General features: G+C 39.8%; 1 protein-coding gene across 4 annotated transcripts; it reads right to left on the bottom strand.

Annotated features, from left to right (window-relative positions):
* Nucleotides 1-7,565: 7,565 nt before the first annotated feature.
* Nucleotides 7,566-63,250, bottom strand: ESRP1 (epithelial splicing regulatory protein 1). 4 transcript variants are annotated; one of them, XM_030862902.3, is made up of 15 exons: nt 63,087-63,250; nt 62,450-62,578; nt 61,089-61,202; nt 58,096-58,210; nt 46,537-46,635; nt 46,338-46,392; nt 44,967-45,077; nt 44,715-44,847; nt 44,563-44,605; nt 42,334-42,635; nt 38,736-38,954; nt 36,299-36,485; nt 33,044-33,212; nt 16,491-16,641; nt 7,566-7,701 (listed from the first exon to the last, which is right to left on the bottom strand). In XM_030862902.3, exons 1-15 carry the CDS (start codon nt 63,216-63,218, stop codon nt 7,681-7,683), a joined length of 1,980 nt encoding a protein of 659 aa, XP_030718762.1. In that variant the 5' UTR covers nt 63,219-63,250; the 3' UTR covers nt 7,566-7,680. The 4 variants fall into 4 exon arrangements, with proteins under 4 accessions (XP_030718762.1, XP_030718759.1, XP_030718760.1 ...); XM_030862899.3 differs by lacking the exon at nt 7,566-7,701 and adding an exon at nt 12,839-12,930 and having other exon boundaries at nt 36,287-36,485; XM_030862900.3 differs by lacking the exon at nt 7,566-7,701 and adding an exon at nt 12,839-12,930.
* Between the last annotated feature and the right edge of the window lie 4,550 nt (nt 63,251-67,800).

Genomic DNA, 67,800 nt, shown 5'->3' with positions numbered 1-67,800 from the left:
GTCACTAGTTCTACTTGTGACTGTGCATTAATTTTTTTTTTTTTTTTTGCGGTACGCGGGCCTCTCACCGTTGTGGCCTCTCCCGTTGCGGAGCAGAGGCTCCGGACGCGCAGGCTCAGCGGCCATGGCTCACGGGCCCAGCCGCTCCGCGGCATGTGGGATCTTTCCGGACCGGGGCACGAAGCCGTGTCCCCTGCATCGGCAGGCGGACTCCCAACCACTGCGCCACCAGGGAAGCCCGGATTAATTTTTTTCTCTGCCTTTTCTGTAAAAAAGGGGATAAGGGGCTGCACTTATCAGTTGCTCCTGCAGTTATTTCTCAAGCAGGCCTCACTTCTTCCTCATTGTTTGAAGATATGCGTCAGTGCCTCCTGAGTATATTTGCTCTATTATCACTCCTAAGGATCTGCTGTCTTCCTTTTCCACTGACTGGGAGAACTACAATCATACAAACCAACAGAGTCAAACTGGGAACCATATAATCCTCCCTAGTGGGACACATTGAACAATGTGTGTTCTATTTAGATATTTTTGAATTAACATATTAAGCATCTTAGGACATTTTCTGAAGTAGGTTTTTTTCCTACAGTTAAAACTCCTCCAGGAAGAGACTTTTTTTTTTTACCAAATTGATCATATGAAATAATATTCATAAATAAAGAAAAACATTGTTGGTACTAGGCAGCCTATTATCAAGATTTTCCCAGGCAAAGCTATTTTAGTAGACAAAGGTTGCTGACTTTGGACCAAGTTTCCATCCTCTCTTCATTCAGATAAGTAAGCCCTCCAAATATTTGTGAAATTTAGTTGAATTGACTATTAGAATTGCCAGGTAATATAGGACACTTTAGTACATGTTCCATGCAATATTTGGGCCAGACTTAAGCTAAAAATTATTTGTTGTGTATTTGAAATTTCCATTTAATTGAGTATCCTGCTTTTGGTTTGATTTTTTGTTCCTCTGTTGACCCTATTTATGGATTGAGACTGCCCTCTCAATGCTAGGAGCTCCCTAGCATTGACTACTCTTAGGCCTTCTGGGCACATGTAAATAACAGATTGAATTCTTTCGCAGGATAGAGGAAAGGTAGTTAGATAGCAGATGGATTCTGAGTACCTCAATTATTAATTCAGGAGAGAATCTGCCATTCCTAATGCCCTGATACATGAAATTGCTTCTGCTGTCTTCCCACCCTACAAAGGGCTCCAGCTAGAACTGGATGGGTCTAGTACAGTCCTGGAGCTGCCATTGAACCACTTCTTAGTCAACCAGCCAGTGCAGATGATTGACTGGGCATATCTAGACCTGCTGTTTGGAGGACTAATCACACTTCCAAAGTATAGCTATCTTAAAACCAAAAGCATACAGTGATTGTGGGGGGGGGAAATATTTCCCACCAATTATGACTTATCACCGTAACAATTTGTGTGTAACAGAGTAATGGCCATGATATTTTTTTAATACAGTAAAAAACCAAAAACCTGTTCATCGATTATGACATGATTTAAATATAGATATATTTTTAAAATCTTGTTGGAATCCTAGGTAGGCACTCTGGTTGAGAATTGGAGATGGCAGAAGCAGCTGAAATCATGTTTAGGTAAATTTCACACCAAACTCTCTCTTTGGATGTGTATATCAACGTGAAAGGCAACTCTCTGAATTTGTACCTCAGTGTAAAAAGCATACTGTTAATAACTAGATTAATACTAACATTTTAAACATTTTTAAACGGTGCTAAAGAAAAACAATTTTTGATTTTTAATATTTAAATTTGTAAACAACTCTAAAAGAAAACTGTACAAAGCACATTAGTTTTCACCAGCAGGAATGAACATAGATTAATTCATTCAATAGATATTTATTGTATATATCCCAAGGGCTGGCTAGTCACTAAGGATACAGGGGGAAAGAAGACACATTTTACCTTGATGGAAGTTACAACATGGGGAGCAGATTATAGGGAGATCTTACAGAGTCTAGTGAGTCAGGAAAGGCCTTCCTCAGAAAAGTAAGATTTCTGCATAGCAGTCAGTGAAGAGAGGAATAACAGGAAAAAAATGTGTTTCAGGCAGAGGAAACAAAAAGTGCATCATTCCTGCGAAGAACTGGAAAAGGTACAACAAAGTGTAGAGCGTGAGAGGAAGAATGCCTTGAAAAAAGCTCAAGAGGTAGGCAAGAGTCAGCTCATGCAATAGCATGCAGTCATACATTTGGGTATTTTTTCCTACAGCAAATGGAAACCTTTAATAAGATTTTAAGGGCACATAATCACTTTGTTGTCTTCTTATCACACATGCACACAAAAAATAAAGAGGGTGGGAGGGAACTTTTGGAGGTAATAGATATTGGTGGCATTGATTGTGGTGATGGTTTCACTAGTATAGCCTTATCTCCAAGGACTCACCAAGTTGTGTATGCTAAATAAGTACAGCTTTTTATATCTCAATAATACCTCAGTAAAGTGGTTTAAAAAAACATGTAATCAGATCTGTGTTTTTAATTTAAAAGATTGTTCTTTTAAAAAAACATACTGGCAAGAGAGGAAAGCAGAATTTGATATAAAGAATCCAATACTGAGGCAAAGAACCAGTGAGAGTTACTGATGACTAGGATGGTGAGGGAAGGAAGTTAAGAATGGCTTTCTTGGGCTTCCCTGGTGGTGCAGTGGTTGAGAGTCCGCCTGCCGATACAGGGGACACGGGTTCGTGCCCCGGTCCGGGAAGATCCCACATGCCGCGGAGCGGCTGGGCCCGTGAGCCATGGCCGCTGAGCCTGCGCGTCCGGAGCCTGTGCTCCACAGCGGGAGAGGCCACAACAGTGAGAGGCCCGCGTACCGCAAAAAAAAAAAAAAAAAAAAAAAAAGGCTTTCTTACCTTTAATACCTGGTGGTATGCGGTGCTGTTTCCTGAAGTAAAGAGAACACAAGGACCAGCAGGTTTTTGGACACAGAAAGATATGTTCTTTTTTAACATGTTGAAATTGAAACGCCCAGGGAGACTTCCAAATGGAAATATCTATTGCATTGTTGGGTTTAGAAGCCGGTAGCTCCAAAGAAGCGTGTGGAAGTAAATTAGTGAGTTTGCCCAGAGAATAGATAGAGAAAGTGGCTCAGGAAGAAATCATGAGAAACACCATCAGGTAAGGAAGGATGAATCTCTCTCCTCTCTCTCTCTCTCTCTCTCTCTCTCTCTCTCTCTCTCTCTCTCTCTCTCTCTCTCTCTCTCTCTCACACACACACACACACAGGCTGGAGAATTCCACATTGGTTTTTTTTAAAAAAAATGTTTCTGGTGTTTACTATCATATTGGTTTTATACGCATTATAAAACACTGGCTCGGGCTTCCCTGGTGGCGCAGAGGTTGAGAGTCCGCCTGCCGATGCAGAGGACACGGGTTCGTGCCCCGGTCCGGGAAGATCCCACATGCCGCGGAGTGACTGGGCCCGTGAACGATGGCCGCTGAGCCTGCGCGTCCAGAGCCTGTGCTCCACAATGGGAGAGGCCACAACAGTGAGAGGCCCACATACCACAAAAAAAAAAAAAACACTGGCTCAAATTCGAGTCTGTAATAAGCAGCTTTGTTACCCATTTATCAACATTCACTTTTAGTACAGCAACAATACATAGCTATCGAATAATTCAGCAGCTGAATTAATGGCATACCAGCAATAAAGTAAAAAGGCAGACCAAAGGAACACTATGAAGCACTACTCTGTGACTCTGTAATGATGGACTGTATTTGTGCAATGCTAGGAAAAGAGGAGCAGCTAAGCAATTAGGAGAGCATTAATCACCTCAACCTGTCTCCAGATCTTTATATTCTAGATCCTTTCCTGTACTTTCTGTGCAACCATGGTATGTTTTACTTAACCTACCCTTCATTTCCTGGTCTATAAAAATAATAATAGTGGTACCTACTGTAATAGGTTGTTGTGAAGATTCATTTAACCAATACAATGCTTTTTATTGTTGATCACACATATTCTCGGTGGTTTTTTTGGTTGTAGCTCATAGTATACTCTGCCAAGATAATGATTACCAGCTTGGGTTTTGGCCCCAAATATCCCTCCACCTTCCACATAAAGGAATTGAGGGGAAGTACATTGAAATAAGGACATTTGCCCTTCAACTTAGGTCTAAGCTAGGGGCAAGTCAAGCTGTTGTTTCTGAACCTTTTATCCCTCGGGCCACCCTTTGGGATCTTGGCCTTCAAGATCTCACATAACACAAAGGAGGCAGCAAAAACGTAGAAAAACAATTTCTCCCTGTGGCACCCACTCAGTGCTCTCTTACTCCTGAATTTCATCCTGGTGGCCTTCCAGTCCTCAAAGTTTACATCGCCTCCTGTCTAGTCTGTGTCTCTTATTAGCACATGGGCTAGGGAATGGAGTACTGAGCACAACTGTAGAGATTCAACCTTAAACAGAAGACATCTGGAAACTGAATTACTTCCACCAGTTCAGTCCTATTTATCCTTTTCCTCTTCTCAATAAGAGCACTTCCTACCGTGGCCCAGTTTTAAACCTGGAACTCCATTTTACTCATGACCCAAAGAATTTGCTTCAAAAAAATACAGCAGTGGGGAAAGTGGAAAGGAATATGGATAATCTATATAATTACATATAATCCTATATGTAATAGATTATATACAATTGATTACATAATCTATAGGAATGATTGGCTTTGAGTTCATAATTGTTGAAGCTGGAAAGACACATGGTGGTCATTATTCTATTTTTGTATATGTTAAAAAATTTTTCCCCAAAGAGCTAGGGGAAGCAGAGAGAGGAAGAGAAGTTGTGAAATCAACTATAAACCTACGAGGTGGACCTTTAAGGTTTTTTAATATACTCAAGTCCTCTCTATTCTCAGTCTCTTCCTCCCCCACCAGCTTTACTCGATTCCATACCCTCCTGACTGCCTGTGTTCCTTTTCTGCCATGAGGAGGGCAACTACATGAGGTGCTATTTCAAGGAGGTAAATAGGAAATTCCCTTAGCCCACGCAACCTGTTTTTCTTGAAGGCAAGGAATAGCCTGGACAATGTTAAATGCCTGCCAGAGACATCAAAGCGCAAAGGAACCTCAGCTTGCCTAGAGAGCTCTGTTGCCTCCTCGCAGATAACAGAGACCCAAAGCTGAAGCACAAAATGGAAAGAAATTGCTTCATTTTTATAAATGACATTGGCAAGGACTGAGACTGAAAAACTGTCTAGGTGAACTAAACTTCATTTGGTGAATGCTTAACAAGAACATGTATGTAGAAATGTGAGGGAAATACAGGTACTTCCTGCCCTTGAGGTTATAACCTAAATCTGGAATTGAACTCTATAAAATAGAGTATATACATCAAATAAGTGATACTGACAATATATGTAACTCTAAAGTGGTGTAAGTCACACAAGACTTAACCAGGGTCCTAAATAAATTTGGCTTAGAGAGAATATTGGAGAACTCAGCTTTAGCAAAGAGTGATTGGAATAAAGGAGGAGCATGTGGGATTCAGAAACACTAAAGTTCTAGCTCTTATTATATGGCTTTTAAGAAATGGCTTGGACTTCCCTGGTGGCGCAGACGTTAAGAATCCACCTGTCAATGCAGGGGACACGAGTTTGAGCCCTGGTCCGGGAAGATTCCACATGCCACGGAGCAACTAACTCCGTACGCCACAACTACGGAGCCCGCGTGCTACAACTACTGAAGCCCGGGTGACTAGAGCCCATGCTCCGCAACGAGAAGACACTGCAATAAGCCTGCACACCGCAACGAAGAGCAGCCCCTGCTCGCTGCAACTAGAGAAAGCCCGGGCACAGCAACGAAGACTCAACACAGCCAAAAATTAATTTTTTTAAAAAATCCTTAAAAAAGAAAAAGGCTTATGTGGCTTGAATAGGTTTTCAAATTGTCAAGCAAATAGAGCCCTAGTAATAAGATGCAAGGACCACGTATTAGTATCTATCACTACCATAACTTAAGAATTTCAAAATCAAAGTCTCAGTGATTTATGTTCTAAGGATAGTTGTTTGATCTGTATCTGAAGTGCATTAATCATTGATAGCTTTTACAAATACTTATAGTAACTTAGGTAAATATCCTACCACCTCAGGAAAAAAAGGCTTTACCCACCACACCCTTCCACCATTACCCTTAACTCTTCTAATAACAAAACAGAATGCAAACATTGAGATTAAACAGGCAAGTTTTATTATCAAATGTAACAATTCTACAAAAACTCAGTAGTATTGTAGTATTACTGCCTATCTTAAAGTCTTTCAGAGCTTTGGGCAGACAGCATCTTAAGGTAGCCAAGTATAAAGAACTATTTTTCTGATCTTAAGTGCCAGTTATCACCAATTTTCACACAAAATGGTTTCTCTTTTTATTTCTCCTACTGCAGTTAAAGGGCCATTGCTGGTCAGTGAAGAGGGAATGTTTGGCTCTCCATTCAAGGTGTTAAAGTAATGCAAAGTAAATAAAAATAGCAGCCACATAAACCTGCATGGCATTGCATCCAAGCTAAGGACAATATGAGTAAATTAAAGAAACGTGCACTCAATTAATCAAATCCCGTTTCCTCTTTGGAGTTACACGAGGCAGCAGTACTATCTAGCTAGTGTCTAATATTGCACTTCTGGAGCATAAACACAGCTAAACACATAGTGCTAAACACTGACAGCATCAGTACCTGTTCTCACCATATCAGTGTTTACCTCTCAGTCTAGCATGCTGACTATAACCCTATGCTTTTAAAAGTTTTAATTATTTGACAGTTAAGGCATTAGAGAAAAAGTTTTAAGGCTATCTTAATATATACAAGCATTCACTTTAGTTAGTATATTGCTTTCTAGAATACACTGTTCAAATATCTCATTTTGTGATATTAAAAACTATGGAATTCCTTATTAAAGTCCAAACCATCAATAATGGGAATAGTACAATATAAAATAATACATACGAAGCCATAATATTCAATTACAATTCAAACTAGAAATTACTAACTACACGTAGCTGCTTCATTTTTGGTTTTACATTTTGGCCCCTAGTTCATTCTTATTTACAATTGATACCTACTGAGAAAAAATCCAACTTTTGAACTATGTATGTTTTGTGGTGGGTGTACCATTTCATCTCACTTCTTCCAAGGTGTTTTAAAAATAGTTTCGGTGGCTTTTAACTGTAAGACACTGTGATGGCCAAGAGACTGGGAAAATATTAGTTTTATTTCTTTTTGTAAGTTTGTGACTTCATTCCAGGACCTTATTCTTGAGTTACTTAGGAAGAGCACGTGATTGTGCGGAAGATGGGGAGAAAAGAGTGGGAACACACAAAAATGAAGCTTTCATAACAGAGTTCCTGATGGAGATAGTAGACACTAGTGGAGTATTTTTTTCCCCCCAAGACTTAAAACTTAGGAAACACCTATGATGCCACGTTAGCTGGTAGTAATGGAGACACCCGATTTCAAATTCGCATTTTAAATGCCTATTTGCAATCAGCAAGGAGCCAAGCATGCTGCTTGCAATAAGAATTTGGCTTCACTGGCTCAAATTTTTCACTCCATCAAAAGATAGGGCACAGGCCCACTGTCCAATCATGTTTGCTGAAAATACTGCAGCCTGAGTGTAGACAAACTTCTCCTGAAGTTGCTAGAAGTTGTCTTATGTCTGAAGGATTCAGGATCACCATACATCTTTCAAACACTGAAAAAAATGAACAAAGGAAAAATTATAGTCTCTAAATTTTACAATTCTTAGTAGCCATAAAAAAAGAGATTCTGAATTCTAAACGGTCTGAAAAAGCCTTTAGGTAGTCCAAATTTTTATTTTACACAGACAGAATTGAGATTTACCCAGCAAATTCTCAGAGAATACAGTGCTGACAAGTGAAATTTATGTGATAATTGGCATTTCCACAATACCCTACCCTTTGTATTACCATGCATGGGATGACGTGTGTGTTTTCACCTCCCCACTTAATTCTTCTGTGAAGAGACTATTCTCCTCATTTCTTATTCTGGGTTCCCAAGTTATCAGAACATTTTACTGATACTAGAGGTTTAATACCATTTTAAAAATAAATTAAACCATTAAGACAAAAATTTTAAATTAAATTCTAGTATAAGAAATTTTTAAAAATTTCAAGAATATTTGTATCAGTAAGAAGCACTGAAAGGGGACTTCCCTGGCGGTCCAGTCAATAGGATTCCTCACTTCCAATGCAGGGGGTGCATTGGAAGTGAGGAATGCTCAGATCCCTGATCTGAGCACTAAGTTCCCACATGCCGTGTGGGGCGGCCAAAAAAAAAAAAAAAGAAGCACTGAGGAATGACACTGACACTGTAGCAAACATGAGCTCTATGTGTCAGTGACTAATCGATAAAAGCCACCTTTATGTGGATTATTTCATCCTTACAACCACCTTATTATATTACCATGTTATCCCCACTTTACAGATGGGGAAACTGAGGCACAGAGCAATTAAGCCAATAATTGGAAGATCTAGAATTTGAATGTAAATTAGTTCCACTGTGCTATTTTTCTTATACACCACACAAAATCTTTAAAATGAAAACTGTAACTAGGCATGTGTATACTTTGACATGTAAATGAGAAACAGAAATGAAGATAGAAATAAAGATAGCTGTTCAGAGTTCAGCCTTATTCACATGGCCAGTTTGTAACTGTGGTTAAGACTAGATTTGCTTTTAGAACAGATTCCAAAATTGGTAGAGATTTAGATTCAGGTACTTTAAGAACAGAGAAACATTTGTTAGAACTCGCTTTTAAAATGTGGTTTACAAAGTGACCATAGTTAACATTTAGCTTTAAACATTATGCATTGAAACCTCCTCCTTGGTACAGACAAGAAAATCTCTATCAATGACCCAACAACATTATTGTCCATTAACTATTTTGTCCTTCTTTTGGCAATAGCAACAGATTTTCCTTAAATGACTGCCCCTCACCCAATCTCAAGGCCATAAAGAGGCAACTTTACTGCTGAGCCCAACAAGTGACTCAGATATAGCCAATAAGAGCCCTGCATATCCTTGGCCACAGTGGTTTCAGAGATGGACTTAAAGTGGGGCCAGTGACACTGAATTCCTGGCTTCCTCTGGACTTGCAATGGAAGGGTGGGAAGGCAAGAGTTGCTGGGGGTACGTCATGGAGAGAGTTTGGTTGAGAGTGAGCCCTTGGATCTAGCCAAGTCAGTCAACTGTGGACCTGTCTGTTATCAGAGTCAATGAATTCTACCTTCCTCCTTCTCAGCCCATACTATTAGTATTCTAGTAGGAAACCATTGTAGATGCTGAAAATTATACCTTCATATTTTGTCAAAATGTGGAAGAGTTCAGAAGAAATTAAAAGTTTAACCTTCTCAGACCTGCCTTTTAATCCCAGTGGTATCCAATGGAATTTTAGCATTTAGCAAAGAGCACATTCCTAGCTGCCAGCAAAAAATAGAAGATCTCAGACAAATAAGGAGAAAATGTTTCCTATTCCCCTTTAGCTGCAGGAAAGCAAACACTATTATGCAAAGACAATTTTGAAGCTACAACTGCAAGTATCCACAAATCAGTCTTTCCTTTCTAGTAAGGTCTGTGTTAAAACATACAATGTTGTATTTTGCATTAAACTGTCATTAAAAATACTATGTACCAAGAATTCTTTTAAGATATCTGGATTTCACCAACTGGTGTTATGCCCTATGGAATGAACCTAAACCCCTTAAAAAAAAAGCTTGCAATTCTGATTAGTTGTAATATTTTATTTCCTCCCAGTAATTCTGACATCTCTTTTCTGAAAGTATAATTCATAGGTGAGATTTTGTAAGGACAGAAGAACAGCTTCTTCTTCCTTATATTAAAGATAAAATAAAACCCATAACTCAGATTCTTTAATCAAAGAAAGCCTGTTTGTCATTTAAATCAATAGAATCAGCATTTATCTGTTGTTCTTGCCCATTTTTATAATACTAGTTGGAGGAGGAAGACAGAAGTTTTGTCTAATTTTGAAAGCTACATTTTTTATCCAAAAGATACCTGAGGGACTTCCCTGGTGGTCCAGGGGCTAAGACTCCATGCTCCCAATGCAGGGAGACCAGGTTCAATCCCTGATTAGGGAACTAGATCCCACATGCCGCAACTAAGAGTTTGCATGTCGCAACTAAAGATCCCACATGCTGCAACAAAGACCCTGGGTGCCCAAGACCCGGGTGCAGCTAGCTAGCTAGCTAAATAAATAAATAATTAATTAATTAAAAAACAAAACAAAACTGAAATCTCTAAAATCAAGCAAACAAAAACAAACAAAAGATACCTTGAATTTTTGGGCCAAAAACTAAAATATTGATCCAAAAAAAAAAAAAACAAAAAATGATTTTTCAATCCACAAAGTAATCTAAACTATACACTTAAGAGACCAAGTATAAAAAACACTCTTCAAATGAGTTACATGGAGATTTTTTGTTTTGTTTTGTTTTGTTTGCATAAAATTTAGCTGTTGTGAGAATACCAGGCTTAATATATTGCAAGAATCTCCAAAAATACCTAGTATACAGACAAAAGTTTTCACAAAAAAGCAAAGAAAACTATAAGCACCTTATCTTGACTTCCCAGCTTTCAGAACTATAAGTAAATATTTGTTGTTTATAAGCCACCCAAGTCCATCGAATTGCGTTAGGACAGCCTGAATGGATGAAGCCATTTACCAAATGATCAAATTGATACCACCAGGGAGGTCATGTGGGTATAGTACAACAGATATTACGTATCATGAGATCTCATGAGAGGGGCTCTTCACCTCTATGTATTCTTTCCTAACACCCATTACCCCAGCCTAATCACAAGAAAAACATTAAACAAATTCAAACTAAAGGACAGCCCATAAGACTTCAAAAGCAGCATAACTCAGAATTGTCAAGGTCTAGAAAATAAGCAAAGACTGAGAAACTAACACAGGCCAGAGGACACTAAGGAGACAGGCCAACTAAATGTGAAATCCTAGACTGGATCCTGGAATAGAAAAAGGACATTAATGGAAATACTGGTGAAATCTGAAAAATGTCTGAAATGTAGATAGTAGTCAAAAACATTGCCTGTGTAATGATTATTGTGATCACAGCAACAAAATAGTTATTTGTATACATAAAGAACTTTAGTTTGTATAACTTTATACTTATTAATCCACCTAATTCTCACCCCCCAAAAATGTTACATATGTAGAAGAGATTTTTTCCCAATTTTTACAGAGAAGGGAAATGTCACCTCTAAAGAATTATCATCTCCATATGTATGCAAAATATAGTTGTAAATATAGTTAAGAAGCACTTGTTGACAGATTTAAATTTATGAGCTGACCTTGCCCCTTTGAAATCCTAGGAGTATGAGACTTGGAACTCACAGTGAAAGTGGGGGGTACCAGAACGCTGGCCATCTGAGAAGGCATTCTTTCCAGCCCGCCATCACAATCTCCTTCTTTGGAGGGAAACTTGGGCATCTTTAATAGACTGTGAGCTGTCCTTGGGGGTCTTTTATGACCAAAAAAAGAGGCATATCTACAGTAGTTCTTGGGGCAGTCAACAAATATTGGCTGGTTTGAGAGGACTAGGCTACATGAGAAGACAGATAGTGTGACTTTTTTCTTTTATTGATTGACTGATTGATTGATTGACTGATGGCTGTGTTGGGTCTTCTAGATTTAGTTTAAAAGAGAAGAAAGACATGCAACAAAAACCTCACAGTCATTTTGGAATGGAGCATATTTAAAAGTATACCCAGATGAAGCTTAAAACCATTATGCTAAGTGAAATAAGCCAGTTATGAAAGGACAAATATTGTGTTATACCATTTATAAGGTACCTAGAATAGTCAAATGCATAGAAACAGAAAAGAGAATAATGGTTCCCAAGGTGCTGGGGAAAGAGGGAAAGGAGATTGTTTAATGTATTTAGAGTTTCAGTATGAGAAGGTGAAAAAGTTGACGGTGGTAATGTTTGCAAAACAATGTGAATGTACTTAATGCCACTGAACTATACACTTAAAAATGATTAAAATGGTATTATATTATGTATTACTTTACCACAACATTAAAAAAAATGAAACTAGGAAAAAAAAGTGTAACCAACTCGATAGAATTATCATATGACTCAGTGATTCTACTCCTAGATATATACCCAAAATAATTTAAAATACTCAAATATTTGTACATAATTGTCCATATCAGCACTATTTACAATATCCAGAAGGTAGAAATAGCCCACATGCCCATCAAAAGATAAATGAAAGAAACAAAATGTGGTATAGCCATACAATGGAATATTATTCAGTCACAAAAAGGAGTGAAGTACCGATACACACTACAACGTGGATAAACCTCAAAAACGTGAAATGAAGCAGATTGGTTGCCTGGGTCTCTGGGGAGGGGAAATTGGGAGCTACTGCTTAATGGGTATAGGATTTTCTTTCAGAGTTGATAAAAATCACTTAATTGTATACTTTAAAATGATTTATTTTATGTTATGCGATTCTTACCTCAATTAAAAAGAAAAACAAAAGAAAGAAAGCATACCCAACCTGTATTCCACAGGATATGAATAAATTTCCAAATGGAAAAGTCTTTCCATATATGTTGCTTAGATACTACCTACTTAGATGACAACCTTAATTCCAGTCTCCATTCCTTCTAAGATTTCTGACATTCTTACATCACATGAAGGGAAGATGGCAACTGCCACCTGACTTCTAAAAAGCACTTTGAGATTCTTGACCTCTATTTGTTTGGCCCTTTATAATTTAACTTTCACATCATAGAGCCTTACCTTCTTTTCTGAGGATGGTCTAACTGCTGGGGCCCTTAAATACAAACCCATTCTTTGGATAGAGTCCTGGCCTGGTCATTTGTGTGTACAAGTCCATCCTCGGTTGCATACTAAAATGCAAGTTAAAACAAACAGGATCAAAAGATGGACAAATTGTCACTATGGATGGTTAGTATTTCAACTGAATAGATCTACCAACTGAATTATAGGACATTTAGACCATAGGAAACAAGTTAACACTGATACAAGCCATATATGTAACTGCTAATCCCAAGTCGTCATTTCTTACTTAACTCGTCTAAATACCATAAAAATCCCTACTAGGAGGGAAGTTAGATTGAACACGTGGATAGAAAAAGAACATCGTACTGCAACGCCACCAGACACTTCAGATCTTGATAATAGTACAGTTTCCATCACACCACAAGTATGACTAGATATCAAATATTTGAGCACCAACTATTTTCAAGGTATTCTACAATAAGCCCAATATCTCTATATAACTTGGTGAACTTTAAATAGCATTAGATATATTTGTAATATCAAACTAATTCTCTCAGCAGTGCAGCAAGTAAAAAGCAGTGAGAGGCCCAAGGAGATAATGAATAAAGCCAGTACTTCGAGGAGAAACAAAAACTAGCACTACTGAAAACGCAAAGCCATTGACGGTAGAGGTTAATGCAAAGAGCAAGTGAAAAAGTTAAAGGACTTATATAAGGATACCTAACAGCCCATTTCAGAATAAGAGGCCCATCAAGTAAAATACAGACACAGATTTATTTCCATGACCAGAATGACATCCTCATCACCAAATATTTTTACAGTTGTCTTTTTGCCTTCGTAAATTCAATCCTCATTCTATTAATCTCATTTATCAAAATGGGCCTAACTCGGGTACTTTTACAAGAATGCAGATTTGATAGCAGAACCCATGTCCTGCATCTTGCTTTAGCATCAGAATTCTTCCCTTTTTGTAAATCCTTGCCCTCTCCAACTTTACAGCCTCCTCGACCCCAAATGAAGTATGGAAAAATTAAGTTGGAGTAGTTTTATAGAAAGAATTTGCTGAGGATAGAGGAAACATACATCCAAAAATTAAAAATAACATTTATAAAGATGACATATGCCATTTTATATATAATATATATTTTTTATATATAATAACATATGCCATTTCATATATTATATATATATATTTTTAAAAGACAGAAACAGAAACCATTAAGAGATTTCATTCATTCAACCAATTATTACCAAGGATTTGCTTAATTACATAAGTAAATTATATAATTATGTAGGATGAATCATAAATAACCAACAGTCAAATGAAAACTTCCCATGAAATCAGCAACAGCAATAAATGCACCATAGGTAAAGACAGACACAGATTACACTTGAGAACAATTTTTTTTAAAAGCCATCCATTGATTTTTGTCTTGTGACAAAGCCATATCTAAAAGAATCTAGACTCTCATGGTTAGCGGCTATTACTAAAATAACTGAGAACAGGCAAAAATAAATAAGAAGGCAAGGAAGGACTCTTAAACGCAGTAGAAAATATCAGCTTTTATGTAAGCGTGATATGAAATCAGGTTATACACAAAAGATTTTGAAAGTATGCATTGTGACTACCTTAAAGCTCAAACTACTGAAGAATAATATGATATACTGAATTAGATAATTCAGGTTCCTATGTAATCCTACTTTATTGATCCAGTTCATAAATTCCAAGCACTTCAGAAATGAAGGCAAATGCCTTGAGACAAAATAATTTCACAGAATCTTTGTGCTTCTGATTATACTAGGTCTGCTCCAACCTTCAATGATTCCCTAGAAGCTACTAGAAGATAAAATAACTTCAGGGACTTCCCTGGCCATCTGGTGGTTAACACTTCCAATGCAGGGTGTACGGGTTTGATCCCTGGTCGGGGAGCTAAGTTCCCACATGGCTCGCAGACGAAAAAGCAAAACATAAAACAGAAGCAATATTGTAACAAATTCAATAAAGACTTTAAAAATGGTCCACATCAAAAAAATCTTTTAAAGAAGTAAATAAAATTTTTAAATAAAATAACTTCAGTCTGTAGCAGTTTATCTTGATTTTGAAGCATGTCAACCTTTTAGCCATAAATCTAGAAATAGCTGCTATTACGTGTTTGTGGTATAATAAATACCCACAAAAGCCAGCCATGGCACTCTTCATAGTAAGAGCAACTTTGCTTACTCTCATAATCAATATATGTGTATGACCACTTAATTCTATTCAGTGTGAATGTAATAAAAGTTAATTAGTCAAAACAAAAGAAATTAATTCAACTGACTACTAAAACCTGAAACTTTGCTTATACTTTCTAGAACTGGAAAACCATGGGAGAAAATACAAAACTCAAATGTATTCCCCATGAGATTAAATAATCTTTTCAATAGCCTTCAGTAAAATTCTCTACTCTTTTCATAATCTAGTGAATCAGATACGAAGTTCGGAAAGTAACATTTTTATTCCAACAGGCAGCATCATTGTTTAGGGAAGAAGTAAAGTATCTACTGATCTCTGAAAAATAGCTTACTTCTGGAAAGAATGTGCCAAGCCAAGCAGTAACAAAAGATAACTTTTGTCCACCTTCATTCAGTCTTCACTATCAGACACAGCTTTTCTTCATTTGTCAAAAAATATTCCATCATGGTAACTTGGTAGGTTCGGGGCATCCCCACTGACATCATTTTAGCTGAGCTCCACAATCCTCCATGATTCATGGATACCAAGAGCTTGTAAACCTGTTCTAAGAGTGAAATGGCACCTGCAGGCACAGCCCTTATCATGCTGTACTGTAAATGCTCAAGGGCTATTTTAGGATTTGATGATTAGGCCTACAAGTGCTTCTGAATTCTGAAGACTCAAGCACAACTCAGCTCCAGGAGGAAAGACCATTTTTGCTTTTAGTGCAATTAAAAGGCTGCAAGATACTGATTTTCAGACGTTGCAGGAAAGGAAGGAGTTCGGGTTCTAACCATGTGATTTAAGGAAGGAAAGGTGTCCGCTCAGGTGAGATGACAATGAGAAGATTTTGCTTGCTGTTAAGGAGCTCTTACCAAGCTGTTCTTAAGTCAAAGAACAGCTGATGGACACAGACAGTCACAGAAAAACTGACAAGAGTAAATATCAGTTTCACAAGAATTAATAGATCATAAAAGACTCACTGAATATCTTATAGCTCATTTTAAGGAGTTACCATCTAAAGATTCACTGAGTCACCCTCATTTTTCCAGATTAGGCAGAGAGGCCTCGGACTACTTTTTAAATACTCCAATTCCACATCTGAGGAAAATTCCTTCTTAGCCAATCTTACTATAGATGGAAACACCCACATCACTGTGTGCCCTAAAGAGCTTTCTCAAAGCAGCCCAATTGGAAAAAAAAAAAAGCATCAATAGATTAAGCTGAAGTAATTAAAACAGCATGGAAAAGCCCCAATCCTATTAAAGGGATGAGTTTGAAGTTAGCACTCAACTAGTCCCCCTGACTTTGACTCTGGTTCTTCATAAAGAAAATCTATTTATTAACACGTACACACAAGTTTCAGAGAATTTGCTTCTTTCCTGGCTGCATTCTTTAGGCACATCAACTTAAGTAATAAGGGCACTGAGTATTTTTCTTCTTCAAGGTACTGACCTGGTAACCTTGGAAGAAGTTAAGAATTTCCTTAACTCCAGTATTGTAGGCCAGGCCCTGCATTCTGACCACCGTGCCAGGCTGTGGAGGGACACCGCTAAGATTAGCAGCTGTAGGGAAGTAGCCAAGACTATTGGGCGAACCTGGGGGGCTAAAGGGAGAGAAAGCACAGTGAACCAATAGAAATAGACAATGTCTAATATTTACTCTAAAAACATTAGTTACTTCAGGAAACAGACTTTCTCAAGGTGATCTTTCTTAGAATTCTTAGAGTTATCTCTCCCAAGACAAGTACAGCATAGCTATTCTGTCCCACAGCTCCACAAAAGCCGAAAGTTGAAAGATAGAAGGGTTAATGCAGAGTTAAATACAGGGTTTCCCCAAAGATCCAGTTCTGTCTGAGAGTCCTAAATGAAGGAAGGAGAGAAGGAAACTTCTGCAGCCACTCAACCACAAAGCACCGCTTCCAAAGCCGAGCTCATTGATGATTAACTGGCTAGTTATCAGGAATACTAAGGCATGAAAAGGCATGAACGCAAAGGAATAATAGAAACCATAGCCACAGAGACCAAAAAGTATACAAAAGGATTGCTCCAAAGAATAGACTGTTTTACTCCTATACACAAATGTACAACACAGTAAGTAGAGCATAATACGACAGCAGAGTACTATAGCACCCATGAGTTATTGTTTCCAACCTGACTGAAAAAAAAATGTGTGGGGGGTGGAAAGGAACAAGTAAATTGCAAGGGATGCATAACAAACTACATCAACCACCATTAACACGAGGGGAAATTGATGATGGTCCTCTTTGTGTATGGGGGCAATTACCTCCAAGGAACAAAAGCCACATGAATACCTAATCATTCTTCTTCTTTTTTTAAAAAAATGTTTATTTATTTATTTGGCCACACTGGGTCTTAGTTGTGGCACTCAGGATCTTCGTTGCCACGTGCAGGATCTTTAGTTGTGGTAGGCGGGACCTAGTTCCCTGACCAGGGATCGAACCCGGGCCCCCTGCATTGGGAGCACAGACTCTTGCGGGCCTCTCACTATTGTGGTCTCTCCCGTTGCGGAGCACAGGCTCCGGACGCACAGGCTCAGCGGCCATGGCTCACGGGCCCAGCTGCTCCGCGGCACGTGGGATCTTCCCGGACCGGGACACGAACCCGTGTCCCCTGCATCGGCAGGCGGACTCTCAACCACTGCGCCACCAGGGAAGCCCGGGAGCACAGAGTCTTAACCACTGGACCACTAGGGAAATCCCCCTAAGCACTCTTTATGTGGTAACTCAACTAATTACTGTATTATGAAATTAGTTTCACCCTGTCCCTTACCCAATCTGTTTGCCACCACAGTTAGTTGCTAGATATCCATATTTAAAAATATGGGCTTCCCTGGTGGCGCAGTGGTTGAGAGTCCGCCTGCCGATGCAGGGGGACACAGGTTCGTGCCCCTGTCCGGGAAGATCCCACGTGCTGCGGAGCAGCTGGGCCCGTGAGCCATGGCCGGTGAGCCTGTGCTCCACAACAGGAGAGGCCACAACAGTGAGAGACCCGCATACCGCAAAAAAAAAAAAAATATATACACACACACACACACACACACACACACACACACACACACACAGGGAAAAAAAATTTTTTAAGTAGTCATTAGCTTAAAGAGCAATAAAAACTCACAGCTTTAGATTATTAACTCTTATAAATCATTCTAAGTAAGTAATTATCCCATTTCAAAGACAAGTAAACACATAATGGAAGGGACTAAAAATCTTTGAGATTATCTATCCTACATAATCCTAACTGATGGGTTAATAAGAATGATACCAGATGGTGAATCCAGTCCCAGACTCCATTTTATGCAAATTTTTTTTTTTTTTTTTTTTTGCGGTACGCGGGCCTCTGTTGTGGCCTCTCCCGTTGCGGAGCACAGGCTTCAGACGCGCAGGCCCAGCGACCATGGCTCACGGGCCCAGCCGCTCCGCAGCATGTGGGATCTTCCCGGACCGGGACACGAACACGTGTCCCCTGCATCGGCAGGCGGACTCTCAACCACTGCGCCACCAGGGAGGCCGCTCAGACTCCATTTTAGTAGCACAGTAACCTTGAGCAAGTCACTTAATGTCTCTGAATTCCAATTTTATCATTTGTTAAATGGGGATTACACTTCCTAGTTTCACATAATTGTTCTTCAGCTTCAATGATTTAACATATCAAATTACTCCACAAACCATAAAATACAGTAATTTCTTGTTCTATTATTATTCTCACTCTTGCTATTTCCATAATCATTCTTCCATTTCATTTCTAAAATATGGGAGCCTGAAAAAATATTACTTGACATCAAGCTGCCCATAACTTAAGTCTCTAAAACAGTGATTCTCAACTTGTCTGCATAGTAGAGTCACTTAGCGAGATTTTTACAACTCTCCGAGGAGAGTCTCTTTAGAGATCAAGAGTCAATCTGTGTGTAACTGTCAGAGCAAAGAGAGGGAATGCTGAACTTTAGGCCTGAGAAGGACTTTAGCCATCATTTAGCCACACCTCCTCATGTTTACAGAGATGGAAATGGAAACTAAGAGTTAAATAATTTCCCAAAGGTCACACAACCAGTTAGCTCTTCACAAAACTGAAGGACTACCCAGATTTCTCAACTTCTAGTTCAGTATCTCCCTATACAAGCACCATTCATTCAAAGACCATATTTGCTTATGTCAAATGCCTGATAGATACTAACACTAATACTCAAAGACTATCAAGACTTCTGTGTATTTTGCTGAGTTACTCAGACTTTCCACACTGGATATGAAAATCAGATCATTTCCATAGTATACAACTTACTTCTATGACTCTGACCTGGCATATTCTATGCCTCTGGTTAAAGATCTCTTATAAATTAAATCTATGTATCTCGTATTGGGTTGGCCAAAGAGTTCACTTGGTTTTTTCCGTAAGATGGCCCTAGTAGCACTTAGTTGTCTTAACTTCATTTGAAACAATTTTGTTAGATTGCATTGTGACAGCTGTCATATCAGCATGCATAAAAAAAAAAAACTTATCAAAATTGGTGATTTTTGTGTAGCTATTTTAATATTGAAGATGGGAGAAAAAAAGCAACATTTCCGGCATATTACGCTTTCTTATTTCAAGAAAGGTAAAACGCAACTGAAATGCAAAAAACCATTTGTGCAGTGTACGGAGAAGGTGCTGTGACTGATCAAACGTGTCAAAAGTGGTTTGTGAAGTTTCGTGCTGGAGATTTCGAGCTGGGTGATACTCCAAGGTCGGGTAAGACCAGTTGAAGTTGATAGTGATCAAATCGAGACATTAATGGAGAAAAATCAATGTTACACCACGCAGGAGACAGCCGACATACTCAAAATATCCAAATCAACTGCTGAAAATCATTTGCACCAGCTTGTTTATGTTAATTGCTTTAATGTTTGGGTTCCACATTAAGTTAAGCGATAAAAACTTTCTTGACCATATTTGTGCATGCAATTCTCTACTGAAACGTTCCTTTTTTTTTTTTTTGCGGTATGCAGGCCTCTCACTGTTGTGGCCTCTCCCGTTGCGGAGCACAGGCTCCGGACGCGCAGGCTCAGCGGCCATGGCTCACCGGCCCAGCCGCTCCGCGGCATGTGGGATCTTCCCGGACCGGGGCACGAACCCGTGTCCCCTGCATCGGCAGGCAGACTCTCAGCCACTGCGCCACCAGGGAAGCCCGAAAACGTTCCATTTTTAAAACAAATTTGTGACAGGTGATAAAAAGTGGATACTGTACAATAATGTGGAATGGAAGCGATCGTGGGGCAACCACACCAAAGGCCAGTCTTCAACCAAAGAAGGTGATGTGTGTATATGGTGGGATTGGAAGGGAGTCCTCTATTATGAGCTCCTTCTGGAAGACCAAATGATTAATTCCAATAAGTACTGCTCCCAATTAGACCAACTGAAAGCAGCACCCAACGAAAAGTGTCCGGAATTAGTCAACAGAAAATGCATAATTTTTCATCAGGATAACACAAGACCGCATGTTTCTTTGATGACCAGGCAAAAATTGTTACAGCTTGGCTGGAAGGCTCTGATTCATCTGCTGTATTCACCAGACACTGTACCTTCAGATTTCCATTTATTTCGGTCTTTACAAAACTCTCTTAATGGAAAGAATTTCAATTCCCTGGAAGACTGTAAAAGGCACCCGGAACAGTTCTTTGCTCAAAAAGATAAAAACTTTTGGGAAGATGGAATTATGAAGTTGCCTGAAAAATGGCAGAAGGTAGTGGAACAAAATGGTGAATACGTTGTTCAATAAAGGTCTTGGTGAAAATGAAAAATATGTCTTTTATTTTCACTTAAAAACCAAAGGAACTTTTTGGCCAACCCAATACCTTCAAAATACAACCAAGATAAAATAAAAGTTATCTAACTAGAAATTTAAGGCTATAAATGACAATTATGTTCAGCACCTGTAGGGTAGCACCTATTCCAATGAAGCCAAAACACAATACAATTGGGATTCACATCTTTATTCTTTGCACTAGCATTATCTGCTGTAGACAACATATCTTAAGAAAAATTAAATAATCTGTATCTACCTGACAGGGCATGAGAATAAGAATTTTCTTTCAACCTAAATTCCAGGTCTTTCAGATTATTGAAATAAAAAACAGCAAGAAATAAAGTAACTTATGGAGTAAAAATGGTAGTATAGAGAGAAGGCAAACTTATACGTAGAAAATCGAATACAGTTTGCTGAATTATTACTAGAATAAGCCAGTTTGGCAAGGTTAAAAGATATAAGATCAATGCATAAAATAAATTAACTACATTTTTATACACTACAATGAACAATCCAAAATGGAAATTAGGAAATCAATTCCATTCACAATAGCATCAAAAAGAACAAAATATTTAGGAAAAAAATTTGACAAAGGAAGAGCAAGACTTGTACACTAAAAACTATGAAACACTGTTAGAAAATAAAAGATCTAAATAAATGGAAAGACAGCCCATGTTCATAAACAGAAGATTTAATTTTGTTAGAATGGCAATACTATCTCTAAATTGTACAGATTTGATGCAATAGCTATCAAAATTCCAACTGGCTTTTTTGCAGAAAATGACAAACTGAAGCTAAAACATATATGGAAATACAAATGACCCAGAATAGCCAAACTTTCTTAAAAAAGAACGAAGTAGGAAGACTTACATTTCCTAAATGCAAAACTTACTCTAAAGCTACAGTAGTCAAGATGGTGTGGTACTCCCATAAGGGTAGGCAATGATCAATAGAATAGAATTTGAGAGGTGAGAAATAAACCCTTACATTTATGGTCAATTGATTTTTTTTTTTTTTGGCCACGCTGCACAGCCCATGTGATCCCAGTTCCCCGACCAGGGATCAAACTCAGGCCCATGGCAGTGAAAACGTGGTGTCCCAATCACTGGACAGCCAGGGAATTCCCTGGTCAATTGATTTCTGATGAGGGTTCCAGGATAATTTGATGAGGAAAGAAGTCTTTTCAGTAAATGTTGCTGGAACAATGAAATATCCACATGCAAAAGGATGAATTTAGACCTCTACCTCACTCCATATAAAAAATTAATTCAAAATGATAATATACCTAAGTGTAAGAGCTAACACTACACAACTCTTAAAAGAATATGTAGTGGGCTTCCCTGGTGGCGCAGTGGTTGAGAGTCCGCCTGCCGATGCGGGGGACACGGGTTCGTGCCCCGGTCTGGGAAAATCCCACGTGCCACGAAGCGGCTAGGCCCGTGACCCATGGCCGCTGAGCCTGTGCGTCTGGAGCCTGTGCTCCGCAACAGGAGAGGCCACAACAGTGAGAGGCCCGCGTACCACAAAAAAATAAAAAAATAAAAAAAAAGAATATGCAGTAATACATTTTCATGACCTTGCATTATATCTGACAACAAAAGTATAAGTGAGAAAAGAAGAAATAGATAAGCTGGACTGCATCAAAACTTAAAACTTTTGTGCTTTAAAGGACTCCATCAAGAAAATGAAAAGACAACCCACAGACGGGGAGAAAATATTTGTAAGTCATATAAGCTCTCCTACCTAGAATATATACAGAAATGTTACAACTAAAAAACAGTAAGAAAAATAACTCAATTTAAAAATGTGCAGGGACTTCCCTGGTGGTCCAGTGGCTAAAACTCTGCTCTCCCAATGCAGGGGGTCCAGGTTCAATCCCTGGTCAGGGAACTAGATCCCACATGCTGCAACTAAGAGTTCACATGTCAGACTTCCCTGGTGGTGCCGTGGTTAAGGATCCGCCTGCCAATGCAGGGGACACGGGTTTGAGCGCTGGTCCGGGAAGATCCCACATGCCGCGGAGCAACTAAGCCCGTGCATCATAACTACTGAGCCTGCGCTCTAAAGCCCGCGAGCCACAACTACTGGGCCTGCGTGCCACAACTACTGAAGCCCGTGCGCCTACAGCCTGTGCTCTGCAAAAAGAGAAACCACCGCAATGAGAAGCCTGCGCTCCCCAACAAAGAGTGGCCCCCGCTCGCTACAACTAGAGAAAGCCCGCATGTAGCAATGAAGACCCAATGCCACCAAAAAAAAAAAGCCAGTCACAGAAGACCACATATGGTATGATTCCATTTATATGAAATAGCTGAACAAGCAAATCCATAGAAACAGAAAATAGATAGATAGTTATTTAGGGATGGGGGAGGGGCAAGTAAAGTGGGTAGAAAGGAAGTGAATGGGAGTTTCTACTAATGGACACCAGGTTTCCTTTGGGGGTAATGGGTTACTCTAAAATTAGATTGTTACATTATCTAAAAATTAGTTTACACAATTGTTCTAAAATTAGCTGCGCAATTCTGTAAATACACTAAAAACCACTGAATTGTATACTTAAAATAGGTTAATTTTATGATATGTAAACTACCTTAATAAAGCTGTTTTTAGGACTTCCCTGGTGGTGCAGTGGTTAGGAATCCTCCTGTCAATGCAGAGGACATGGGTTCGAGCCCTGGTCCAGGAAGATCCCACATGCTGCGGAGCAACTAAGCCCATGCACCACAACTACTGATCCTGTGCTCTACAGCCCAGGAGCTACAGCTACTGAGCCCACACACCACAACTACTGAAGCCCACATGCCTAGAGCCCGTGCTCCACAACAAGAGAAGCCACCGCAATGAGAAGCTCGCACACAGCAACAAAGAGTAGCCCCTGCTCACCGCAACTAGAGAAAGCCCGTGTGTAGCAACGAAGACACAATGCAGCAAAAAATAAATAAATTTATTTATTAAAAAAATAAGTAAATAAATTAACTTTTCAACTAATCCAATTCAGTTAAGTACAATTTACCGTCAATGTTTGAGATATTTAATGCTTTCCATGGAAAGTTACTCAGTTATCAGAAAATCTTAGCCTTTTTCAAATCCCATGTAATTTAAGGAATGGTAGGGAGTGCTGTATGTTATAAAGGAAACAATTTTAAACAAAAGAATAGCTTCAAAGTATAAAGTATAAATGGATTAGGCCATCACCACAGAATAAATGGATTATGCCATCGCCACAGAATAAGGATAACGTAAAAATTATGTGCATCTGCTTTGTGGCGGTGGTTTAGAGAAAGATAAGGAATTTTTTAACCACACCCTAAATAACGGCAAAAAGAGAGCTGTCCATCAAAACAAGACTATGCCAGTAGCGCATCCTAACATTCATTTTAAGTCATTGTTTTGGGTTTTTACCTCCATTTTATCTTTACTTAGGTTTCAAATTCTCAAGTGTCAGTATTTATCAGTCTCAGGTGTACATGGTAACAATAATGTAACTGCTACTCAAAAGCTACAGAGGATCAAAAATTGATAAAACTACAAAGGAACCCAATGGGTTAGGGGCCAAATGAGTGAGTCAATGTAACCCTGAACTCCGAGGTCCTACAGTGCATGGAGGGACTGTACCGCATCACATAAACTAACAAGGAGACTGCACTTGAGCTGGGTAAGAAACCCTGTTGGAGTTGCCTGAATGGGCAAAGAACTGAAGGGAGATGAGAGGAAATGAAGGGAAAAAGTAAATAGCACAAGAGGGGTCTCCCCAAAGGTTTATATTCAGAAAACTGCTAGAGCATCACAGTTATGAAGAAATTACTGCTGACATTCATTCAGCAAGTCACACTGAGATTGCATTAAGAAATTACTGAGGACTTCCCTGGTGGCACAGTGGTTAAGAATCCGCCTGCCATTGCAGGGGACACGGGTTTGATCCCTCGTTCGGGAAGATCCCACATGCTGCAGAGCAACTAAGCCCGTGCGCCACAACTACTGAGCCCACGCACCACAACTACTGAAGCCTGCACGCCTAGAGCCCGTGCTCTGCAACAAAGAGAAGCCACTGCAATGAGAAGCCCACGCACAGCAACGAAGAGTAACGGCTAGATAAAGCCTGCGTGCAGCAACGAAGACCCAATGCAGCCAAAAATAAAAAAAATATTATAAAAAAAAAAAGAAAAAGAAACTACTGAATGAAACACACCAGTGACTACATTATAAAGTTGGTGAAGATTTCCTCCATGGCAGTACTCCATGTTCTCTCTACGTATTTGGGTAAAAACTTTCAAACTCAATGTAGAGAAAAACTATATTTCCCTGAGAATTAATGACTTTCTTTCTTTTGAAATTATGAGTTTTGTAATTCAAGTTTCCTCCTGCTCAGAGCCTATGATTGTTATGCCAATATTAATTTAATTGCCTAAGATTCTGTTGTCAGACTATCAAATATTTCTTCCTATCTTATATTTTTTCAAATCCTAATTTACATAATCTAATTTTATAATATTCTATGTATCCTAATAACTCATAGAAAATTCTTTGTAGAGCAGGGAAAGATATGAAAATACTGAAGGCCAGGGTGTCTAACAACACAATATATACTCTATCGGAAATAATTCTCATAACACCCTTTCATCTAATAATTACAAATTACTAAACATTGATAACACTGATGTTATCAGGTAGCATTCCAAAATAGAAGTAGTCACAGCACGATAATATTCATATTTTGAGGACCTACCATATTTCTCTAGAGGAGAGAGAATCAAAGCATTATCTGTCCTATTAGAAAAAGAGGTTAAGGGAAAAGAATAGAAGACTATATTCTCTCCTCTGGATGAGAGGACATTAACATAGAAAACTAAAACACATTAATTAAAAAAACACATAAAAAACATAGAAAATTAAAACACATAAAACACAGTTACATAGAAAACATGCCGAGAAGTCTTGCAAAAAGAAATCTGGTTTCTACTTCTTGCAAAATTACTGCACTGAGCCTTTGTATTAAGGTTATTAACACCCCTAGTGTTACAAAGACCATATATTTTTGGAAAGTGACTGGAGAAACAATGTTTTAATCCTAGCAAGTGCAAAAGATGGAGTCACTTTTCACGTAGGAAATTTCTGAACTAACTTGTTCATCTGAAATGAACAATCTCAAGAAGGATGACTTTTCGACATTCTTTTTGAGTTTAAAACTGAGGCAGAAGGACGGATGATCACATCTGGATTCTCAATGTCTGTTAGCTCTTCCTAGAGGCTGTACAAGCTGCTCTGTGCATGTGCATCTACCCCTTGGAGAAAGTTTAAGTAACCAACAAATATAAAAACACTCTGGAAGGAATAAAGAAATCTTCTAAGAATCTATTTCACTGAAACTGTAAGCAAATTTAGGTACTGCCAAAATAGTTTGGTAACTAAACTTAACTTACCCTAATTATGTCAAAGATTACCAAAACCAAACAAAAAACCCCCCTACTACAGTTATCATAATATGCTCCAAATACATAGTAAAGTTACAGCCTGTTTACTCAAAACAAGAATTGCCCTCACAAGTAGAAATTATTTTATAAGTAATCTTTTTGCTTGATTTAAAGTATAAAATGATAACAACTGATCTTCTTACATGCTTAGAAAACAGTGACATTTTTAAAAGTAATATTTTGATGAAAAATCTAGATGAAGAAGGAAGCAAAACACACTGTTAACCGTGGACATTTGTAACAGAAGTAACAGAAGACAACAATTTCCAGAGAGGCACATTTACAGAAGTTATTATTTTGTAAACTATTTTGGCGTTCTGTTTTTTAAATGAGCTTTTGTCTTGTTTTGGAATAGGAATAGCATACAACATTGAAAGGTACAAATACAGAGCCAGCAGTATGACTCCATCACACCCCTCCCCCTCTAGATCAGACCCTCTCCAGAAGCAATCCCATTCTAGCTTCGTGGTTATTATGATTTGATTATTTTGAACTTAAATGGAAAATGTTTGCTAATAAAGCCATTTTGCTTTTGGTTTTAAAAAAGGCAGGTTAGGGACTTCCCTGGTGGCACAGTGGTTAAGAATCTGCCTGCCAATGCAGGGGACACGGCTTCCAGCCCTGGTCCGGGAAGATCTCACATGCCACGGAGCAACTAAGCCCATGCGCCACAACTAATGAGCCTGCGCTTTAGAGCCTGTGAACCACAACTACTGAGCCCACACTCTAGAGCCAGCAAGCCACAACTACTGAAGCCCGTGAGCCTAGAGCCCAAGCTCCACAAGAGAAGACACCGCAATGAGGAGCCCGCACACCACAACAAAGAGTAGCCCCTGTGCAGAAACAAAGACCCAAAGCAGCCAAAAGAAAAAGAAAAAAAAGGCGGCTTAAAAGACCACATAACACACAGTAAAGAAAATCAAAAGTCATTACTCTATATTATTAGATAAAATTCATAGACAAATGTCAGTTTTTCCTTTTAGCCTACTTCAAGGTAATGTCTTAAAGATATACCAAGGAAATGCTTAAATAGGGCAATGGAGGCAAAATAGGTTTATCAACATTGACACGTGTTTTAGTTAAGTTCTGCTTTAACTAAAGTCATTAATGCTTAAGAATAAGGTGCTTAATTTAAAGATATATTGGGCACATAAATAGCAGCAAGTGAAAGAAATGATCTCTAGGTTTTTGTGCTTTAAAATGTTCTGCGGGTAAGGGTATAGCAGGGTATGCATGGAAACAGATGATACAAGATTGGGAAATATTGATATTGTTGAAATTGGGTAATAGATATTCTCCCAAATTATGTTAGTTTGAAAATTTCTGTAATAGATTCTTTTAAAGTTATGCTTGAAAATAACATGTATAATACCATCCCCATTTTGTAAGAAAAAAAATCCATAGGGAAAAAAAACTTACACATTGAAATCAATCAAGTGTTTTGGGTAATGAAAATTTTTTCCTTTAAGTTCACTGCACTTGATAATTTTCTACAACGCTGAAAAGAATTTTAAGCATATTTTAAATTCCCTGAACTGCTCATCATATGAATAAGGTCTTTAGACTAACAAATGACTATTCCATGAAACTACACTGAATTCTCAGGGACTGATAGTATAGACTGAATTGCCCACAGCAGTTCCTGCTTACATCATTTAGCCATGTCATTCAAACTAAAAAAAAAAAAAGAGTTGTTCCCACCAATAAAAATGATCTGGTCCTTCTCCGTTATAACAACATTGCCTGATACTGCGTTAATATTGCATTGTTACAATGTTCTAGTATAATTTCACTGCATGCTGAGTTCCAGTTTGCATTTGTGGCACTAAATGTTTAAGTTATAAAAAGAATTTTTTTAAAACAAGAATTCTTTCTTTTTCTTAGTCCTATCAGAAAGCTTTTGGGACTTCCCTGGTGGTCCAGTGGTAAAGAATCCACCTTTCAATGCAGGGGATGCAAGTTCGATCCCTGGTCAGGGAACTAAGATCCCACATGCGGCGGGGCAGCTAAGCCCGCGTGCCACAACTACTGGGCTCCCGCGCCTCAAAGAGAGAGCCTGCATGCCACAAACTACAGAGCCCATGTGCTCTGGAGCCTGTCCTGCAACGAAAGATCCCACATGCATCAAGGAAGACCCCGCATTCTGCAACTAAGATCTGATGCAGCCAAAAATAAATAAATAAAATATATACTAAAAAAAAAGAAAGCTTTCAATGAGTAAATTAGAAAGTAAGTTTAACTTTACATTTGGTTGTCAAATGTTACCACTGCGAGAAACTAGTTAAAGTGTATATGGGATGTACTGTTTGTTACAACCTTGTGAACCTATACTTATCTCAATAACAAAAGGAAACTGGAATAAGAAAGCCAAGTGTTCAAAATAGGAAATGCATGCATCTCTCAGAGGCTTGGTATTCTTTTTGGCTCAGGTGCAAAGAATTTCAGAATAGAATACAAGAACACCACACAACAAACCAAGCATTGCAGAATGCCTCAATATTACTAAATATACGTATTCATTGCTTGAGTAGAAAGAATGATTGTACAAATAATGATTATCTGAAAAAATAAAAGTCCCCTCCCACACCTCCCAAACCTTTCTCATGGGTATGCAAATAAAGCATCAATCATTAAAAATGTCAAACATCCCTTGCCCTCTCTTTTGGTTCAAGGTGATATGTTATTATTTATAACATATAAAAGACATTTATGTTAATCCATCTTTCTTTAAATCACACGACATTTCTTTGAAGACTCAGCATGTTTCTTACGTGTGCTACAGCTTTGATGCAAAAGAGAATATTCTTTTCTAAGAAAAATGAGAGGTCAGAACAAAAGGTAGGACTTTATGTAATGGGAGAGACAAGGTGTGAAAACAGAGTTCTGAGTAATAAGCAGGGTGGGCATGAACAGATAGTCCCTTCTCATTCTTTTGTACCCTGGGCTAAGCTCTGGGATACTGGGTAACCGAAATCTTCTTCCAAGAGGTGAAAGGAAAAACCAATGTTCATAATCAGAAAATAGAACCACTTGCTTTAATTTCACTTGCTCTTCAAGATGCTGTTGTTACAGCCACACATTTAAACTGCTAAAAACTCATTTAACAATAAACAAAAAGAAAGCAATTCACTGGTTCACTGTTTTCTCCTTAAATGTTCCTCAAGTAATCCAAATCATTATGATGAAATACCCATCATAGGTTCTATCTCCAAATATAGCAAGTTAGAGGAAATAAAATAAGAACAAATGCCTGCTAGCTGAAGGAGCCCTTTGAAGTCACTGACTTTGCACAGGGATGAACTCTGTCAGCTACTCTACACCAGAAAGGGTCCATATTTTATTAACCCTAATATTCCCAGTATGTCACACACAGAGGTACTAAATTATAGTTTGCCCAGATAAATTCAAAGTTAAAAACAGTAAAACCAGTTACTTTTTTTGAGGGGCATACTTTTAAAAGTCTGCAAAATGTTAGCATATTGATGTTTTAAAGTAATGAACATGTTGCATAATCTGAAGTCAAACGGACATATTTCATTTAAAAAGTGGATAACACATTTTAAATCAACTATACTCCAATAATTTTTTTTTTTTTTTTTTTTTTTTTTTTTTGCGGTACTCTGGCCTCTCACTGCTGTGGCCTCTCCCGTTGCGGAGCACAGGCTCCAGAAGCACAGGCTCAGCGGCCATGGCTCACGGGCCCAGCCACTCCGCATCACGCGGGATCTTCCCAGACCGGGGCCCGAACCCATGTCCCCTGCATCAGCAGGCGGACTCTCAACCACTGCGCCACCAGGGAAGCCCAATAAAAATTTTTTAAAAATTAAAAAAAAAAAGTGGAGGGACAATATTGTGTAATAAACCATAATGGAAAAGAATATATAACTGAATCACTTTGCTGTACAGCAGAAATTAACACAATACTGTAAATCAATATACTTCAATGAAATATAAAAAAAAAATGGAGGGAATTTATTTATTTTTTTTTATTTAAAAAGAGACAAACTCCAGAGCTTCTGATTTAATATCTTGTTTTAGCCTAAGTATGCTATCTCACACTTTCCTACGTATCAGAGAATAGGCCAAAATATACTTAAACATTTACATCACAGAGCCTCAAATGCCTTACAGTCATGTGATGTTAGAAATTAATGGCTTTCTCCCAAAACTGTAAAATATTTTATCGTTTTTGGAATTTGCTTTTTAAATTATTACAGATTTTAAGTATGGTTAACAGCACATCCCCATGTTTGAACACTTTGTGTCAGTAATTTCACTAGAATTAGGGAAATGTGAATTGAAAGTGAACCATACTAGGAGTTATTTGGAAATATTAATTTAAATATAACATACATGACTTTTGATTTAAAAATCCCACTCCTGTGAAACTGTTCTACAGAAATAGAAGTATTTAAAGATCAATACGAGTTTAACAGAAAAATAAAATTAAATGTCTATAAAAATAAAGGAATTGTTAAATTATGATATATTTTCATTCTTGGGATATCATATGGAAGTTACAAGAGTGAGGTAAATATACAGATATTCCTTAGGGAAGAAGTCAATGACATACTGGCAAGTTAAAACAAACAGACAGACAAAACAGTGGGCAGTATGTTAGTAAGCCACATTATTTACAAGCACACAGATACGTGTATGTTATCAAACTGATAGCAGTGGTTACTTTTGGACTTGGTGTTGTGTAGAATGGGAGTCTACTTTTACTCACTACGTCTATCCTCTTAGACTTAATAATGAGGACATTACAAACTTTAAAACCACTAGTAGAAAAAAAAAAAACCACTAGTAGAAAAAAATTAACATATAAGCAGGGGCCCAAAATTACAGGAGCTATTAAGCCATAAATGTCAGTTCTGCTTGCCTTTGGGGCTTCAATTCAAGACTCAAGTTCCCATCTCACTATGATGGAAAACTCTTTCTAAGAGATTCCTTCTTTTAACAGTGTCCAGATAGCAAGGCAATGGTGGAATTGGATACTTTGCAAGTGTATTATAGGCACAAGAAATTGCACCAGGCATCCAGTGGCATAACGCATTCCACTCCTGACATTCTGATGGTGTCAGACAAGAAGACAGAGATCTTTCTTATAACCAGAGCCACTACCAGCAAGTGACTGTCACAGGGTCTAGAGAAGGTGACAGATTGGGATTGGGCTGGGTGTCTGACAGTACTCAACCATGAACAGTTAACAATTACTCATGCTTCTGAGACCTTTTTCAAGCTTTCAAAAGATGGCCAGCTGATGATTATCATGGCTTTCTCCCTATTCTTCTTCCCCAGGAGAATAAAGAACATTTTCAAAAAACAAAACAAAACAAACAAGAAGAATATTTTCAATAGCATTAACGAATGTTTTTAAAATTTCTAAAAAAATTAAACAAATTTAATTAATAGTGGCTACCAGCTTCACTGCTACCAAGATTCCAAAGTTCTTGCTCACTATTGGGAAACTGCAGATGGAGAGAGAATAAAAAATACAGTGTGACAGGGAATCCCCTGGCGGTCCAGTGGTTAGGACCTCGCACCTCCACTGCAGGGAGCCTGGGTTCGATCCCTGGTCGGGGAAGTAAGATCCTGCAAGTCACGAAGCAAGGCCAAAAAAACAAATAAACAACAAAAAAAACCACACAGAGATCAGATAGGTAAGTTCCAGGCCACTTATCAAAAACCTCACATACACATTGGTGGATGTACTCAAAACATTTATTTTAAATAGCTTGAGAAGGAAAAAACAAGGCCTGGTATACTTTAAAAAGTTTTTGAGCAATATTGCTTGTGCCAAAGTAAAATTTTATTTTAATAAAGTGAACTGGTTAGTAGCTAAACAAAGACTTTTTTTTTTGGCTTTGCAGCATGTGGGATCTTCCCCAACCAGGGATCGAACCTGGGCCCCCTCCAGTGGAGGTGCGGAGTCCTAATCAATGGACCGCCAGGGAAGTCCAAACAAAGACTTTAAAAAAAAATTTTTTTTTTTTTTTGAAAAGAAAATTGAGAACGAGAGGTTATTATATATACAAGTTAGAATCACAGGCAATCAGACCTGGGAGGGACTCCAAAAGCGTGGCTGATCTCATCATTTTGTAACAACCAGAAAGGTCAAGTGAATTGCCTCAGGTAGAAGAACAGATGAGACCAAAACTCGGGTCTCCCAATTTCCAGACTGACAAATTTCTCTCCATTATATCCTGTTGCCTCCAAGAAATTGAGGACAACTAAAAATAATCAGATTTAAAATATGTTGATTCTAATAAAGTACTACTCATTCTGGACTTGTTAGTAAAGATTTAGAGAGGAAAGAATACAAGCCCTATAAAATTTAAAACAACAGTTTTTATTTATTTTGGGTTGACATGAATTCATGGTACTTAAAAATATAATTGTCATCATCATGGATTTTCCCGTTTTGTAATTCATTCACATGATACTGCCACCCTGTTAGAATGATTACTGTGCTACTCACTAACAACCCTAAAATAGAAGGAAAAATGGAAAGTTGTATACACACGTAACCTAAAATATCATGCTGTCAATAGATGGTTAAAAAATAAACACTTTGGTTTGTCTTGAAACAACCTTCTTGGTCAGAGATATGACCAGAAACCGTTGCCGGTCATGCTAACCTTCAACGTGGCAGACAACATTCTTTTGTGAACTCAGGCAGCGGCTATTAAAGGAGTCCTTTGTTTCTGTCCCTCATTTCCACTTCCATCAGAGCCTTACCTGGGATAGTACGCTGTGTAGTTCATGAAGAGCTGGGTGCCTGCTGGGTAGTATGCTGTGGAGGGCTGCAGTGCTCGTGGATTCAAGAGCACAGAGGGCTGATAAATGGCAGCTTCAGGAGGAATAACTGCTGCGGGAGCTGGAAATGTGTAGGAGGGAGGAGACAGGCCTAAATAAGCAAAGAGAGAGACCTTGAGATATATTTGTAGTAGTTGACACATCTGCTAGCACTAAAGCTACAAGGTCGCTGTTCCATATATACATTCGAAAGAAAGAGACCAGTTCTGTATACCATCCCAAGCATCTTCCTTTTGGTTATGTAGATAACACCTAGAAGCAATCTCAAATCTCACACACTCTGTCAACCTAAAGAATGGTTCTTATTCTGAAATTTGGAAAAACCAGTATCAAGTGGACTTTCAAGTCTTCGCAACCATTTCATGACACATGATTCTTTTTCCCCCACTCCTAAGTAGCACAAAGTAACTCTTTGAGGAAAGAAACATGGGACAGACTGACATTTAGTGTAACTTCAAACCAAAAGCTGGGTGTTTTCCCCCTTTGAGCACTAGGCTGCTCGTTCATATTGTTATCTACTCTATAGGACAACATGAAGACAGTTATGACAAAACACTATTCACCAGGACCATGTATTATGCCAAAGCATAGACTGTGCCAGAGTAAACTGACCTAAAAGGAGTAGATTAACTCTGGATCATGTACACTTCAAGGCAACCCGGAAGATGGGTTTTTGACGCTAATCTACATCTTCAGACCAGTCTAAAAAATAAAAAAATCCAATCTGGGAGATAACCCTGAAGAAATATATGTGCAAGTCTTCCTGAGAGTCAGTTGTTTCAGATTAAATAGAAAGTAGAAAGGATGGAATTCCTTTGTCTTCTGGTTATGCAACATCTTCAAGGCCCAGTAACTCACTTAAGTCAGACCACTTGCTGGTCACTAGCTTTAATGTGTAGGATGAACACAACTCTTCAAGCCATCTGCACCCAACAGAAGAGATAACTGAGAGGTTGACTGAATTTGGAATTCCTGACTTTAATTTTCAAACCTAGAACCACCTAATATATGTTGCAAATAGCTGAAGCCCACTGGATAATTTTCACAGGAAAATCTCTACTGTCTTTTGCTCTTCTTACGAGCTTCTATATGTCTATGGAGATGAGTGAGTCAGCTGAATATGGGTACATAAACCCAAGACCTGGGAATTCCCTGGTGGCCTGGTGGTTAGGATTCCAGGGCTTTCACTGCTATGGCCCAGGTTCAACGCCTGTCAGGGAACTGAGGTCCTGGAAGCTGTGCGGCACGGCCAAAAAAAACGGACAAACAAAAAAAAACCCAAGACCAACATATTGATTTCATATTCAATTTTTGGGTACCCCCTTCATACCCATCAAAAATTGCTACATGGTAGATACCTAATGTAGATAATTTAAAAATTATGATCCCTGGCCTAAAAGAGTCCACAAAAAGGACAAACAGAACAAACCGAGGCACCTAAGTCATAAAGAGATTGTCACCTAAAGCGAGTTGGCAGGAAAAAAAAAGTCCAGTAGAACAAGCATATTAGCATGCATAAATTAGAATTCTGATTTTTTAATGAGTGAACTCTTCCACTAAATTGACAAATGGCCAAATTTTAAATAAAATTTTTAGAAAGTATTAAAAGATATGGAAATATATTTTATGTAAAAATGCATTTAGATTAAAAAAAAAATTTTTTTTTTTTTGGCCGCGCGTTGAGCAGCATGCGGGATCTTACTTCCCCAAAGAGGGACTGAAACCGTGGCCCCTGCAGTGGAAGTGCAGAGTCTTAACCACTGGACTGCCAGGGAAATTATTACTATTTTAGGGCTTGTGAGGGGGAAAAGGGAAGAAGTAAAAATCTTACGAAGTCTGTAATGACGACTTTTCCACCAGGAAGAGAGGAGTGAAAGGATATCACAGCAAAAGAATTTGGGTTATACATGATGGAGAAATTCCCTTATCTCATAATGCTTGACAGATTATCAGTACGGGAAATTGTAAAAGTTACTGATATTATCAGTGGTTTATGGACAGGAAACCTCCAACTAAGATTACATTAAGATATCCACTTAAGCCCAATCATGAATTTTTAAAACTTGATACTCATTAATGATCAACTCTTAGATATCCACCAATAGCAAGCAGCAGATAAATGGAACATTAGCAGTTAGGCATTCCAAGGCAAATAAAGGATTAAGCCCTACTGAATGTCCTAGGAATACTACTTTATCAAATAGGTTTATTGGTGTAGATCCCTCTTTACTAGAAAGTGATGTCTTAACGCTCCCCACTTTATTGGAATCAAGCACATAATCCAGTTTACTCTCTCGGTTATCTTTGGACTGTATTCCAAGTGCTACTTTCTTTAAACATACCCAGCATGCTTCCTAACAAGGTATGTCTTACTCAAAAGTGAAAACTTGGTCAGAAAATTCAAGTTTTAAACATCAGATCCCCAAATGTTCCTTAGTCACAAACCAGAACTTGGTCTCCCGACTAAAGGGCTTATTCCTCTCAAACAGGATTCCAGATGGCGTGCACCCAGGTGCCAATGAGCAACAGCATGGCTTGATATTAAGCACTGATCCTGCGATCCAATGGTAACTTTGGCTAATTTATTTACGCATTTGTTTTTTTTTTTTTTTTTTTACTAACTTGCTCATTCCAGATATCCTGGAGAGCAAGAGGGATGCTCTTCAGGTTATCCTTCCCCCAAAATACTGCTCAAAAAAATTAAAAATGCAAAATGGGCATCAACTCGCCCTTCTTTAAAAAACACAAAACAAAAAAGCTTAATGTGTTGCAGGAAAAAAAAAAGGATCTGTCCATACTTATTTTACCTTTAAATGTTATGTATTTAATATGTAATATTTATTACGTATTAAAATATCTACATAGCCAGGTTGTCTCCCAGAGTCAGTGCTTATCTTGAGCACACTAAGCTTCAGAAATCAAGTGCTTATCACTGGAAAAGCAAGAATATAATTTGAAAGGAGGTATTTGTAGAATCTCTAATTATGGGTGTCCACAACCAAGGTCTTAAATGATTACCAGATACTACCGATTTCAGATGGGAAAGACTTATGTAACCACCTCACCTGCCTTAGAAAGAACCAGGGGCACAGAAAGTTATGAAAGCAGCTTAAGCACCTACCAGCATATAGCGTAGAATAGCGCCAAGACCCAAGAAAAACTTACATGGTAACTTACATGGCGGTGGGGATAAGCCATTTCGATTTAAAGTGCCCCCCATTAACACAAAGTTCATCTCCTCAGCTGAACACTGAAAGACTTCAACATATCTGTCCTTCATGGTTTTTTTATGACACTTCTGTGCAGCCATAAATGCTCTGTCCGCAGACTTCATCTGGATAAAGGCATCTCCTGATGGGCGTCCCTGAGCACGTGGGGGAAGAATAAAAACAAAAGGAGACTGTCTCCTTCAACAAGGAAGTGGTTGCTTACAAAACATGCACAGTGACAATCACCCATAGTACAGACATTTTAGCCATAACATCTGGGTGACAGTATGATCTACTGAAATCAGACTTATGTTTCATCACCTAATCAACAGAATTGCCCACAAAACCTTGAAGAAATAGTTTTGAGAGCTCATAGCTGAATGTGATCCTTTTTGATTTTTATCGATTAGAATTAGATTTATGGACTTTGAAAACGTCTCCTTGTGACTGCAGTTTCAAAGCAGAGGCTTGTATACTGGGTTTTTCCTTTCTGAAAAGTCCGATTAAATCTTACTCAATTGAGAAAAGCTAGTAACAGAACCAGTATTAGAGCTTTATGCATCCTCCTACATGAAACTGAACAAACCACTGCTCTCTTTTGTCTTTCAAGTCTGTCTCTCACTGACCTGCAACATCTCTTCCCCTTCTCCCTGAAGCCTAGATTGGAATGTGGCTTGTGGTAGGGAAGGAGGAGAGGAATTGGGAGTTGCAAAGCACAGTGAAGGGTGGTGAGAGCTGTTATCATCAGCATTGCTTGGGAGCCCTTCTCTCACCTCTTCCCTTGCATCTCTGTTTTAAACCTTGGCCGACAGATGTTTATAGACATTTCCTCTGTTACTAATAGCTTGCTAAAAATCCTATTTAAAACAAAGCTGGTAGATGTCTGCTCCACAGAACCAGAATGCCTTAGTTTTCTTTAGCATAGACATTTTATGGGAGAGAAAAAAGGCACAACCAGCTTATAAGACTCCTTTTTTATTTTATGGATTTCTTTAAAGTCTCTAAGGGACTAGTTATTGCAAATTATTACCATGCAAGTTACCATAAGAGTTACCATACCAGGGAAGTTAAGGACACCAGGGAAACCCAGTCCAAGATGGAAAACTAACATCTTCGAGGCAGCTAAGAGCTTGTCCATCATCAAAGAAGCATTTCTCCCAAGTGTAGTCAAACAGGTCCCAGGGTCAATGAGAGGCAAATCTGTCTACTGTTGTTAATCATAGAGTAATAGTAGCCCCTAGGTTATTAGAAGTGGTGACTCAGAGAGAACCCAAACAATTCCCTGGTGATGCTGAACTGCGGGGAATTTTATCCAAAATGAATCCCATCAGTGAAGCATGCCGAGAGGACTCCTAGTCAGATAAAATGCTGCAAAGCTTCATATTGACGTGAGAGTTAGAATGAGCATGTGCTGGTGTGGAACACCAAACAGAGGCTCAATGTTTTCTGATTCCTTGTACCCAGTGGCATGCACTTTCCAGTGAGACAGGATTATGGTTATGAATGTGACCAAATCATCACATGAAAAGAGAAAGTGGGAAACTAGCAGTTTAGAAAAAATTGGTGTTTTTAATACAAACCTACATTCAGACTACGATGCACAGAAAACATCTTATTTTCAAAAATTGATACAACTTCGCTTTTAATAAAGAGTTCCAACATTTTAATTAGAACTACGTGCTTTATGGGTTTTTAAAGTTCTGTCCTGCTTATGATGGCACAAAATACTGGCAAATTGCCCAGCAACTAATATAATTAATTTTATTTAAAAAATGAGAGACACCAAGCCAGGAACTACTTTTAATATGCTTAGAATATATATTGCATACTATAAGAAGCTGATCAGATTTTGATAGAGGATTCTCAACAATTAATTCACTAACACATCTGAGCGCCTTTTAAGATCACATAGTGTTCTAGGTGGTATAGGTACAAGTTATTTTGGAGTTTGTACTCTACTGAATGTAATTTGGTATCTACTATATATATGTGAAATAAAATAAGTCATTTCTAAACAGTCTATGGATACAAAATACTTGGGAGCACAGACATGCTCATTGGTTTATATATTGTCTATGATTGCTTTCACACTACAGCAGCAGAGCTGCAGACTTCAGTAACTGCAACAGTAAAATGTTGTATTAGACTGGTAATGTATTTGTCTCCTACCCGATGCTATTGATAATTCGATGTATATATGTGATGATGGAATCAGAGCTGAATTTGAATTACCATACCAATGATAGCATTCTTTCCCGAGTTCATCTTAAAGACCCCTTGCATTTATAGTTAAATCTTTCCTTTAAGACTTACTATACAACTGATGAACATTTGTTACCTTTTTATTGGAAGGGTGTATTTAATAAGAATAAGCAAATCAGTTTTCCAGTAAGTGACTTTCTTACCTGGTGATTCAATACCATGTGGACCCCATGAGTCCGAATATCGGTGGAAAATTCCCCCAGAAAGTCCAGGATATCCTCAATTGTGGCTGCATAGGGAAGACCTCGAAGGCGTATACAGTCTCTAATGTTTGTAGGGGGCACAAATTGCTGAGGTAGTACTGGAATAATGGGAGGGGTTGGAAGTGGAATGAGAGGGGCCGAGGAGAATCGATTCAGCACCTGTACTCAAAGCAAAATAGAAGTGGTTTAGAGCCCTGCTACTCCAATGTTGTCTGCAGACCAGAGCTGACATCCCTGGAGAACTGCTAGAAATGCATAATCTCAGCTCCACCCTGACCTAGTCTATATGAATCTGCAGTTTAACAAGATCCGCAGGTGATCCACAAGCATGTTAAAGTTTGAGAAGCACTCGTGGAGAAAGTTGTTCATGCTTTTCAGCTGGGAAAGCATGATACCAACTTTTGTGAGATGCCTGCTGAGGTATATACCACACACAACACAATGCACTTAGATTAAGGACTTATCCACCTGGACAAATGTCTCACTATCTGCCTTAAGACAATCTGTTGCTTTTATAAGAATCGGGACATACTGTTAAAATGTGGACTTATGTACAACCTATTAGATTTCATTTCACTAGTGTTTCTCTCAATATTGTCTTCACATTCCACCTCCAAACCCAAGAAATATACAGAAAATGACCCAGCAAAGTAACGACAGTCAAACAGTGACTGTATTATATTAAAATATGTCACATTTATAATGATGTACAAAGCAGAAGGCAGAATGGCTGGGTAATGTAAACCTGAAAAAAATCAATTAGTGAAAATAAAAATAATCATGTGAATTTGAGACAGTGGCAAAACAGCGGATCTTGAATATATATATATATATGTATATATATATATTTTTAAATTTTTTGGCCACACTGCACAGCATGTGGGATCTTAATTCCCCAACCCGTGCCTCCCTGCACTGGAAGGCGGAGTCTTAACCACTGGACAGCCGGGGAAGTCCCTTGACTACCTTTTAAATTCATGGAATCCTGCTATCTTGAGAATGGATGCCAGGTCAGGTACATTTTGGAGAAAGAACTGCTCCCAGGCAAAACTCACGTTACAAGGTTGTTGTCTACTTTTGTCTTAGTTTAGAATGTGCCTACTAGTTGATAATACGAGGAGGTCCTTGTGCAAATGCCGTGTGTGGAATCTCCAGGATTTCTGAACCATTTACCACTGCAGCCTTTATCAGCTCATAACTAAAAATATAAGACAATCAATGAACTCCCCCCAAATTGCCCTAATTTCCTCACTCACAGCCTGTCCAGTTGCTATCTGAATAAGAGGTGACAACAATCAAAGCGTAAACACAACACAGCCAAAGAGAAAGCGAGACTTTAAGAAACTATGCGAACAATTCAGACACAGTACAAACATTAGGGGGGAGAACACGAATAGAAAATAAATGTTATAAACAAACTTGGGACAGGAAATGGTCTAGCACCTACAGTGCCTGCCAAATAGGAGATCAGTAAAACGTTATTGAATGAAGTGATTATTATTAATGAAAAGAAGACAGTGCAAAGTCTATGACTACTTCAACACTTATTAAATAAATTATTAGAGATGGGAGGCTGGAAAGCGAAAGTTCACCCACGCTCAAAACCACCTATGGCTGAGTCAAACAGAGAAAGCATACTCTACAACCAAACCAATTAAGGTACAGTAGCCAAGGCTCTGTATGATTCTAGGGCATGATTTCCATGAAACTGTTCTTCGAATTAAAGATCTAAAATAAAAATCTCATTTTTCCCCTTTAGTTTTGGGTGTTTGAAGTCTAAAGCATGCTCAGCATACTTTAGAGATTCAGAATTTATGATACTCATTTTCAACAAAGTACAGAATTGTTTAAACTACAAGAATGCTCATAGCTTAGGGTTCAAGAATACCAGTACAGGGACTTCCCTGGTGGTCCAGTGGTAAAGAATCCGCCTTCCAATGCGGGAGACATGGGTTCGATCCCTGGTCAGGGAACTAAGATCCCACATGCCGCAGGGCAACTAAGCTTGTGCGCCGCAACTACTGAGCCCGTGTGCCACAAAATACAGAGCCCACACACTCCGGAGCCTGCACGCCATAACTAGAGAGAGAAAACCTGCAAGCCACAACTACAGAGAAGCCTAAGCACTGCAACGAAGAACCGGCGAGCCACAACGAAGATCCCGCAAGCCGCAATGAAGGCCCGACGCAGCCAAAAAAAAAAAGAAAAGAAAAAGAAATAAGAGTCAGTGTCTGAACTGCTTGCAAAAAAGACCAAAGGAATCATTGAAATGACTATGTTCTACCATGGAGCCAAGTAAAATAAGTTGAAGAGCCATGTGAAACAGTCTATAGGATCTCAGGTGCAAAGGTAATACTAACTGACCCTTGAAGAGAAATGTTCAGCTGGTAAGTCAAGAAGAATAGCTGAAAGGCTTGAGACCCTACAGATGGTTTTATGCTTGGATCTTAGTGTGTTTTCAGGAGCTGACTGTCCCATCTGTGCCTCAAAAACAGCGCTGAATTCTGAAAGGTAGTAACAGGACAAAAGGACAATTTGCACTGTCACCAGCAATATGGAACTGATCAAGTCTTTTGGGAAATAAATTTGGCAAGACAGTAAAGCCTTAAAAGCTCACACCCTAGATCCAGTTCTAAAGAAATCAATGAGAAATTGACAGATAGGGACTTCCCTGGTGGCGTAGTGGTTAAGAATCCGCCTGCTAATGCAGGGGACACGGTTTGATCCCTGGTCTGGGAAGATCCCACATGCCGCGGAGCAACTAAGCCCGTGCACCACAACTACTGAGCCTGCTCTCTAGAGCCCGCGAGCCACAACTAATGAAGTCTGCGCACCTAGAGCCCGTGCTCCGCAATAAGAAAATCCACTCCAATGAGAGGCCCCGCGCACTGCAATGAAGAGTAGCCCCCACTCGCCGGAACTAGAGAAAGCCCGCGCACAGCAACGAAGACCAACGCAGCCAAAAATAAAAATCAATTAATTAAAAAAAGAAGAAATTGACAGATAAGCATGTTTACCTAGAAATTTCTTCTGATAGAAAAAAACCCAACCCAAATGTACAATAGAATTAATAATTATATGCCCCTGTGAAACACAGTATTAACCTAAAGATTAAAATTTTCAGACATGAGTAAATTTTTGAAACCGAATACAAAAGTATATCTACAGCAATATTCCAGTTATATAAAAACACAGTATTTTTTTGTGTGTATATTAACATAACAGTGGCTATCATTTGGTTACAGAATAGATATTTTTCATGCATTTATACTTTCTGTAATTTCCAAGTTTTATTTTAACACAATGAATAATGTATTATTTTCAGAAATAAAGAATAGGAACTATATTCAATATCTTGTAATAACTTATAATGGAAAAGAATCTGAAAAAGAATATATATATGTGTGTATAACTGAATCATTGCTGTATACCTGAAACATTGTAAATCAACTATACTTCAATTAAAGAATAAATTAATTTTTAAAAAAAGAAAGAACAGAAATAACACAAAGCCACCAACATGCTCTTAAAAACCAACCTGCTGAACTTCAGCTGCTGTGCTCCTGAAGAGTTCAATGTATCTTTTACCCAACAAGTCCTTATGCTTCCTCAATGCGTTCTGTGCATATTCCTCACAAGCAAAGAGGACAAAAGCGTCCCCTGTTGGCCTACCATCTGGGTACGTAACAAAGAGGATGCCTTCCTTCCCCCCAGTGATGGGGCAATGCTGTCCAAAGAAGGCTACCACTTCATCAGCTGTGGCCGTGAACGGGAGCCCCCGCATGCGGACAATGACTTGGTTTTCCTTGGAGAGAAACTGGGCGACCTCATTGGATGTACCTAGGGAACACAAATATCAGGAAGCACAGGGAGGAGTGGTTAAGACATCAACTTTACCAAATTTAAAAAAGTAAAATTTTTGGCAATGTCTTTAATTCATAAGTCCCACACTCCCATATGAATTAATAACATCCCAGGAATCAGAATCCTCTTCCCATAAATTTAAAACTTCCCCCCTACCATTTTCATAAAATACCCCTGTTCATATAGGAAGGTAGCCATACAGTTACATCATGGACCAACCACCATATTCTTCTCAAGGAGAGGCAACGAGTCATGGTGGTTAAGGGCACAGGCCCTGGAACTAGAAATGTCTGGGTGCAGCTGTGGCTTTACCATTTACCAAGCTATGACCTCAGCCAAGTTTAACCTCTGTATCTCAGTTTCCTCATCTGTAAAATGGGAGTAAAATTACCTACCTCATAAATTATGAGAATAAGTTATTACATAGAAAGCTCTTTAGTGATTTTTGGTATTATTTTCCTGATTACTTTTTATTAAGAAAGGTCCAAACATACTCGAGTAGAGAGAATAATGAATATACTTAGCAGCCAGTTTCAACATTTATCAACACTCTGCCAGACATAAAGCACTTTGTACAGTGCTGCAGCAAATACTCAAACACACATCCTTTACTAGTAACATTTTCCCTAAGCACAAATTCTTATCGTACTGCGCATATACCATGAAATCACAGGCACTGATGTGGACGTTAACTTTGCCATCTGCAATGTTATCTGCCATGGAACCTCAGGACCACAGCACCTCCAAATATACTTTATCCCCAACCAATATCAAACAATGGAAACACTATTAACCTTGAAGCTCTGAATTGGGAAGCCTTGGTTTATCTCAAGAAAAAAGTGCAAGAAATATACCAGCACATTGTATAAACAGCATACTGTTACTACAAGTTTTACAGTTGCAAAGATTTTTAACAGGACTATATAATGAAGGGATATAAATGTTCTCTGTATTTAAGGGGAAATCACCTTAGTATATTTCGGCAATAGGTGTCAAAAGCCCCTTAAAAGGTCCACCCACATTCTCTGAATTAGCTATCGTATTTTTAGAGATTTATCCTAATGAGTGGCACATACAGAGATACAAAAATATTCACTGCAACATAGAGTGAAATGGAGGTAAGCTCTAAATGCCCAATAGGATTGTTTTTTAAAAAAATTATGGTACATATAATACTGTACAGCATTTAACATTTAAGAAACTTGAGTAGCATAAGAAGATATTCATAATATACTAAAAGGAGAAAGGAAGTTAAAACAATATGAGCAGAAAAATAGGAACTTACAGAGTAGGTGCACATATAGAAAAACATCTGTTGGACAAACCACAGTTAACATTTTTTATGCATCTGTTATTTTTAGGTTTTAAAGTTATGAATCACTCAATAATTAGATAATGACTTTATCTGTTCCCACTTCTTTCTGACCGTATTACTACAAACACCATATATTCGAAAGTACTAGAAGCCAGAATGCTACCACGTTCCCGGCCACTGATGAGTAAAGGAAGTTAAGAGAAAAACTAGAAGCAGATATGCAACAATTCCAGATATTCTGATATGGCCGTTTGAAAGTAGTTTTCAGACCATTTAATTTCTTTCATGAACTACTCTTTCCCTTTGTACACGACTTTATATGACCCTTTGACCTTTGTATAGCACTATTTTTAATGGCTATTTAACTACAGTTGGTTGACTCAAGCCTTAGGGCAAGCGTTACACATTACACTGACACTACTGGATATTTCTTCCTCCTATTAAAAAAAAAAAGTCAACTTTTATGTTTCATTGGGAATAAAATGACCCTATTTATCTACCATTCATGACCCTATTTATCTACCTTTGCTATATAAGTAAAATTTTAGATTCTTCTTATTATAGCCACATTATATAAAAGGTACTCACCGCCAGCAATTTTAAGAAAATCTTCACCTGTTGCTTTGTAAACCTAAGAAAAGAAAGGGAAATTAAATACAGTTTCTGAGCCTTCTGATGTGAACACTCATTCAAGATGCCAGCGTGGTCAGGGTGTCACATGTCAGGTTGTGAGCACATACCTCAATGTACCGGGTCCCCATGTGATGTTTGTGCCTCTGGAGTGCTAGGTCTCTGTGCTCCTCACTCACAAACCTAACCAGAGCTTCTCCGTTCCTTCGACCCTGGGCATTCAGACAAAGTGCTGCACCTCCCCTTTGAAATTAACAGAACAGAAAGCAATAGGAAAAAAAACGAACAGTGAGGAGAAAATGACAGAAAATCTATTATCCCTTTGGGATTGTTAAATAAAATAGAGATTAAGGAAAACCAACTTGGCAATATTGAGTCCTTTGAAGAATCTTGCAATATCTTGATCCGAAGACTGCCATGGCAAACCTCGTGCCCTGACTACTGTGTTGTCATCAATAAGTTCCATCTTGCTGCTGCAGATTCAAGCAAAACGTCAGGCTGCATGATTAATGCTAGGCAGTCTGACCTATTACCCCCAGAAGACAACTGGCCTATTGACACTTGAGGTATTATTTCTTTGGAGTTCAGACAGACTTGTAGTACTGCCCAACTTACCTCATAACCTCAAAAATTATCTGGGCACAGTTCAAAGTATTCTTTAGGTGGTTTACTATACAGAGGCAACTGCCCATGCCAGTTCAGCACAGCTTGCTCACCCAGCAAACCACCTATCAGCTGAGTTGCTACTTCCTTGTTCTCAAAAGAACGCAGCAACAATTCATAGGAAGTAAAGTTCTCCCAATACTCTCATGGCCTGTAAGTTCCTACAGCCGAGAAGGATGGGTTTAAATTCCTTCTCTGATCTGGCTAGTACATCAGTGGGGTTTAAATCCAGTTTGACAGCAAAACTTAAGATCCACCTAAAGCTGGTAATTAACCCACATGGGTCATGTGTGCACATGGTAAGAAGTCTGCCATTACAATATCTCCCCTATCAAACGGAGGCATCACAGAGAGCCTTTACAGAAATGCTTGGGAGTTCCCACACCTTAATGAGTCATTTCTAAATCACCTATTCTATACTTTGACACCTTCTGATGTTCTATTCCTCTCGTATTTATATGTTCAGTACTCCTAGGACATTTCCTAATGAGTCACTTTCTCCACAACTAAATAGGCCTCAACATCTCTCTTATGGGCAAACATGTCAGAAGTTTCTGTTCACTTCAGGCACCAAGCAATCTCATGAAATTCACTGCAGTGATTTACAAACTTAAATAGGTCGACTTGTGATCACAAACAGAGATACCAGCATTTCATACTTCTCCCCAGTTATTTCCTTTGCTTTAAAGTAGGAGCTGATAGAACGTACTTAAAATTATCTCAGTAAAAACCTTGTGAACTCTTTTAAAGCCTATGATTTTTTCCTTTGGAAGTTTTCCAGTGAGGATGGACAGTTCAGAGAGGCTAAAATCAGAATCGCAGACACAAACAACACAAACTTATGATGGACCTAAAGTCATAGTGACTAAGGATACAAATATTTCATTAAATGTTAATCCCAACATCCAAGCTTACTTTAAAATACAATCTTCTTTAACAAATGACCTATTATTTAAAAATGGATACCCAAAAGGTTTAGTAAAGTTACTAAAATATAACAGGAGTTAAATATCACAATATGAATAAAAACACATTAAAAGGCTCAAATGGAATAGTATTCAAGTACTTACCAAGTGCCACTTTCAAATTTGTAATTTACTCTTTCTGGATCTGAAAACCTGTGATCTAGAATGAGAACATACAAGTCATCATTTTAGCTATCAGGGAGACAAAGCCGAGGGGGAGGGTGGTGGCGATTCAGAAGTATAGGAGAGGGAAAGTAGATGGGATCAGATACTAGGCCCGCATTGTTACAACACCAATACTTACTATAAGGGTCTGAAATCATTGCTAAAATTATATTTCCCATATCTTCAACTTGACAGGCTCCATACCGGGAGGCTGAACTATTCTTCTCGAAATTTAAACCTGGGAGATTAAGTTAAGGAAACATTTTGGGGAGGTAAAATGAGGTTGCTTTTACCCAAAATTAAACTCTCATGGAGCCAAGAAGCCAAGTAAAATGCATCTTGATTGACAATTCTTTGAAATCTCAGAATAGCTGCTTCCCATCAGTCTGGACTTCACCCAGACTTCCTGAAGTGTCCAATTGCCCTATTGGGCTAAGATGGCCAAATCAATCCTGTCCTGAGGATTACCAGGAATAATAATACCGGGAATAAAATGTTTATTGAGTGGTAGCAAATGCATGAATATTGAGCACTTTAGCGTCAAACCATGAAGCGTACAACAAAGTTAACAGAATTCCTACCCTGTCTTTACAACACACACAAGGCAATGACCATGCTGACTTAAAGATACAGTTACATCCTTCAAGACCACAAGGTATTAAATGACTTTTTTAAGCCCAATGTTCAAAACACTTCAGATTACTGAAACCATGTCTGACTCCATTTTTATCCAGAACTCCCTTCTAGAAGATTTTTGGAACCCCGTAACACACCCATCTTGGATGACAGCAAATGCTTGTCCTTTTAGAGTAGATGTGTAGAAACGGTTCAAGCACTCAGAGACAACAATGGCTAATGTAGCTTTTGATTAAGTGAGTACACTGTTTGGGTAAGCCAGGAAACATGGCTTTTAAAGAAATGCATGGCTCAAGTTGGGTTTGAGGGTGCAACCAGAAGAGGTTTCCATCAAGTTTTGCCTAAGTTTAATAATGTAGTACAATGCACATAACAAGTAATACTATGGGACTCTATCTTTTCTCGAGTTTAAAATGAAAACAGCCATCTGAGTGGTGGTTATTAAGATGTTTGCCTTATTTTATAAAAATGTTTCCTGACTGGTATTTTGTAAGTAGGGTAAAATGTGAAGACAAATATTAAGAAAAAGTCGGTAGGTACTATTTTACTGCAAACAAAAAGGATACAATGTAAAAACAACTCAGGGATTTCTCCCCATCAAGAATTATAGCCAATCTTCTGAATGAGTAATATTCTATTCTCAATTCAAAATTCCTTTCTATTTCATCCCCACAGCTTCCTCTTGTCTTTCTCCAGTAAAGAGACATGCTAAGCAAATTCATTTGTGTGGCATCTCTCAACCGGTTACATTTCTCTGTAATTAAATATGCTGCATGTAGAAAGGCAGCCATATGTTCCTTGGCAAATTACTTAACCCCACTAAACTTCAGCTTACCTGTAAAGCCAAAGTTGTGATAATCTTTACCTCCCTGGGCTCTTGTGAAGATTAAATGAGATAAAACAAGCCCAGGACACAACGCAGGCATTTAATACGTGATGCTCTCCCCGCTCTTCCTAGAACCCTCAGGTGATCAACTTCCATAACTTATGATAATCACACTTTAAGAGGGTCACATTTATGACTAAAAAATCTGAACTCACCAGATGCCTATTTGTAGGCTCACAGGATAATCATCAAGCTAAAATGGTGGATAATTTCTGCATTTCCCCCTGCAGTCCCGCCCTTTACATCAATCATCTAGTGATGAAATAAATGTGCTCCCCACTGAGGGATTAGAAAATCAATCCCAAGAGACGTTCAAGCAACAGAGCAATGACCACTGACTGGGGTCATTAAAATGATTTTCCTTGGGAAGCTGTACTATGAAGTATTTATTAATTCAGCACCATTTTCAAAGAACATAATGATAGGACAGAAAAACTGGAGCCAAAGGATGAAGATGCTTTAGGGAGACAACTGCCCTAAGTTTTCTGGGGAGATGGGAGGGACTTTATGGATCCTTACAGAACTAAGAAAGAAGAGCTGTGACTAGCTATAGTTTATCATGTAAACTCTGCCACCAAATGTCTGGAACCCTGCAATTCTAATAACACTTTCAGCCTTATAAGGGCGTACAATGAAGTAAAGAGAAACATATCAAAGGAATGGAGACCAATGCCATTGTATAAGCCAGTGTTTCCCAACCTCAGCATTAGTGGCACATAGGGCAGATAATTTTTTGTTGGGGGGGTGGGGCAGTGTCCTGTGTACTATAGGATTTTTAGTAGCATGCTGACCTCTACCTACCTCCAGTAATAACAATTACAAATGTCTCCAGGGCTTCCCTAGTGGTGCAGTGGTTCAGAGTCCGCCTGCCGATGCAGGGGACATGGGTTCGTGCCCCGGTCCGGGAAGATCCCACATTCCGCGGAGTGGCTGGGCCCGTGAGCCATGGCCACTGAGCCTGCGCGTCCGGAGACTGTGCTCCGCAACGGGAGAGGCCACAACAGTGAGAGGCCCGCATACAGCAAAAAACAAACAAACAAACAAAAACAAAACAAAACAAAAAATATGTCTCCAGACATTGTCAAATGTCCCCAGGTGGGTAAAACCCAGCCCAGGTTGAGAACCGCAGGTATAAGCCAACATCTCCCAAGAGTGGCAACTTAACCCCTTGCCATCTATTGATTCAGAGACAACTTTTACATGTAGGAGACCATTACTAGATAGAAATTTTGAAGAAATCTGACCAAGGAAACACTGCATAAGGACCAACCTGATGCTGTGGCAAAACCCGTATCAGCAGAGACAAACACACACACACACACACACACACACACTCACGCAAGCACGCACACCCTACACCGTAAGGAACATGGATGAAAACACAGCAAGAGTCAACCCTTGATCCTCACCCTATTTTTGTGCAGCCCAGAGAAAAGTACGGCTTTTACATTTTTTAAAAGATTGTAAAGGAAGAATGAGCAGAGACTGTACGTGGCCTGCAAAAAAACTAAAACATTGACGCTTTAGCCCTTTACTGAAAAAGTTTGCTCACTTCTGACCTAGAGGAATGAAAATTGCCGAAAACAGAGAATGCCACAGGAACGTTTGCCACATCGTAACTTTCTATCCCAAAACAGAATCTTGGGGAAAAATTAAGCTTTGAAGGAACTGGAAACTATATTCAATTCAAACAAGTTTTTTCTCCTCTATCAATGACAAGAGACATAAACTTTCTCACCTTTGCTCAGGTAACTCCCCTATAAAACCCTCTTATCTTCTTAATCCCTTAACCAAATTAGACCATGGATCACTCCCACTCAGCACCAAAGTCTTCCCTAACTGCTCTAGGTCACAACCAGCAAGTTAAGAGTTCATTAGATACTATTCCTATAAAATATTACTCTCTTCAACTGTATTATGCATTTCCTGAGCACAGGTCCGCTTTCCTCTGATCTCTTTCCATCTATCACAGCACCTATTACTTCTAAGACTCTACTGACATAATGATGGCATTTACTACACACCATTTTGTGCCAAACACTGTCTATTTCCTCCTATTTTTGCAGTAGCCCTGCCAGGTAGATCACAATAAAACCAAACAAATGAAACTAGGATTGAGAGAAGTTCTGTAACTCATTCAAGTTTCCCGGCTCTGATTTGACAATGTGTCTGTAATTCCCTGCACCAAGATAAGAAGTTTTGCTTAATTTGTTTTGTTTTGAGCAATAGTTTGTGAGAAGCTTTCTAAATGTATGATATGAAAGCCAAGTGAAAAAGCAACAACGTAAAGTATCCTGTCTCTGTAGAATAGATTTGCAGCTGAAGATTTTACTGAAGTCTACTTTTTAAATTAAGAATACGTTCTAGACATTTGGCTAACTTGGTCCCACGTAACACGTCCCAACATGTTTCCCTTCAAGTCATCACACACCAGGAAGATCAGCAGCTCTAAGCTCCCAGCAACTTTTAAAAGTCACCCAACCTCCTGCATGCCCAAACCACCCACCCACTCACACCACTGTCTTCAGAAGGTTCATTCAGTTCTTCATAATTCTTACCAGAATGTAGCATGAACAATAAATAAACGGGAGTGAGAAAAAACTTTTATAACCAATTCTTTCTCCTATCAATTTATAATTATATATTGAATTACTTGCTGCACGTCTGATCTTGAGAGAAGGAAAGATGAGTCTGTGCCTCCTGATTTATGGTTGTCATGCAACTTAGTCATTCTGCCCTTGAGGCAGCCACAACAGCACCAACAGGCTTAGCCAGCTTTGCAATGAGAAACGCCATGAGGAAACGAGGAAGAGTAAAGCCAGATATGGTGGGAACAAAATGAGCATGTCAGGATACAACTGAGCAAATTGCTGCATTTACACAGAACTTAGACAAGTCCTGAGACTTCGCCTATAGTTGAACAGAAGGAACGTTTCCTCAGTGCCACAAAGTCCATCAATATTAACTTATCCATTCAAAAGAAGTTACCTTTTCTGACTGCGGAAAATGGACACATTTGGTTTCAGAACACTCAGTTTTCCCAGGTAAATAACCTCTCTTTAAAAGTAAGTTCTTAGTTTCTATCTAAAAGAAGCACACATAGGGGGCTTCCCTGGTGGTCCAGTGGTTAAGAATCCACCTTCCAGTGCAGAGGATGCAGGTTCAATCCCTCGTTGGGGGACTAAGATCCCACATAGGGCATCTGAGCCCACACGCCGCAGGGCAACAGGGCACAGGGCAACTGAGCCCACAAGCCACAGGGCAACTGAGCCCACACGCCGCAACGACTGAGCCCTCAAGCCACAACTAGGGAGCCCGTGTGCCACAACTACTGAGCCCGCACACTCTGGAGCCCACACACCATACCTAGAGAGAAGCCTGTACACCGCAACTAGAGAAGATCCCACGTGCCACAACTAAGACCCAACGCAGCCAAAATAAATAAAAATTTTTAAATAAATAAAAATAGGGCTTCCCTGGTGGCGCAGTGGTTGAGAGTCCGCCTGCCGATGCAGGGGACATGGGTTCGTGCCCTGGTCTGGGAAGATCCCACGTGCCGCAGAGCGGCTGCGCCCGTGAGCCATGGTCGCTGAGCCTGCACGTCTGGAGTCTGTTGCTCCGCAACGGGAGAGGCCACAACAGTGAGAGGTCTGCGTACCGCAAAAATAAATGAATGAATGAATGAATGAATGAAGCACACATATAAAAATACATTGTGGAGCAATTAGTTTAAACTATGTTAAAATTGCATCCCAATTCAAAATTCCAACTCAAAGCCATTTTTCATTGCCATTAAACACCGCCCCGCCCCCCCAAGACAACAAGTTTGTTTCTTCCCGTTCTACTCTGTTTACTCTTTTATAAGAGTAACACAACTGCCCATATTGCCAGACATTTTTCATTAAAATTCCTATGCTAAAGGAACAAAGGAATAGCAAGCATAAAATGTCATGAGAAAAGTTGAAATCGTGCTCCAACTAAGAACTGAATTTCCTACAATTATGTGAAGGAAAAAACAGAAAGTGATAAATTACCCTTATAGGAGTTGTATAATTTAAAAAACAGGTTCTAGGGACTTTTGCAGCGGTCCAGTGGTTAGGACTCCATGCTTCCACTGCAGGGGGAAGGGTTTGACCCCTAGCAGGGGAACTAAGATCCCTCAAACCTACCGCATGGCCAAATAAATAAATTAATTAATTAAATTAAATAAAAAACAGGTTCTATAAATAACCTGCTATATTTTAAAATGAGCTTTGAAAGAAGCAAATCAAGAATGCCAGTGTAGGGACTTCCCCGGTGGTGCAGTGGTTGGGAGTCCGCCTGCCAATGCAGGGTACGCGGGTTCAATCCCTGGTGCGGGAGGAGCCCACATGCCGCGGAGCAACGAAGCCCGTGTGCCACAACTGCTGAGCCTGCGCTCTAAAGCCCATGAGCCACAACCACAGCTCCTGAAGCCCACATGCCTAGAGCCTGTGCTCTGCAACAAGAGAAGCCACGGCAATGAGAAGCCCACGCACAGCAACGAAGAGTAGACCCCGCTCGCCATGGCTAGAGAAAGCCTGCATGGAGCAACGAAGACCTAACGCAGCCAAAAATAAATAAATAAATAAATATTTTTTTTAAAAAAAAGAAAAAAGAATGCCAGTGTAAAAGAATGTAACTAAGAGCCAAAGCAACAAAAACTTTCTTTATACCAGTAATAAATGCTGGGGAATCTAAAACCATAGTTTTAACTCTATTCCTCAGAAGCTTACTCTTTCCAACAGGGGGAAAAACAAACAAAAAAAGCGAGATCCATCCTACCAAATATTACTTCAGGAGGTATTATTGTTAACAAAGCGCAAAACTGACAAGTCAATTATACCTTCGAAGAAATAAGGTAGAAGTAGGAACTAATGCAAAAAAAAAAAAAAGATAAAAATTTCTACTTTAGAAAAAGACATTTATATGGCATAAATAAATTAGGAAAGGGAGACTCCATGATAATGTCTTCCAAAGTCTTCTAAAACAAAAAAACTATCCTGGAATTCCGAAACTCACATTTTAAAAGTAAATTATTTTATAATCAAAATAAACCACACAAAATTAACATAACAACTCTGAGTGCTGGCCAAGAATATACAGTATTTCTAGTCACCTAACGTATTACAGACCACATACCAGAGTATTCGCCAGTTTGGCTCACATCATACCGATGTGGTGCCAAAGATCATTTCTTCCCCCCTCTAGCCAACAAGGTCAACTACTAACCCAACTTAACCATACACTTGGTGATACTTAAAATCCCTTTCATACGCAAAAAGGTGCCAAGGAGGATTCAGCATCTGCGTCCACTTTCTAAGAGCAATGAAGGTTTTGCGACTGCAAAGGCCCAGTTCAACTAGTCATAACAAATAAGCACATAAGTGCAGAATGAACCACACTCGCACACACTATTTTTACTTATGGAGAAGCTAAACCCTGAAGCTTACCTGTACTAACATGTAGCTGATGTTTTAAAAGATCTATAACCAGTCTCAGGAAAGATTAGGAAAAAATTCTTTAGGCGTAAGATAGTTTAGATAAGGTCTTAAATTAATAAGGAAGTCCTTTCAGAGTCTTTGGCAGATGGCTTTCTTCTTTGGAGACATGCTACAACCCAGTCGACACTGGAGAGCACACAGTAGGGCAGGCAGTGGCTGAGTGGTTTCATGTACTAGCTCATTATTCCTTGCAGTAGTTATGCCCATTTTAAGATGGGAAAACTGGGACTGAGAGGTACAGTAAATTCATCCCCAGTAAATCTGACTCCAGAGCTCGTGTTCTTAACCACTCTGCTAGTAAGGCTATTATCTCCATCTTTAATATATGGGAAAAACCTGCCCTCGTCACTGTGTCAGTAGCACGCCCACAGAAACACATATCGTATACCCCCAACAAGAAGTGGTGAAACACAAACACAGGGAAAGACACACACACCCCTACTAACACTTGGATGGGTAGACAAGAGTGGTTTAGTGATTTTTTTTTTTGCCCTGTTAATGGAAAGCTGCACTAGTGAAACGGCATATGCTTATAATATCAAACAGCACATATGGATGCAATACCCTACAACTAGATTGAAATTTTACAAAATTAACTTCCCTTTTCTCCTGAATAGTTTAGTCTCAGGAAACATAGACTATAAATTTATAAGGGAGATAATCTATTTAAACAGCCAACCCCACCCTCACATAATCTTTATAAATTCTAGAATATTATCCCCTAGTTAACAAGCAGACTGTTTGCAGTCAGACTCAGGTTCAAATGCTGACACTTCTAACTTAAGATAAAATCTCTAAGCCTCAGTTTCCCTAGCTATGAAAAGGGGACAATACCTCCTCCACTGGGCTCTTGGGAGGCTACTGATGGGATAAATAGTGAGCACCCAGTTGATAGACAGTTCTCTTCTTTCACCTGCTCTCTGGACAAGGCCATACTTCATTTAAAATGAGTTCTTAGTAAAGGCTTGGCAAAATGAAATAAACACAACGGCAGAGGTCTTGATCAAGGAGAATAAATCAGCTCATGAGTTACAAAGCTAACAAAAAATAGGTTAAGAAACCAGGAGGAAGTAATTCCATCCAATACCGTTGGGGGAAATAGGTTTGTTTTTTTTTAAAAAAACAGATAAGTCATTATACAAATAGCTTCATAATCAAAATGTACTTTCAGCAGGGGACAACTAGCATTAATTTCCCCAAGGGACCTATGATAAATTTCCTTTAAAAAAAAAATCACATGGGCCCCAATTCCTATCATCACACCCTCACCACCTCACATGATTAAGTAAAAAGCTTACAAAATGCCACCCACAGTTCACCTGCTAAATGAGGTCTTCTTTCCAGCTAGGACTGCATAACTCAAAGCAGGTAACAAAACTGCAGCTGGAATAACTCAGAGAGGATCAACTCTAACACCAGAAATGGTTTTAGAACCAACACAAGGACAAAAGAGGAACATATGTGCTAAAATAAGAACGAAGACTGCATTCAAGAAATGCCTAAACCTTTTCTTTTATCAAAGTGGTCATACTACTTCATTTACATAGCACCCACGGTTCACAAAGCTTTCACTGGGGACTACCTGAGATGAAAGTGAGGCTTGGAGAAGGCCAGTAACTTTCCCAAGGAAGCAAAGCTGCAAATTCTTACTTGTTCCTTTCTGAGGGTTGGCAAGAGCCTCTCTCCCTCCCCCGCTGGTTACCTGGTGGAACAGGTAATCCCTCTGGAGCAAATGACTCTCCAGCTACTTGGCAAAACCATCAAGGATGCGTAATGAGTACCTTTATGTTTCCAAATCCAGTGCCATTTCCATATTAGAAAGGAAAATGTTTAGTGGTCTGACAGAATTGGACAGCTCTTTAGTTCAGACGTTGTAGAAATCCTCTGCACAGTCAAATCTGGTATGATTGTCTTTGACCTGAGGAACTAGTCTGATGGCCTAGTCAGGGAAATAATGAATCCTCTGACCAAGAGTCATAAAGTAACTGATCACAGCAGCAACATAAAACAAAAACCACAGATAGAAAGGTTTAACAACATTTCTTACCTGTTAAATGCGAAAGAAGTATGCAAATAAAACACTAATAAAAACATTTAAGATTAAGATCCACTTTGGGGGGAATTCCCTGGCAGTCTAGTGGTTAGGACTCCACTCTTGCACTGCAGGGGCCATGGGATCCTTCCCTGGTCGGGGAACTAAGATCCCCACATTCCATGCGGTGCGGCCAAAAACAAAACAAAAAACAAAAATCCACTTTTTGATTGGCAATAAGACTAAAAAAGCTAAGACTTCCAATGTAAGTCCAAAGAAACTAGGCTAAAATTAGGCTGTTTTAAAATAAACAGAAAAATTCCCTAATTTTTCAATGAATGCATTACTTAATGGTCATGAGATCCTTCCTCAAATGTCAGGTGTTATATGGCTGAAATGAAGGCCAGCTTAGCTTTATTCACAATTCACCTGTTTACTGTAGTCAAATATTTCTGATTTTCCTCTCCATGGTACTTGAAAAATAAAACTGCCAACAAACAGTTACAGAGCTAAGATAAAAAGGAATGACAGAAAAAATAATCAGCATAGCTTACCCATTCACCTTAGGTCACCTTTAAGGGCAGACAATGCAAAAACTATATAAAGGTATATAGTACTTTTAAAAAGTACGTATATATTGTGCAGGTAAGACAGCATAGAGCAAGTAAAAAGCCCAGGTTACCATACTGAAGATGTTTACTAATAACCCCAAATCGTATATACGTGAAGCTCTTAAGAAGAAACCAAGGAGAAAAAAAATAGGTAACCTTTTAACAAGCTCTCTGAACTGTGAACACATTGAGAAAACCGAAATACCTAAATATAAGAACCTCTTATTTGTAGCTATGGGAATTTTTACTAATATCTGACCTACAATTACTAGGGAAAGATTTTCTTTGCTAAAAGAGAAAACAGAGCAGTCAGGGATAAACGGTTCTTAATATACTGTCTTTCCTACTCAAGTTGTCTTTTTCTAAATTAACTTATTACACTTTCCCTTCAATATCTACTAACACTTTGCCAGAATTTTTCATTCTCTATTTTGTACCAGCACATTAAATGGTTTAGCATTTGCTATAGATGGGATTGTGTCCCTCCCCAAAATTCATGTGTTTAAGCCGCAACCCGCAATGTGACTGTATCTGGGGATAGAGTATTTAGGAGGCAATTAAAGTTAAATGAGGCCATAAGGAAGGAGCCCTAATCTGTTAGGCCTGTGGCCTTATAAAGAGAGGAAAAGAAAGATACCTCTCCCAACACTCCTGGCCATGCCACTCCCCCTACCCGCCATGTGAGACACAGGGAAGAGGCAGCTATCTGAAAGCCAGAAAGAGCCCTCACCAGAAGTCAACCATGCTGCCACCCTGATCTTGGACTTCCCATACTCCAGAACTGTGAGAAAATAAATATCTGTTGCTAATAAACCACCCAGTCTATGGTACTTGTTATGGCAGCCTGAGCTAATTCATACAGCATTTAAACCAACAAAACACATAGCAAGTTTTTCTACTGTCCCAACCTTCTAATGAAACTTGTAAGAATTCACTCAAATGCGCTTATTCTACCCTTCTCCCGGCACTGCTGGGAGCTAAACCAGTAATTAACTAGTAGCTAAATCAGCTACACCAAAATTCTAGCTACCTACTTCCAAGAAGGCAAACAAAATGGGTTTGATCTGTTTACAAATGGTTAGGAAAAATATCCAAACAACCTTTTATATCAAGAAATTTTGAAATAAAACAAAAATCAAGCTTTAGCACCTGAAAATGGATGAGAAATTTTTAGAATAAACATCTATACCCCCACGTTCCTGAAAATAACTTGAATCTGACTTCATGATGATTCTCATAGTGGCTTTGGGCGAGTCCCCACACTTCTATTACTCAGTGTTACATCTGATATGTTAGCACATGACTCTTATTAGTTAGCACTTTAAAGACTTACTGGATGAAAGATGATGGGTCATTCATGACAAGATTTGTGATTATAAAATTTACTTTTACAATACATAACGCATCAGATATATTTTCTTGGTTATGAAAGAATTTGGGGTAAAATCTCAGCTTCATTTTATCATCTCAAAAGATGGCTTGTAATAATTACCACAATCTACATGTATTTGACAAACCCAGAGAAGGTTAAAAGGGGTGCCAATGAACAGCTGTTTGTCAAGAGTATACATCCAAACTTTAAAAAATTTTTATCCATTCCAAAGAAGATGAAATAAACCCTAAAACCAAGATAATCAAGAACAAGTGGCCTTAGAATTGGCAAAGAATGTGGTCTTCACCACATTCTTTTATCAATTTTATCATTTATCAATTCATCAACTGAAAAAACAAAACCACTCCCATAATCCAAAATTGAATTCTATTTTAGATGTGTTCACCTAACAAAAATCCATGTCTAAATCCATCTAAATCACTATTCAGATTCAGTAAATTATAACTACTTTGAAAGACGCCAGTAATTGCACCATTTTTCCTAGCACAGTAGACAAATTTTGGACAAGTCAATTTTCATACACTGTCAAAGTTAAAAATGTTTTAAAGTTTCTTGAATTGCCATTGTTTTCTGGAGCTGTCTTTTCAAATGATTCCTGGGTCATCACTTAAAGGATACACTCTGTCATTGCTGCAACATCCAGTTTATCAATATCAGGTGAACCAGGGCAACACTTCTTAAACTCTTTCCGAAGATCAAAAAAGGAATAGAAGCATTCAGGCAATAATACATTCTGAGGAGGGACAAGGTAGACACTGTTAACTAGATAAATTTAGTTCAGTGAGTCCCTAATGATTGGGAACCTAAGAATTGAACGTAAGTATATTTTACCACAATTTAAAAAAATATTTTTAAGTTAAACATTAGAGTGTCTTCATTTTCTGTTACAGTATTACATCCTACATAAAAGTCTCATGGAAGAAAAATTCATCTTATTTTAAGGCAATAGATTATACGTTTGTGCTCCATGATGTATTCCATTCAAAACAGTTCTGAAGCTATAAAACATTTGGGCTATTGTATTTTCTGTTTGATAACATTATGTACTTTGTCTAGCCATAATTATTTTAGACCATCTGTATTTTCACCCTGTATTTAGCCCCCTCAGTTTTCATACAGATGCGTATATTTACAATACATATCTAGACATAGGATTCTATGTGTCTATCAAAATTTAGTTTTCTATTAAAACCTAGTAGTTTAAAATACTGGGTTCTAATAATACATATTCTGTGTATTAAAATTTGATTAAGACAGTAAATTCCTGATTACCTGAAGAGGATTATTTTTGTGCCAAATTATAGTCCCACATTAGTTTTCCTGACCATTATTATTTTGGCTAAACCTGAGAACTCAAATTACACTTAAAAAATATATATATATCACAAATCTCAACGGCAAAGGAGAAGTTGCTACCAGTCGTTCTTAGCTATTAGCATCACTCTTGTGGTAATTAAACAAAGCTCAACTGTCAGAGCAAATATTATACTATTGTGTCACTTTTTTTTCCTGAAAAAAAAAAAAATCCTCATTGAATAATTTTCAAAATTTAATTTTGTTACACTGAATTTAGATTTTTTTTTTTAAATTTCAAGATAATTTGTATTCACTTATGGGGAATTTGTACGTTATAAAGTCAAGGAAATAAATACTTTTTAATGTTTGTGACCCATAATATTTAAGTAATAATGTCTCTATATAAATTTCCTTTATTGGATTCTATTAGATGTGACCTGCTCACGCTATATTTGAAATAGGTATCACTACATCATGGTGACATTTTCCAAAACAGTCACCAAAAGAACTGTGAATCTTCAAGATTACGTACAAAAATGCTTATGTAAAAGCTGTTTATAATGACAGTAACTCAAATGTCCAACAATGTTTGGTTTTAATAGGTATATCCATTTAAAATACTGAATATTTTATTTACTGCTTACGAAGGATACAAATGTTATATTAAATTTAAAGTAGGCTAAAATGTTTGTGTAGTATGAATGCTCCTTGTAAAAGTAAGGCTTTTCTACAACTCTGAAAGAATACATTCAACTAGGTTCACATTCAAAAAACCACTTTAATGTTTTCTGACTGGAAGGATTATTTTCTTTTATGTTTTACCATTTCCTTATTTTTCTGTAATGAATAGAATTATTTTCATAATGATACTAAATTAATTGTTTTAGTTTTCTTTATCAAAATCCTAATAGAAGTGGCTCAGGAAAATGTCTCAGTTTTTCTCTGGAGGTTTTCCCACATCCAAAGCAGTGTACCTAAAATAACAAAAACAGCTGTTTTCCTCTAGCCCAATAGGGAAGGATTAAGTTTTAGCCCTTATATGAGTTTGAGGGGGAAAAAAATTCTCATATATATCTATTTCTGGATTAAGGGTATAGCAATTTGTCTAGCATTTAATTAATAAAATATACTCCCCCCTTTTAATCAAATAATTACTAAGGTTTATGTAAAAACGAGTGTTTTCTTCAAGCCTCCAGAAAAAGGAACTTGAGTTTCTCCTTCAGACTTTTAAAATTGTCATTATACATTTAGTTCATTTCTTCCCTTTTCCTTATTGGAGTAAAAAGAAAGAAAATCTGCACTGACTGCTCACTTATGACATCAAACGCCAGTCTAAACTTTTCATTGCAAGACTTACCTCACAAAGTTTCCTTAAAAATATTTTACTTCCATCTTTTCAAGTTCAGTATCTGCCTACCACAATAAAAAGTTACAGCTCTAATTAATTAAGTTGATAAGATCAACTATATTAGCAATGATTGATTACACTGGGTCTGCTGTCTGCGCTCACCATTTTTTCTCAGCCCCTCAGTATTCTTCCCAGAGAGAGAAATCACATCTACAGTAAGATAGTATTTTTCTTGTTTCATACTCTTTTCCATACCAGAAAGATAAGTAAAGGTAAAAGATGGGGGTGACCCTATTGTTTTGATACAAAATTCAATCAGTTTTGAACATTTACTTTAAGTCACACAAAGTACAGCATGCTATAATTAACATCTCACTAGTTATATGGTTAAGTCAGAGTACAAAACTTTTTAATGAAATCATTAGAATTGCAATTTAAAAGTTTTAATTGGATTTTTCTTTGCTCTTTCCTTTCTAGGATAAGGCACACAGACGGGAATATTACAATGTATTAAAATGCAGTTCTACCTACTTGTAGTTATTTTAAATGTCAAAAATTCAGCTAATATGCTTTGGAAAAGAGAGAATGTCAAACATCTCAAAAACTTGACATAAACAAAAAGGAAACTTTTATTAAGTCACCAAAGGGTATCTATAAAATTACTGTAATCTCAAACATCTCTATGAAAGTGTTGTGACCTTTTTATCGTGGTAAAATATACACAACACAATATTTACCATTTTAACCATTTGTAAGTGTACAATTCAGTGGCATTAAGTACATCCACACTGTTGTGCAACAATCCCCACCATCCCTTTGTCATCTTCTCAAACTGAAATTCTGTACCCATAAAATACTAACTCCTCATATGCATATTTTTAAAATGGAGAAACTTGGATAAACCATTTTTTAAGCCTCCAGTCACCCGTAAGGTCCAATCGTTTTTTCGAGAAGCCAGCACTCTTACCTTCTTGGAAGCCTCAGGATGCAGGATTTGCCTGACATGAAGCTGCCCATCAGTACAGAGACAGAAGGAGGTTCCTACCCCAATATTCAGCTCATTGCTCACTGACTGGTTAAACTGAAAAGAACAAAACACACCCAGGGATGCAATGGATGCAGGATTTACAAACTCTGAAAAGTGGCCCCACTTGGTTATAACCTGAGAAAACCGCGCTAACTGCTGTGAAGAACACCGCTGCTGGGGGCAACATTAGAAAGACTCCGTTCCTACAAACTGTGTAGCTTCCTTTATATAGGTAGCTTTCCAGTCAATCCTCAGTTTACGTACAGGAGAATTTAGTAAATGCATTCTTCCTCCCGTTCAACACCCACCGCCTTCTATTTCTGTGATAAATCCATTCGAGACTTTTAAGTCAGAGGTCTCATTTCATCAGCAAGTTGCCTTCTGATTACATCATTCTCTGGTGCTATTTTTTATGTTAGGATGTTCTAGACTTAAGAAAGATGTCAGTTTCTGATACGAATGTGGGTAATGTGTATATAGACCTCTGGAAAATCTAGTAATACGTTTCCTGTAACACACCACAGAAATGATAACTTTCCCCTATAATTCGCAACTCCTGTGCTAGGGCAGAAGCCGTGAGAGCGCCGGACACTCACCTGTGCACAGGTGTTTAGCGCCCCGCCCTATCCGCAATCCAGTACCCGTCGGCACCCTGGAGCAGCCGGTTTTTAGGTCACCTCAATCCCAGTAAGGGGATTCCACTACTTTCACGGTGACCCAAGGAGCAGCCTCACATGTCCGGGTCTGCAAACCCTCCCGGCGCTAGGACCAAGGCCACTAAAGAAGCGGAACCGGAACCGGGCCTTTGGGAGTTCAGGAGCCTAAACCCAAGCAGGCACCTTCAGGTTCCCACCCAGCTGGGGCCGCCTCCAGCACGCCACAGCTCGTCTACACCACAGCGCCCCCTGTCCCAGGGCTGAGCTGCAGACCCAAACCCGGCAGAGGGCTGGCGTGTCTGGGGTCTGGGGTCTGGGGTCTGGAGCTGGAGCGCTAGGATTCAAACTCCGCTCATCACTCGACTGGTAAAACTCGGCAGATTCTCTGGCCCCAGGAATAATTCAGGAAGCAATTCGAAAGCTAGCAAGTTTTGGCCCAAAGACCCCGGGGGCTGGGAGGCGAAAAGGAGCAGCGACCTCCTCGCAGAAGGTCCACCAGGGGCTGCAAGCCCGGGTCTTGTTCCCTCGCTCCGGGGACACGCGTGGACCGCCCGGCGAGGGCGTGGGACCTGATAGAGTTGGGCTGGCTTGGAGGGACGCCCGGGTGGCTAAGATGGGGTGGGCGGCGCGGCCCAGGGCTGTCACCTGTCGGAGGGCTTGGTCCAGCTGCGGCGCCGAGGACAGGCTCTCGGCGTCGATCTTAGTTTCTTCTTTACAATCCTCCGTCAGCTCCAACTGATCCGGTCTAACTAGTACTTCGTGCAACTGTCCCACCTCCGGGGGAGAAAATTAGGGTTCAGTTTTCCCTTCCTCAGTTTGGGAACCTCTACCTTCGCTCTCCTTCCTTGCTCCCCTTCTGGGGCGGCCCACACCTCTCGACGGGTCTGGCCTCAGAATCAAAGCTCACTTGTCGCCAGCGGCTCCAGTGGCCGAGAGGTCGTCGCAGCCCAGCCCCCAGCCCCACCCCCACCCGGATCAGGTCCTAAAGGCCCTGGAAGTGAGCACTTGGGCCCCCAGGGATCCCACCCCGCCTTCCCGGGGCGTCCCCCGTCCGGTAGAGAGCATGGCTTGGCGGCCCCCGGCCTCCCCACCTGGGCCAGATTTTGGAGGACTGAAACGGTTCCAAGGCGGTTGGCCAAGAGGTTTGGTTTTATTCTGGATTCTCTAGGCCCCGGGTCCAGCCTCCCAAGTGGGCAAACAAGAACACTTGTTTACCGACTCCCCAAACTTTTACAAGCTCTTGCCCCACTCCTATCATTTGGACAGAAACGTGGATAAATACCTTCTTGTTGGCCAGATCCACGACTTTCCATAACAGCAGGATCAGCTCCTTCTCATCCGAGCCCAGCTTGGCCCCGGTGGCCCCAGCAGTGATTCCAAAAAGCACCACCAAGTAATCCGGAGACGCCGTCATGACGATAGGTGGGGAGGGGGAGAAGGGGGGTCGGGAGGCGGTGAGGTGAGGTGGAAGTGAGAACGAGGAAACCTGTGCTAAAACTCTTCTAAGAGAAAAAGAAAGAGCGACCACCCCCCCCCCCTCGCCGCCGCTGGTGCAAAAGGCGGTAACCAACCACCCAAGCCCACACCTGGCCCGAGCTCCACACCCAGGGCAGGAAGGGGGGTGAGAAGGAGGGCGGAGGAGGCCTGCCCTTTTTGTATTCAATTGCCCGTGCGTCTATGCAAAAAGCCCGGAGCAGGGCTGCACCCGCGGGAGGCGCGCGCAATGGCTGAAAGCTTTTCTGTTTTGGGATGTGGCTCTACCTGCCCGCCCCTTCCTCCTCCCCCACGTGGTGCAGGTAGGAGACACCTGGCGGCGCCTGCCCATTGGCTCCTTCAAACCACGACGTGGCAGCGGTGGGGGAGGAGGCCGCCCGGGGGAAAGGGGAGGAGGGGGCGGGAGACAATGGCTGGATGATTGGAGAGGGGAGGGCAAGAAGGGAGGAGGGGGAGACGCGAGGGGCTGGGAAGAGGCGGTTGCCACCCAGAGGGTAGCCGAGGCTGCACGGGAAAAGGGTGAGGGGTAAAGGGCGCGCAGGGACGGGTTACCCATTTGGAAGTAGCCGCACTGTGGGGGTCTTGGGGAAATGCCGGCTGTGGGGAGCGAAGCCGGAGGTCCTAAAGGGTCAAGAGAAAAGGCCTGGCGCGGAGAGGCGAAAGGAGGCCAGAGGTGTGGCTCGGGTGCGGAGCTACCCAGGGCGCGGCGCCCCGAGAGGGCGAACCACGGAGGGAGGGACCGGCCAACGGCAGCCGGGAGGTGGCGGGAGCATTTGCCAAGCACCGGAAAAGCCTCTCCCGAGCCCAACACACCTTGAAGTGCAAACAGCAGGCGAAACCCTTGGGGCCCTCCCCCTCTCCGGGCGCCCGCTCCTCCAAACCCCGAGGTACTGTCCACCTTGGGAAGTGAAACCCCCCGCGCGCGGCTGAGCGGAACTCGCGGGACTGGACGCCCAGACACCAAGGGACGCCCAAGGACTCAGCTGCGGCGCGCAAAGCAGCAGGGGGTCGCCCGTGAGGAAGTTCAGGCACAATGGAACCCACGCCCTTTTCTCTCAACTACTCCCTTAATTGCTACTCCTTGTTTGGTCCTGGCTTCTAGCTCGAGACTGGAGCCTCCTCCGGGGCAGGGGCCCACTTCCTTTGATTTGCCCTGGGCCCTAAGTGAAATGTATCTACAGTACCTAATGTTTTCCTAAATCAGGCCAAAGCCAGATTTTTCCACAGGTCCCCGCTCTGATCTCCCGCCCTCTACCTCATACCTTCTTCTTTGTACTTCTGTGTCGATTTGGCCAAGTTCCCGAGCGGTCTCCCTACCTAGCGCAGTTAGATCTGCCCAGGGGCCTGAGCGCCCACCTCCGCCACCCACCCACCGCCCCCATCGCCCTGCCACCAAGTCGGACGGCAGTGTGGTGGGTCCTGTTGACATTTTCGAGAGAAAAGCGCTAGAGATGAAGTTTCTTCGGCTTTTATATTTGAAAGTGATCTCTTCTTGGGAACACAATTCCGTCTGAAGTATTACTAATTCGGCTCCAGGTGTCCAGCCCTTTATTCCTGAGGTGAAAACGGGCAACCAGACACCTATCACGCCAGTAACCCACTCCAGGTGCAAATCTGAGAACCTTTCAGGACGCATGTCAGGGGAAGCTGGAGATGCGGCTTTCCTGACGCGGAGGAAGCGCGGACTGCGTGGGGAGGTGGCGGAAGGGTTTTAGGAGTCTGAGGCCGACGGCGCCGCGCTTCCTGGCTGGAGAGGGTGCTGGCGACGACGGTCGCGGCACAGGTAGCGCAGCTCGCGTCCCCAGAGAGCGGGAGAAGGCCGGGCTCTACCAGGGCCAGGAAGCTTTGCAAGGGCCCACGAGGGTGCTGGGTACCACCCTTCCTCGTCCGCAGCTGGAGTTCCAGCGTCGCGTGCTTTCGGCTCCTGGACTTCAGGGTGCGGGGGCCGGAAAGAGCCCCCCGCCGCCCCTCAGCTAGCTCGCAGCTGCAGCCCCGCCTAGTCCTCGTGTCTCCCAGCCACCCTCCCGGGCCCGCAGGCGCCGCGGGGTCAGGGGCTGGGCGCGGAACGAGGCAGGGAGGGACCTGGAAAAACCACCCAGATTGCATTGCAGTGGGCGAGGCCGCGGGAGGAGCCGTTTCCCCAGAGCCATCTCCCCGCGGGGCTTTCTCGGTGCGCGACTGATTCCCAGGTGCTCGGCTTTGCCGGGCGCCGGAGGTACCGCCGCGCAGGGGCGCGAGACCAGGTGCGTGGTCCCCGCGGAGCGGTCAGGCCCCACACCGGGCGGGAGACTGTTGCTGAAAAAGTGGTTAGAACAGTTTAGGAAGTCCTGCCCCGCCGATCCTTTCAGGTCTTTGGTGTTCGGATTAATCATTTGAGTAGCGCGTCTGGATAAACTGAGAACTTGATTACCAGCCAGGGGTTCAGCGGCGTCATCCACGTTAGAATCGAACCGCAGGGCTGTCCCTTTTCTCAGAGACTTGTCTTCTTCCTCTTTAAGAAGTCGGATTCCTGGTGTGCGATTTTTTAAATTTAAATTTAAATTTGTCCAACTAGATTACAAGGACAGGGGGTTTTGTTTTATTTTGTTCTCGAATGTATTCCGAGGGCTTGGAACAGAGCTTGACATACACCAGGTACTCAAATATTTGTTGAATGATTTTAATGAGTAACACCCACCCAGTTTTGCAGCTCTTTGTCTCCTGAGCTAGGGCATAGTTCATCACTGCAACGGTGAGATTATGGAAATGGGAGTCTACAGGTAATTTAAGTCTCAAATGTTTTTTGAAAGAGTAGGTGCTAATTATACAATTATTATTATTGTCTGTTTTGCTAACAGACGAAACTACTTCTGTTAAAGAAATTAAACTCTTGTAAAATGCAGGGATGCTGAGAAAACTGTGTAATACAAAAAGGTCAGTTCCTAATACCAAGACGTTTTATTGTCCATCCCACCAGCTACAAACAGTTTTAATATAGCAGGAATAGTCTGTACGAGAGAGGAACCTCGCACCTCCTTTTACTGATGGTCTTCACTTAAGACCACACCTAAATCAGCTCGGTGCTTTGTGACCGCCTGGAGGGTTGGGATAGGGAGGGTGGGAGGGAGGGAGACGGAAGAGGGAAGAGATATGGGAACATATGTATATGTATAACTGATTCACTTTGTTATAAAGCAGAAACTAACACACCACTGTAAAGCAATTATACTCCAATAAAGATGTTAAAAAAAAAAAAAGGACCACACCTAAAACTCTCAGAACAGAAGCGAATCTTTGTTAAAAGCAGCAGAGACCCAAGTTGAAGGACAGGCAGCAAAATAACTGGCCTGTATTCTTAAAATTCTTAAAGTCATGAAAGACCTTGAAATTATTTTCTGAAGAACTATTCCAGATTAAAGGAATTTACCAGACATGAGAACTCAATGCAATACGGATCCTGGGCCAGAAACTTTTTATTTTTTCCTTTAAAAAACAACTTTTTTTTTTCCTTTAAAAAACAAACTTTTTTTTTTTCTTTAAAGGACATTATTGGGACAATAGGAAAAAATCGAATAAGGTCTGAACATTAAATAATAACATTGTATCACTGTTAATTTCCTAATTTTTGTAATATTACTGTAGTTCAGCAGAGAATGTCCTTTGCTTTAAGAAGTACCCAGTATTTAGTGATAACGGGAAATCATTGTCTACAACTTATTCTCAAACGATTCTGAAAAAATATATACATACATACATATATATATACATACATGGAGAGAGAACGATACAGCAAATGTGTAAAATGTTAATGTTGTAGAATCTGAGTGAAGGAATTCTTTATACTATTCTTTGCAACTTAAAAAATAATTTTTTTAAAAGCATCAGAGGACTTTTTGCTGCCACCGTCATTTGGTGTTTAACAAGGGTCTGTCTCATGAGTTTCTGGGTTAACCTAATCCTCCATACTATAGAATGAACCCATTTTCTTTGTCTTTTTCTTAGTGAAAGAAGGAGAAAGAAAAGGTCACTATTTTCTGTATAAAAATCGTTTCATATCCTTGAAGGTTTTCTTTTTTTCTTTTTTTTTTTCCTTGAAGGTTTTCTTAAATAACTAGACGAAATTACTGCAAGCTCTTTAAAGTTTTCATCATGAATCTTACTACCCTGCTCTTTAATTATCTTCATTACGCTCCTTGGACCCTTCTCCTCTTACCACTTTTAGAGAGCAGCCCTTGAACTAGACAGAAGACAAACGTGCCCACCGTGGCCTGACTATTGACACAGTGGTACCTCGATATCACATTCTTATTACTTGCAATGCAGCTCCCTTTTAAAGACTACAGTAGCAGCACTGCATTTGCTGGCTCCAGTTTTGTTTTGAGGTCTCTAGATCTTTCTTGGAGTTCTCACTTGCACGTACTCAGTTGTTCTCTCATACCTGTAAGAAAACAGCCTTCAAAAAGGAATCAAAGTATGAGAATGTTCTCGAATTAGTTAGTGGTGGTGCTTGTACAAACGTGTGA

The sequence above is a fragment of the Globicephala melas genome, chromosome 17, assembly GCF_963455315.2.
Source record: "Globicephala melas chromosome 17, mGloMel1.2, whole genome shotgun sequence".
In the NCBI taxonomy this organism is placed as follows: Eukaryota; Metazoa; Chordata; class Mammalia; order Artiodactyla; family Delphinidae; genus Globicephala; species Globicephala melas.
This window is presented reverse-complemented; position numbering and strand designations above follow the sequence as displayed.

Coding starts and splice junctions, on each gene's coding strand:
- ESRP1 (XM_030862899.3), bottom strand. CDS start 63,218: ATGACGGCGTCTCCGGATTACTTGGTGGTGCTTTTTGGAATCACTGCT. Junction 46,393..46,536: donor AATGATTTCAGACCCTTATA/GTAAGTATTGGT, acceptor TTCTCATTCTAG/ATCACAGGTTTTCAGATCCA. Junction 33,213..36,286: donor ACCGCCATGTAAGTTACCAT/GTAAGTTTTTCT, acceptor TTGCTTATTTAG/GCCTGTCTCCTCCCTCCTAC.